The following is a 70,669-nucleotide window of genomic DNA, read 5'->3' as shown; positions in this document are numbered from 1 at the left end:
TTAAGTATTGGTCTTTCTAATGGGTGGAACAAGGACTGAGGGAGTTGGAACCTTGGGGGTTTTTTTCCTTTTAATTTGTATGTAAATAATATACTGTCTTGGTTTATTGTACCCTCCCTGGCCAAATCAGCCTGGCTTTATTCTTGCCTTGCTTTTCATGGGTGTGTCTGACTGCCATCCACATTACTCTGTCTTCAGTTTCTGGTTCCTACCATGTTGCCTTTGTCCATTTGTACTGCTATAATGAACTATCATAAACTTGGTAGCTTAAAAGTAACAGAACCCCATTTCTATCAGTCTAGAAGCTGTGAAGTCCAAGATCAAGACAAAAGAGCTAGTTCTCTACTCTTTCTCTCTTTATCTCTCTCTTTCTCCCTCCCCCCCCTACTATGTAGCCCAGGTTACCCGTGAACTTATGATCCTTATGCCTCAGCCTCCCAAGTGCTGAGATTACAGATATGCCCTATCATGCCCACCCTAGAATCTCTGTTATAAAGGTACTAATGCCAGTCACAAAGCTTGTTGCCTCAACCCTAATCACCACTCCAAGGCCCCGCCTCCAAACACCATCACCCTGATCATTTCAACACAGGATATAGATCTTTCTTTCTTCCTGAAGGTCCTTTCCATCACTTGCTCCTCCTTATATTAATCCTCTTTTACTTTTCCTTGCTTCTTCTATCCTCAAATAATAGCCAAGGAAAGAGGAATTGCATTAACCCCAAACTGAAATTAATAAGAAACTTAATTCACAACAGCATAAAATATGTAATAATAGGTGTAGTTAAAAAATCAAGACCTGGGGGCTTCGAAGGTGGCTCAGTGGTAGAGCATTTGCCTTGCATGCCTGAGGCCCTGGGTTCGATTCCTCTGCGCCACATAAGCAAAAAGAAAAAAAGCCGGAAGTGGCGCTGTGGCTAGCCTTGAGCTGAAGAGCTGAGGGACAGCACCCAGGCCCAGAGTTCAGGCACCACGACCAGACCCCCTCCCCAAAAAAAATCAAGACCTGTGAGGTGTTTAATCTGAGGTGTCAAATTGACAGCTGTTTAGACATTATTCAGGAAGATCACAAGTTAAAGGGCACATGACAAGATCTTGTTCTCAAAACATTTAAATAATTTTTCAAAAATCAACAAAGATGTTAAGACACATCACCAAAGAAGATTTACAAATGATTAAGCTCATGAAAAGGTATTATTTTGGATATTGAAAATATGCCAATTCTGGAAGTAGCACTGTGGCTCAAGCAGTAGAGTGCTAGCCTTCAGCTGGAAAACGCAAGACAGCTACCAGGCTGAGTTCAAGCCCTATGACTGACCAAAATAAAATAAAATAAATAAGAAAATATGCCAATTCAACACAATGCTCCACATTCCTCCAGAGTGGCTATAATGAAAACACCTGATGGTAGAAGAGACTGACAAGAATGTAGAGTGCTCAGACAAGCATTGGCAAGGATTTGTCAAAATTGGTTTAAAAAAAATTAGAGAACAATTTAGTAGGATTTCTTTAAAGGTTCAGATTTACTGCTGAGAGCCTGTGGCTCAAGCCTGCAATCCTAGCTACACAGGAGGCTGAGAGGTGAGGCTTAAACCAAGCCCTAGCAGCAAAGTACGTGAGATTCTTATCTCCATTTCTACAAGTAACCAGGAAAAAAGCCAGAAGTGGAACTGTGACTCAATAGTAGACACAAGCCTTGAGTAAAAAAAGCTAAGAAACAGCATCCAGGGTCTTAGTACAAAGCCTAAATCCCAACATAGGCACATATGCACACACACACACACACACACACACACATAGGGAGGAGCATATTTTAAAACCACTGATAACATACCTATAAACAGATGCATGTTATTATTCAAACAACAAAATAATCCTCTGAGATTAAAAAAGGACTGTGCCATTGCTACACAAAACAACACAGATTAATCTCAAAAATGTACATAGCAGGGCTGGGAAGGTGGCTCAGTGGTAGAGTGCTTGCTTTGCATGCATGAGGCCCTGGGTTCAATTCCTCAGCACCACACAAGCAGAAAAAGCTGGAAGTGAGGACGAAGCTCAAGTGGTAGAGTGCTAGTCTATAGCTGAAGAGCTGAGGGACAGCGCCCAGGCCCAAAGTTCAGGCCCCATGACCGACCAAAAAAAAAAAAAAAAAATGTTGGGCTGGGAAGGTGGCTCAGTGGCAGAGCGCTTGCCTTGCATGCATGAGGCCCTGGGTTCGATTCCTCAGCACCACATAAGCAAAAAGAGAAAAAGCCAGAAGTGGCGCTGTGGCTCAAGTGGTAGAGCACTAGCCTTGAGCTGAAGCTGAGAGACAGCGCCCAGGCCCAGAGTTCAGGCTCCATGACCAGACCAAAAAAAAAAAAAAAAAAAATGTACATAGCATAGGAAATCAAAATAGGAGTATTTGTGTACTGAAGCAATCATTATGTAGTTTTAGAACCATGAAACAACCTAAAATGATAGAAATCAAATCAGCATCTCCATAGAACACAGATAGAATTATCAATTGCCATGGAGAACTTTCTGGAAAAATGGAAATGCTATAGGTCTTCACTAGACTGGTAAGGGCCTCACTATACACATTTGTCAATTTTGAATAAATTGTATATGAAAACGTGTATTCATTATGCTAATGACACCTCTGTCATTTCCCCCTATAAGAGGGGAAAGTAGGACGTGGCCCTGTGGCTCAAGTGGCTCACCTTGAGCTGAAGAGCTCAGAGACAGCGCCCCGACTCAGAGTTCAAGCCCCATGACCGACAAAAAAAGGGGGGAAAGTAAAGGATGATAGAATAAGCATTTAGAGGCTTAGGAGGAAATAACTGCTGAGAAGGTGGGACTCTGGGGGGAGGGGATGAGGAGACAAAAGCAACCTTGTATTCCCCAAGGTCACAGAGCAGCACAGGGTGACCTTTGTCTTTACCTCCAAGAGCAACCTGCAGACAAATCCCCGTCCCTTCTTCACCACCCTTAGAGGCAGCACTAATTGTCTGTGAGCTGTGGCTCCTAATCCTGACAAAAATGATGAGCTGTTTCTCCCCATAGAATGGGCATCCTGGGATTCCTTCCTCCATCATTTCATCCTGTCTCCATCTCTACCCTCAGAGCCACTAAACAATAAGTTAATTAACTGGAGCGAAGGCAAGATCTGGATGGTGCAGCGCTGCCTCTGGTCAGAGTGATGGGAAGTGATTGGTGCATGGCTTCTTCATCAGCCCAGCTGGATTCACATCCCTGCCTTGCTGCTCACTGACTCCATTTCCAGAACAAGCTATCTCTCATCTGTGTGCTTTCATTTTTTTCTGAATTGCTATGGATGATAATAATACCCAGCTCTTCAAGTTGTGATAAGAAGCAGCACACATAAGGTGTCCAAGGAAATAAACTCTGGCAAGCATTGCTCTCATCAATTGCAAGTGAAGGAAAAAATGTAGGTGGACATAATGCCTACAGCAAGAGTGACATATTCTTAATCATTTGGCTTGGGTTCCCATTGTGAGAATCAGGCGGAAACTCAGCCAGTGCAGAAGCTCCTGGTCATGGGGAAGCACTAGCAACAAGGTGATGAGGGGATTCTGACATTATTCCAAGTAAGTTCCAAGTTTACTCTTCTACTGCCACATGTCCTCAGTAGTGCTCATAATCAACCAGTTGCTGGTGGCTCTCAGCTGTAATCCTGTTTAGGAAGCTGAGATCTGAGGGTTGTAATGTAAAGCCAGCCCAGGCAGGAAAGTTGATGAGACTAGCCACCAAAAAGCTAGAAGAGCTGTGGCTTAAGTGATAGAGCGTCAGCCTCCAGTGAAAAAGATAAGAGACAGTGCCCAGGCCCTCAGTTCAAGTCTAAAGAATTCTTGTATCCCTCTCACTTATATTAACAAATTATTGATATTTGCCACTTCTTTCATTACATAGTTTCTTTGTATATGAAATTATGTTTATTCTCAGCTCTTGGAGAGTGGACAGCATATGCTATCACTTCACATTTCAATGGAAATTCCTTTATACAAAAGGAAAATCCAACTCATGTGTTACATTATGCTGTTTGCGCGCACACTCGCACACATGCGTGCACATACACTATTACTAGGGCTTGAATAAAGGCCTAGGTGCTATCTTTGAGGGGTTTTGGTCAAAGATAACATTCTACCACTTGAGCCACAGCCCCACTTCCATCTCTTTTTGGGGGGAGGGTGATTAATTGCTAAGAAGAGTCACACACATTTGCCTGAACTGGCTGTGAACTGTGATTCCTACATCTCAGCCTCCTGAGTAACTAGGATTACAGGTGTGAGCCACAGGTGCCAGCATTAAATAGTTAACTTTTAAAGAAAAAAAAAATCATGTCCTCTGTGGGAGAAGTAGTAATGATGTAAGGAAAATAGAAGAAGACAAAAAAGAGAGTCTGGACAAACAGGAAGATGGCTATCCACCCAACCTTACCTTGGAGCTCACTGTGTCTCAGCACTGTCTTACACAGCAGTCACTCCTGTGGTTTCTCAACTTACCCACTCACCCACCCAGATTCCTCCTTAACTGCACTCCTCATCCAGAGATCCTCTATAGCTCATTTGTTTCAGTTCTGGGAGTCTCCACCATGTTCATGATTCCCCATATCTGCTGAGTACACAAGGCCACATTCCCATAGCCCCTCACCTTCTCCTTCTGGGGCCAGAACCCCTCCCTGAGCTTGTACTCGAAGGCCGGTTGTTTTGGGGACTGAGGGAAAGCGACTAGAGAGGCCACAGACCTTCCTGGGATGGACTGCATCATCCATGGGGAAACTTTCAATAAAGTAACAATAATATTCAAATCAATGTTGCAGTTTCCTTTTGTATAGAGGAGTTTCCATAGAAATGTAAAGTGATAAAAAGGAATTACATGTGCCATCTACTCTCCGGGAGCTTAGAATAGTCCTAATTTCATATACAAAGAACAGATGAAACCAAAAATGGGGCAAATGTTAATAATGTATTAATATAATGTAATAATAATGTATTAATATAAGTAATAATAAGTAATAATAATTAATATAAGTAATAATAATGTATTAATATAAGTAATAAGAATTCTTTTGACTAATCTTGGAAAACTGATGTTTTCAGTTTTCACATTAAAAATATAAATACAATGAATAAATACAATGAAAGAAATCTTAAAGAAATACTCATTTCTCCTTCAACATTTCAATTCTAAGTCAGTGATTGTAACTATGGGTGGAATCTTACCACAAAGAGAAATTAATTAATTTTTTATTGCTTTATCATCTCCGCGCTCTTTGCCCTCGAGCAGGAAGGCAGAGGCATCATGGGAGACTTCATCATGCCCCACATCCCTGCTGTTCCTTGCTGTTCTACACAGTCTTGAGCAGGAAAGGCAGTGCCTAACAGAGCAGGGGCAGGGAAGAAACGTCCACTTGCCTTCACATGACAGTCCACCAGGGTGAACTTTTATACACTGCATCAAATCATAGTCCAGCTAGACAGCAACTGGCCATGGCCAACCAAAGCTCTCCAGTGGGCTTCCTCCTTCTGGGCTTCTCAGAACACCCACGCCTAGAAAAGATTCTCTTCGTGGTTGTCCTGTTTTCCTACCTCCTCACTCTGACCGGCAATACACTCATCATCCTGCTGTCCTCGCTGGACCCCAGGCTCCGCTCTCCAATGTACTTCTTCCTCTCCAACCTCTCTTTCTTAGACCTCTGCTTCACCACAAGTTGTGTCCCCCAGATGTTGGCCAACCTCTGGGGTCCCCAAAAGACCATCAGCTTCCTGGGGTGCTCTGTCCAGCTCTTCATCTTCCTGTCCCTCGGGACCACTGAGTGCATCCTGCTGGCGGTGATGGCCTTTGACCGCTATGTGGCTGTGTGCCAACCCCTGCACTATGCCACCATCGTCCACCCCCGCCTGTGCTGGCAGCTGGCAGCAGTGGCCTGGGTCATTGGGCTGGTGGAGTCCATAGTCCAGACACCACCCACCCTCCGCCTGCCCTTCTGTCCCCATCATGAGGTGGATGATTTTGTCTGCGAAGTGCCAGCTCTCATTAGACTCTCCTGCGGGGACACCACCTACAATGAAATCCAGATGGCCGTGGCCAGTGTCTTCATCTTGGTTGTACCTCTCAGTCTCATCCTTGTCTCTTATGGGGCCATTGCCCGGGCAGTCCTGAGGATTAACTCTGCTATGGCATGGAAAAAAGCTTTAGGGACCTGCTCCTCCCATCTTATTGTGGTCACCCTTTTCTACAGCTCTGTCATTGCTGTCTACCTCCAGCCCAAAAATCCCTATGCCCAAGAGAGGGGCAAGTTCTTCAGTCTCTTCTATGCTGTGGGCACTCCCTGTCTCAATCCTCTCATCTACACCCTGAGGAACAAGGAGGTGAAGAGGGCATTCAAGAGGTTGCTGGGGAAAGATGGAGAATCCAGGGAGAGCCAAAGGACAGCTACTTAGTGAACTTCTAAATGAAGAAGGGTTCCATCACGATTTCTAAAAACGCTGAGCTCCCAAGACACACTGCGCTTGGTGAATTGGAGCAAGCTCTCCTAGAAGTTTCTTCTGTAAATGCAGCTTATGCATTTCCCTGTGGCCCTTCTTGATCCTGCAGCTGCAACCCAGTGTTGGCTGCCACATATGTGGCTACAGAAGCCACCTTTGGGCTCTTCAGAGATGTGAGGACAAATGACAGGTTTCTGGCTAACCAAAATGAATTTTTTGTGCCATCTGCAGCTAGTGTCAATGGGCAGCCTGTTTTTGCCAACATCACACTGCCCCTGTAGACCCTGACAGAGCCATACCTCCCAGTTGTACAAAGCCTCGTCTGCCCTGAGAACTACAGGACAGCAGACACCATTAGGTCACTCCATGAAGAGCTAGACACCTACTCCAGTGTGCAGAAAGACCTGGAGCAAAGGATCAGGAGCACTTTGCAGAACAACAGTTGGAAGGGAAACAGAAGAGTTTAATTGAAATTAGCATTCCTGTGTGTTAGCCTTTGATAGTGCTGGTGAGACCTGATCTAGTTACATCTTATAGTAGAAAAGGATGTCTCTTTTTTTTTTTTGTCTTTTTGTCAGTAGTGGGACCTGAACTCTGGGCCTGAGCTCTGTCCTTCAGCTCTTCAGCTCAAGGCAAGTGCTCTACCACTTGAGCCACAACTGGTTTTCTGGTGGTTAATTGGAGATAAGAGTCTCACGAACTTTCCTGCCAGGGCTGGCTTTAAACCACGATCCTCAGATCTCAGCCTCCTGAGTAGCTAGGATTATAGGCGTGAGCTACAGCACCAGGCTGCAAGGGGAGGCTTTGTGGGATGTCCAGCAGGTCATGTCCAGTGATGTGCCTGGAGCCAGCGCCTGTCTCCTTGAGGAGTTCATTGTTCAAGTTTCAGGAATTTTATAAACCTGTTGTTTAACATCATCATTATTTAAAAACGAAGTCATGTGAGTTCCTTGTCAAATATATATTATTAAATATATATTATATATATATTAAATATATATTATTAAAGCAAAGGGAATAAACTCATTACTTGCTAGTTATTTTACTGAATTTTACTATTATCTATGCTCTTGTGGTTATTTATATGGTATATCTGTATAACAAAATAATGTATCATGTGCATCTCTTTCTAACTCCATATTTACAGTGACACACTGACAGTTTAAAATTAGCCATGATAGGCTAGGAGCTGGTGGCTATAATTATACCTCAAATCTTGCTACCTGGGAGACTGAGAATGGGAGGCTCAAAATTCAAGGCCAGTCTTAGGCAGAAAAAAAATAAATAACAAGACCCTTTCTCAATGCATAGCCAGGCCCAGTAGCATACACCTGACATTCCAAGCAACATGGGAGGCTGAGGGTGGTGGGGATGGGGGATCATTAATGTCACCAGACCAGGCAGGACAAGTCCACTAAGAGTCCCTTCTCCACAGAATAGAAAGTAGACAGAGTGGCCTAGACCAATGACTCCAGCAACAACGGGAAGGCTGACAGCTACATCCTTTAAAGGCAGCATGAATCAATGTTTGGACTTAAATATCCCCTTTACATTGTACTATTGTTCGTGATTGCCTGGGTTTATGGGGAAGGAAGTATAGACTCAAGAGTCCTGCTTCACCTTGTCCACCACTATAAATCTTATTCCACAAATGAAACCAACAATCCGGGGATTCTGCCAACTACTGAACATGTGCATTCCATATATTCAGAGACTTGCACCTCTGAGAAACAGGGGTGCACTATGCCATGGGCCTGGGCTGGGTGACCCCCCCCCCATGAAACCTCACTGCAACTAAGGAAGCATCTTAATGATTCAGCTATATCACACAAGGGTTAACTTATATGTCCCAAGTCTTCTACCAAGCCCAGGCTATTATAATTCTGTTACTACAGCACAAGGCATCTCAGAGAAAGTGGAATGGAAAAGGAAGCAGTTGAGAACTTGTAAAATTATGGGCCTGCATGGGTGAATCAGGAAATGGAGAAGTATCTGCGTGAGACTCATTAAACATAGAAGGGAAAGAAACATCGTCTTTGTTCTTCCTACTGGCAGAGAAGCAATGGGTGACCTTTTTACCTGTCCTAGTGATGACAATCACTGGCATATTCCTTCTAGAAGGTCTCCTGCTCCACCACAATTAGTGGATAATTAATTATCCCTAAGGCCTTAGAATTAATGAGTTCTTTCTCTGGGAGAGAGAGCTCTCCCTTGCCCTCCCTTACTCCCTCCCTCCCTCCACACCACACTAGGTCAGCCTTTCTACCACCTGGGCCACTAAAATAGAGACTAGTTCCCCTCCCCACCCCAAAACCTTCGTAGCACAGAGGTATCTCTGACCTGAAGAGAGATAGTTTGTGGTGAGTGAATAGCTGATCCCATTTTACAAGTTCACAAATCAACTTTGATCTTACTCTTGCCTTCAGCATGTTATTTAAACTTTCTTTTCTTCAACTTCTTCACATTAAGAGGAAGATAATAATACACAGCATTGTCGTGGATCATCAGAGGTATGCTAATTAATGTTTGGCTAGAGGTAGGCAGTGCCCTAAGTTGTAATATTTGCCCACTTGGACTCCTATATTCCAACTACCAATAGTTTAATAGCTGGCTTACAAAATTCCGGAAATTTTAATAGCTAAGTGATAGAATGAGCTGAGTTATGTGCTCAGAAAAGTGCCTGAAGTGACCTTAACAATTCCTGCAACAACCAGAAATCTATTTGATCATTCAAAGATGAGCATTCCTCTTTAGTTTTAGTTTTCTTCTTGATGTCCAAGGAGAGTACAGAAATGAGCCAAGAGTTTTTACCACGGGTAATTGCTGGCTGAAGAGATTTTTCTTGGATTGAGGGTAAGTAAAACATATGCTCTTCCGCTATGAAATACCAGTTTCCACAAATCCTGAAGAGCAGAGCCTCAAACTTGGAATTCAGTAGGGTGAGTTTTTATCAGAAACCTTTCACCTCTCAAGCCAGACAGCCACAGGCTACCCTCAACCAAAACTCTCTTATAAGCTTCCTCTTGGATTTCTCAGAACACCTGAGGTGAAAAAGATGCTCTAGAATTTTAGTCCTGGCATGTATTGACTAGATGACTTTAGATATGTTACCTACCCTGAAACTGTTGATAAAATTGGAGTGGTAAGAACCAGATGTTCAGGATGTGATTAGGACTGTACATGGCCCATCCATAAGAAGCACTCAAGAAATCTACTAGTAGCAATGCTATCTACTATCATAGACCCCTTTAAGGAACCCCTCCCCCCCAATCCAGGCCCTGTTTCTGAGCACAATGCTAGCACCTTGTGGCTCCATAAACAAAAATAAATATGCAAGCCAATAAGTAACTGCATCAAAAAAAAAAGAAAGCAATTAGGAGAAAAAAATAAATGAATAGGATCAAAAGAGAGAAAATGGGCAGTGTTACTAAAGAAATCTAATCTAAAAGAGATCCATCAATAAGGCAGAAAAGGGAAGGGAGTAGAATGCCAAGAGAATGCCCCAGTTAGAAATGCAGGGAAATGACTACAATAATAGTGGGGGGTGAAGAAGAAGTACTTGACTGTCCTTTGAGGTTTTATACAAGTTATTGTATAGCACAAAAGAAACAAGCTGGGGGGGGGGGGTCTTCTCTTCTGTGCAATAAATATTCTGAAGGTAGATGGTATCAGCTGAAAACTGGTAAATATGCTGAAAAGCACCATAGACATTCAAAGGGTGGATTGTATGGCATGAGAAATTACATCTCAAAAATAAGAAAGAATAATAATTTAAAATTCAAAATCAAGCCCGCTGGTGGCATACACCTGTAATGCTAGGGGCTCAGGAGGGTTATATCGGAGAATCAAGGTTCATAGCAAGCTTGGGCAGGAATGTCCCTGAGACTTTTATCCCCAATTTACCAACAAAAAGCTGGAAATGGGGCTGGGAAGGTGGGTCAGTGGTAAGAGTGCTTGCCTCACATGCATGAAGCCCTGGGTTCGATTCCTCAGCACCACATAAGCAGAAAATAACTGGAAGTGGCGCCATGGCTCACGCGGTAGAGCGCTAATCTTAAGAGCTAGAGAGAGCAAAGAGATAGCGCCCAGGCCCAGAGTTCAGCCCCCCCCCCCCCGCCCACACACACACACACACACACACACACACACACACAAAGTTGGAAGTGGACATGTGGCTCAAGTGGCAGAGCACCAGCCTTAAGCTAAAAAGCCAAGCACAGGAGCATGAGGCCCTGAGTCCAAGCCCTAGTACTGGAACATACATACACCGAGAGAGAGGGGGTGGGGGGAGAATTATCATCATTCCATCTTCAAAGACAAGAAATAGAGAAGTCAGGGAAGGGTGCACAGACACGTGAAATAATTGTTTTGTTCTTTAACCCTATGTCGGTGTTGCCTTCACTATTCTTTGTACTGTGGAGATCTGCTTTCTTCACATTTTGTTTGAATATACAATATTTTAAATATTAAAGAAAAACATATTGGGGGTAGAGGAAACAGTAAGAGAAAAAGAACAAAGGAAAAGCAGAAGGTTCCGGTTGAAAGCGAGGTATGACGGACTTAGCACAGAGGAGGACCTGCTTCTCATCGTATGGCCCCCCACCTCACCTCTTCCCTCATCCCCACCCTACAGCCTGTGCTTTCCTGAGATACTTTAAGACCAGAGTACTCTGAATATGCAGTTTAACTTTCAGAATGGCTGTAGCCTCCCATCCTGTCTCTGAGCTGCCATGTGCCCAATACTTCTTCTTTATTTTGTTGTTTTTTGTTTTTTGTCAGTCATGGTACTTGAACTCAGGGCCTAGGCGCTGGCCCTGAGCTTTTTCCACTCAAGACTAGTGCTCTGCAACTTTGAGCCACAGCACCACTTCCAATTTTCTAGTGAATTGAAGATAAGAGTCTCATAGACCTTCCTGCTAAGACTGTCTTTGGACCCCAAGGCTCAGATCTTAGCCTCCTGCGTGGCTAGGATTATAGGTGTGAGCCGCCAGTTCTCGGCAGTACTTCTAACTTTTATTCAAAATTAAAAACCTACTCATTTCCCTAGAAAGTTTTCTAACATAAATTCTTCCCCAAATTTGTCCTTCACTTTATAGCCTCTTGGGCTGGCATGTGGCTCAATGGTAGAGTTGTTACCCTAGTGCCCTCGGTTTCTCCTAGAACATCAAAAGATTAAAAGATTACTGTATAAACTTTTTCCTCATGCTGGTATGGCTGGCCTCTAAATCCTTCATATTCCAGTGAACTACCGGGGATTTTAACATATGTAAGGCCATTTTTCACCCCCCACCTATAAAGTTCTGGTTCCTGGGACACCTTGTGGACCAATTTCCCTAACCAGGACAGCTGGTTGAGTGGCATACATTGCTAGGAGGAAATTACCTGAAATTATCTTCTATAGTTAGTTGTTTTGTGTTTTGGGAGGTTTTTTTTTTGGGGGGGGGGGGGGAAGAGTTTCTCTGAAATGAAAAAAAATCTCTGTAATAGATAAACATTTTATCTACGGTAAACTCTATAAATGAAGTGGTGCCAAATCAAAACACATATTGCCATTCATTCCATTTTACTCCACCAACTAATAAATAATTAAGCCTACAGGGATAATACATAATTATAAAATTCATTCAAAATGTAGTAATTTGAATTTCTTTTTCCAGTCCTAGGGATCCAACCCAGAGCATGTGCTAGTAAACATTCTACCACTGAGCCAAATCACTAGCTGCAAAATATATTATTTGGCTAATTCCTCCAATGAATAAATGAGGAATAACACAACAGAAATGTACTCTGAAGGACTGGGAATGTTTCTCAGTGGAAGGGCATTGGGTTCAGTCCCCAACATCACAAACAACAACAACAATAATAATAATACAGAATAGCATGTCCAGTAAATTTCTGCTGAATGATGAATGAGTTAATTAACCCATGTTTGACATTAGCCTCTTTTTTTCATCTCAATCAGGAAATCAGTGGCACCAGGGCCCCGCACCATCTATTGTCTGCCATATTCCTGATTTCCTCACTCTTACTGACCTCAAACCAAGAGGAGCAGGGGAAGAGAAGGGGCTTCTGGTAATGTGCCTGGGAAAGAGTCTGGGAGAACAGGTAAAGGACGAACATTCCTGGCATCACCTGACAAGTATGAACTTTCTATAAGACATACTGAGCTGGGCACCTGTGGCTCATGCCTGCAATCCCAGCTTCTCAGGAGACTGAGATCTAAAGATTTCAGCCTTGAGGTTTAAAAAGAAAAGCTAAGGGATAGAGCCCAGGCCAAGAGTTTAAGCCCCAGCACCAACACACACACATGTGCATGCATACGCGCACGCACGCACGCACTCACACACACACACACACATATATTGAATTATGGTAGTCTGATAGCCTCATCTTCCAGCAACTGGCCATGGCCAACCAAAGCTCTCCAGTGGGCTTCCTCCTTCTGGGCTTCTCAGAACACCCACGCCTAGAAAAGATTCTCTTCGTGGTTGTCCTGTTTTCCTACCTCCTCACTCTGACGGGCAATACACTCATCATCCTGCTGTCCTCGCTGGACCCCAGGCTCCGCTCTCCAATGTACTTCTTCCTCTCCAACCTCTCTTTCTTAGACCTCTGCTTCACCACAAGTTGTGTCCCCCAGATGTTGGTCAACCTCTGGGGTCCCCAAAAGACCATCAGCTTCCTGGGGTGCTCTGTCCAGCTCTTCATCTTCCTGTCCCTCGGGACCTCTGAGTGCATCCTGCTGGCGGTGATGGCCTTTGACCGCTATGTGGCTGTGTGCCAACCCCTGCACTATGCCACCATCGTCCACCCCCGCCTGTGCCGGCAGCTGGCAGCAGTGGCCTGGGTCATTGGGCTGGTGGAGTCCATGGTCCAGATACCACCCACCCTCCGCCTGCCCTTCTGTCCCCATCATGAGGTAGATGATTTTGTCTGCGAGGTGCCAGCTCTCATTAGACTCTCCTGCGGGGACACCACCTACAATGAAATCCAGATGGCCGTGGCCAGTGTCCTCCTCTTGGTTGTACCTCTCAGTCTCATCCTTGTCTCTTATGGGGCCATTGCCCGGGCCGTCCTGAGAATTAACTCTGCAGAAGGGCGGAGGAAAGCCTTTGGGACCTGCACTTCCCATCTTCTTGTGGTCACCCTCTTCTACAGCTCAGCCATTGCTGGCTACCTGCAGCCCAAAAATCCCTATGCCCAAGAGAGAGGCAAGTTCTTTGGTCTCTTCTATGCTGTGGGCACTCCCTGTCTTAATCCTCTCATCTACACGCTGAGGAACAATGAGGTGAAGAGGGCGTTCTGGAGATTGCTAGGGAAGGAAGTGGAGCCCAGATAGAACTGACAGCCACTTAGTTGGCTTATAATTTAGGTATATTCTGCATGCCTTTTCAGGAAGTCTGAGATCTGGACCTCTCTGGCTTCTTCACATCTGTCATGCTACAGCAACAGATGACAAGGTTGTGTGTGTGTGTGTGTGTGTGTGTGAGAGAGAGAGAGAGAGAGAGAGAGAGAGAGAGAGAGATGGAGAATGGAAATGTAAGAGGGACATCAGTATTGTATGTGAAACATCACCGCCAGAATCAAATGTAATATTCTCTTTTCTCTATTTTATCAATTCACCTCCATAATCATCTTCCTAATGTAATCATTTCCATTTCTAATTCTTTGTCATGTTGTATTGTCTTCAATTCCAATTTTAATTCCTCCTCTATTTTGAGTTTCTTCCCATGTACATGTATGGTTTGCATTCTCATTCTATTTTATCCCCCCAAATGTCAATGAAAAAGGAGGAAAAACTGAAGCCTAATAAATTTAGAACCAGCATTGTGTGCCTAAATCTATGTCCCATGAATTCTATGTCAAACAACTCCCAAACATACTGTGTTACTTTCATACCATAATCAAATATCTAGGAATCCTTCAGCTTGAAGCTAGAGCCTTGAAGATAAACCTTAACTTCAGTCTTTGTATTGTTTCTCTTTAAAATGCCTATCAGCAGCTCAGAAAGGAAACCTTTTGCGTATTTATAACGGATGTGCTATCGAGGCAGGCTTTTGTGCCATCTACTGGCCAAATGAGGAATTGCACTCTCATGCCATGCTCTTGATGGCTCAGGGAGGTATTATTACTGCTATTATAAAGTCTCTATACAGTGATTATGATATTCTAGGTACCATTCAAAGCAACGTAGGCCAGGTACTGGTAGATCACATCTGTAATCCTAACTACTCAGAAGGCTGAGATCTGAGAATTGCAGTTTGAAGCCAGCCTGGGCAGAAAAGTCCTGGAGACTCTGATCTAGAACCTCTAAAAGGAGGAAGTGGAGCTGTGGCTCAAGTGGTAATGCTAGCAAAAAAAAAAAAAAAAAAAAAAATCCAGGCCCTGAGTTCAAGCCCCAGGACTGGAACCAAAAAAGGAATAATAACAATGTAAAATAATAAATAATTGAACCCGGAACTATGGCTCACACCTGTAATCCTAGCTAGTCAGGAGGATGAGATCTGAGAATTATGGCTCAAAGCCAGCCTAGGCAGGAAAGTCTATGAAATTCTTATTCCCCAATTAACCACCAGAAACCCAGAAGTGGAGCTATGACTCAACGTGGTAGGGCGCTAACCTTGAGCAAAAGAGCTCAGGAACAGCACTCTGACTCAAAGTTCAAGCCCCACAACTGACCAAAAAGGAAAAGTCTGGTTTTCTTGCCAACATAAAACGGCTCTGATTCAACATTTATCCTCTATCAGCTAAGAGCAATCCTCATCTTAATCTTCATGAGAGCCATTTATATGCTCTTCTTATTATCTTGTCTGCCTTGTTCTTAGATTGTATCCTTTTTTTTGGGGGGGGGGGTCCAGTCATGGGGCCTGAACTCTGGGCCTGGCCGCTGTCCCTCAGCTCTTCAGCTCAAGGCTAGCGCTCTACCACTTGAGCCACAGCGCCACTTCTGGCTTTTTCCTTTTTGCTTATGTGGTGCTGAGGAATCGAACCCAGGGCCTCATGCATGCAAGGCAAGAGCTCTACCACTGAGCCACCTTCCCAGCCCCATGTATCCTAATCTTAATGTACTCACTCAATAATCCTAATCTCAGACCTGCAGGTAAAGCTAATCTTAATGCTACTTTTTAAACCTCTTATATAATACGGTTTTTCTCATGATCACCTCTATTCTTCCTCTTTCCAGGATCTGGGAACCCTATCTATGATTATTCTATCAGTAGAAGCCCTAATGTTTGGAAACAGTAAAATTGTTTCTAAATGGATTCTAAGGGAAATAGAACTAACAAATAAGGGAAGCCATTTGAAGGAATATTTCCCAATGAAATCTGCTTTGTCCAATACATGTTTTGACATAGGCTTTAGGACTAGTGCTGTTTTATTCCAAAACTATTCAGTCTCCATCTAGACAGTTATCTACTGAATACACAAATATCTACTGGATTGTGGAAGAAAAGTCAACATAACAGTCAGGGGTTGTCAAAGACATATTTCTAGTCTACATGGAAGTTTGATCAGAGTTGGATGCCAATAAGGGATCAAAGGCTGGAGGAGAGTGACGGGATTTTTTTCCTAGAGATTTTAACCATTGCACAGAGTACATAATTAGTTTGAAATATTTGCTGATTTGCCGTGGGGAACAGACTAAAGGCAGGACTGTGCATGGTTACATTAAAATAGAGAAATATGAAGGAAGGCGTTACACCAAGGAGTATACATTTTATACACACACACACACACACACACACACACATATACATATACAAGGGCTTGGAATATGGCTTAGTGGAAGAGTGCTTGCCTAGCATGCATGAAGCCCTGGGTTCGATTCCTCAGTACTACATAAACAGAAAAGGCTGAAAATGGCACTGTGGCTCAAGTGGTTAAGTGTTAGCATTGAGCAAAAACCTCAGGGTCAGTGCCCAGGCCCTGAGTACAAGCCCCAGGACTGGTAAATATATATGCTACAAAACTGGATACAATGGGAAAAGTACAGGGCCGCTCTTACAGATGTTTCAAGTTTGCAAGCTTCAGGTCTTGTGAGAGCAGACACTCAGCTATGTACCTAATATAACACTTGAGTCAAAGGGACTTTATTCAAGAAGCTGAGGGACTTAGTTGTCCATCCAATTCCAGTCACTAGTTCTGTTGTTTTGGTTTGGCTTTTGGGGGGGGGGGGGTGTGCACGCGCACATACCTGTACTAGGGCTTAAGCTTTTATACTCAAAGCTTGTGCTCTATCACTTGAGCCACAGCTTCACTTGCAGCTTTTTGATGGCTAATTGGAGATAAATGTCTCACAGACTTTCCTGCCTGGACTAGCTTTGAACCACAATTCTCAGATCTCAGCCTTCCCAGTAGTTAGGATTATAGGGGTGAGCCTATTAGTCTATTTCTTCTATTAGTCTGTTTCTTAGGACTTACTGAATCAGTAATACAGACTGAAGCACAGAGCCTAGCTCCCTAGCCCCCTACAAAGCCAGGCTTCCAGGCTTCCCAAATGTACCCTGTGCAGAATTAGTCTCTCCCTCTTAAAGAGGGCCAGAATTGCTAGCTCAAAATATGCCTCTTTAACATAAGGATTATTTTGAGCTGAATGTCACTGGCAACCAACACACCTGGGAGAAGGCTCTCAACACAGGGAACAAGTTTTCCTTTAGTAAAAGAAATTTACATTTGCAAAGGTGTAATTTTTTACCAATGAAGAAGGCACCAATTTATGTTCAAATAACAAATGTTACAGATTATTCACCACTCTTTTCCTGTTTACCTTCCCATAATCTCTCCTCCCATCATCCACCCAGAAATATAAAACCCTTCTCCTTTGTGTAGCCCAAGGTGTTTTTGGTGGTGGTGGTGGTGGTGGTGGTTTTGTTTGAATGTTTGTGTGCCAGTACTGGGATTTGAACCCAGGGTCTGGGTGCTCTCCCTTAGCTTTCTCCCTCAAGGCTATGCTCTCCCACTTGAAACACACTGCCAATTCTGGTGTTTTTTTTTTTATCATTCACTAGAGATAAGAGTCTCATGGACTGTCTGGGCTAGCTTCAAACCCAGATCCTCAGATCTCAGCCTGCTCAGTAGCTAGGATTACAGGCGTGAGCCACTGGTGCCCAGCCCAAGATGGTATAATCTATCCTAACCCCCCCTTTGGGCATTCATCACTAGTCCAGTGTACACATTAATAAACATGCTTCTATTTATGTTTCTCATTGGACTGATATCTACGTGTATAAATTTACAGGACTTCTCATCTAGAGGAAAAGGTGTTTCCCCTCTTCTGCACATGTATGGTACATGGGTATTGCTCCCACATCTCTCTGGCTTTGCTGAACCAAGATGCCTGCCAATGTCTGGCAGGCCCCCACCTGCGTCCCAGCACAGCTGCGCTGTGTAGAGCTCCCATCCCATGGGGCACTAGCATGTCCTTGGTCCAGAGGGTCCCGTAATAGTAGACGCCATGTTGGTATCTGATGATGGGTGGCTGCACATGTCACAATGCCCAATGTGTGATTGCCCTTGGATTAAGAAACCATAAAGGAAAAAAAAAAACTACATAAAGGACCAAGTAAAGAATTCCCTGGGTTACTTTGGAAAGCAGTATGGAGGTTCCTCAAAAGACTCCACATAGAGCTCCCCAATGACCCAGCAATCCCACTTTTGGGCATTTACCCAAATGATCACAAACAAGGCCACACTAAAGCTACCAGCACAACTATGTTTATTGCAGCATTATTTACCATAGCTAAGACATGGAACCAACCCAGATGCCCCTCAGTAGATGAATGGATCAAGAAGATGTGGTATATATACACAATGGAATTCTATGCCTCCATCAGAAAGAATGACATTTCCCCATTTGTTAGGAAATGGAAAGGCTTGGAAAAAATTATATTAAGTGAAGTAAGCCAGGCCCAAAGAAACATAGGTCCCATGGTTTCCCTTATTTGCAATATCTAGTATAGGTATGAGTCAAGCGGAAAAAGTCAGATAATGTGATGTTAGGAAAACGAAACCTCAAATATGTATTTTAATGTTTTTGTTTCTTTCATGCATGTGTTTCTAACGCATTTATAATATTATCTCTTTGTTGCTTTGTATGTCCCTCCCCCACAGTGTAACCCCCGCTTTCACTATATTTGATGTCAGTATAACATGTGGAGGAGATGGGGACAAACAAGTCGTTTAAGGATTCAGGTGGACCTGTTGCAACAATGAGAAGTACAAAATGTCATGTCAAAACCAGCTTTACAATGTCGGGGGGGGGCAGGGGGGGTATGATTGGGTGGGAGGGAGGGGGGAGGCTGGGAAGGGAGGTGAAGGGTAAACAAAGGAGGAGGCTGCAATGCTTGGTAAGAAATGTATGCATTATCCTGCCCATGTAATTGTAACCCCTCTGTACAGTATGTTCTCAAATAAAATAAAATTAAATTTAAAAAAAAAAAAAAAAAAAAAAAAAAAAAAAAAAAAAAAAAAAAAAAAGAATTCCCTGGGTTGGGAACGTGGCTCAGTGGTAGAGTGCTTGCCTTGTATGCATAAGGCCCTGGGTTCAATACCTCAGCACCACATAAGCAGAAAAAGCTGGAAGTGGCACTGTGGCTCAAGTGGTAGAGCACTGAGGGACAGCACCCAGGCCCAGAGGTCAGGCCCCACAACCAACAAAAAAAAAGAAAAAAAAAGAATTCCCTGTTCCTACCAGGTACAGTAGCTCAAGCCTGTAATCTTAGCCATTGAGGAGGTGAAGAGAGAAGATGACAGTTTAAGGCCAGCCCTGCCCCCCAAAAAAATTCACAAAAATCCCCATCTAAAATTAAAAGCCAGGTGCAATGGTTCATACCTATCATGCCAAATACATGGGAAGCATAAATACTATTGTGGTCCAGTCCTGCTAGGCAAAAGGCAAGATCCTCTTTAAAAAGTAATGCAAGCAAGCCTAGCATCAATAGCTCACACCTGTAATCCTAGCTACTCAGGAGGCTGAGATCTGAGGATTGTGGTTCAAAGCCAGCCAGGGCAGGAAAGTCTGTGAGACTCTTATCTCCAATAAAACACCAGAAAACTGGAAGTGGTGCTGTGGCTCAAGTGGTAGAGCGCTAGCCTTGAGCTGAAGAAGAGCTGAGGGACAGCGCCCAGGCCCAGAGATCAAGCCCCACAGCCAAAAAAAAATAACACAAGCAAAAGGGCTACAGACCTAGCTCAAGTAGACTGCCTGCCTAGCAAGTACAAAGCCTTAAGCTCAAACCTTAATTTAAACTGCCAATTTAAAAAAAAATTAAGAATTCAAAAAGAATTCCCTGCTCCAAAAGCTTGAGTGAATAAGCAAAACGCTGTGCTGGGTGGCCTAAAATTACCAATGATTATAAGAGGAGCCACAATTAGCCGAGCTATCTGCAACACTGCAGGCAGAAAGGACCAGGTGTGGGATGACACGGACAGCTCAGACACTTCCCCCAAGAAAAGCCCTGGTAAGAGGCTGGATGCCAGCAAACTGAGATGATGCTATGTCGAAAAACGAACTTTACAATTTAGGTGGGGGGGCGGGGGGGGGGGAGTTGAGGAGGCGGAACGGGATGGTAGGGGAAAAACAAAGGAGGAGGCAACAATGCTGGATAAGAAATGTACTCAATACCTTGTTCATGTAACTGTAACCCTTCTGTACAGTATTTTCACAATAAAAAAACCTATTTTTTTTTTAAACTGAGATGACTGACGTGGGAGAGGGACAAGGAGGTGAGGTAGAATGGACAGTGGGCGGCCAGCCTTTTGGGATCCTTTTTCCAAATAAGGCTGCAGCAATGTAGCCATCCTTTTCCAATGTATTTGCTACAGTATGGCAGGCTCTTTTCTACTTGTATCTGGCACAGGGGAATATAGCAGAACAATGCTATGTGACTTCCAAGATTTTGTCTGGAAAATTAAAAAAAAGAAACCATACCTAGCTGGCCTTCTCCTGGACTTTGCTCAGGCCAGTCACCTTTGGAATCAGATGAACAATCTCAGGCCACATGGAAAGCCCAGTGAAGTTCCAGCCCACATCCCAGCTGGTGTCAGCCAGGCCCACTCCCACCTTTAGTCACTGAATAAAGGAGTCTTCTTATGACTCCAGCCCCAGTCTTCAAAGTTGGGGCTTTCCAACTGCTGTGGAATAGGGGTAAACTCCTACACTGTAGCCTCTCTGAAATCCTGACACACAAGCTGGGTGCAGGTAGCTCAGGCCTGTCATCCTACCTACTCAGGAGACTGAGATCTGAGGATCATGGTTCAAAGCCAATCTGCAAAGAAAAGTCCCCCATGAGGCTCTTAGTCCATTAACCACTCAAAAACTGGAAGTGATGCTGTGGCTTAAGTGGTAGAGTACTAGCCTTGAACACAAAGAGTGCCCAGGGCCTGAGATCAAGCCCCACAACTGACCAAAAAAAAAGTCCTGACACATAGAAATAGAAAGACAGAGACAGACAGACAGACAGACAGACAGAGACAGACAGACAGATAGATAGATAGATAGATAGATAGATAGATAGATAGATAGATAGATAGATAGATAGATAGATAGATATAGATTTTTTTGCTAGTTCCTAGAATTTGAACTCAGGGCCTTAAGTTCTTGACTTTCTCACTCATGGTTAGTGCTCTACCACTTGAACCATGCATCAACTTCTGGCTTTTTGCTGGTTAATCGGAGATAAGTCTCTTGATGTGTCCACCCTGGCTGGCTCCAAATCTCAACTCTCAGATCTCAGCCTCCTGTGAGCCACAATGCCCAGCAAAAAATTATTCTTGTTTAACCTCTTCTAGGGCAGCAGGCTGCACAGTAGTCAATAATAATGCACAGGATTTGAATGCAGGCTCTAGTTGCTAACACTGGACAGATTCTTCCTCTCCTGGCCAAACAATGATCCTACAACCCCCATTCTGCCAGGTGGTGTCCTCATTACCACATATCTCCTTTGTTTGGTGGTACTGAGACTAGAACTCGGGGCCTTAAACTTGCTAGGCCAGTACTCTGCCACTTGAGCCACACCACCAACCCATAAAATTCATTATTCATCAGGTAGCTGTTCATTGAGAATACGTATCCCCTACAAGCCATCTTACTCTCTGCTCTGTCCCCAGCGCCTAGAAGTGTACCTGCCTTGCTGATTTTCCCAATCAACACTGAAAGATGGAGTTGGGAATGGCAGTGTATCCCTATAACTCCACAATTCAGGAGGAGGCTGAGCAGGGGGATCTCAAATTCAAGACCCTGCCTCAAAAACAAAAGGATAAAAATAATATTCCGCTGGTCCACAGAGATAAGGAGTCACATAGCAACAAAGTGCTCACGAGAAGTTCATTCCAAGAGACAGGAGGAGGGTAGGGAAGCAAGAGATTAAGGCAGGGCGAGGGAGAGCAGGGGGACCAATGTCAGCAGGCAGTCTGGACTCCGGAACATTCCCAAGTCAGAAAGAGACCTGAAGTCCAAGGGGGAGTCGCGCCGACTAAAGCAAAGCCACTCCACTGGTGGAGAACACCCCTGCTTGGACTGCTGGTGGCAATTTATCTTCTTCACTAGTGTCTCGCCAGTCCATTTGGCCCCATTCTTACCCTCCTGCTAGAAAACGGTCTTCTCTCCCTTGGCCAGCACAGAACTCCTGACCTTTTATTTATAATCTATACTCCAGTTAGTGCAAGGCAAGTCTAAGGTAGTAATTTGGGTCTTTTAGGTTCCACAGGCCTGGTATATAACTCCTGCTACTCTTGCTGAAGCCAACTGATCATTTTCCACACCGCAGGCTGCTCTACTCCATAGGCTTCTTCCCCTTTCCTCAAGAATATTCCGCTGTGGGAAGACAGGAAACCCAAATTAAGCCCAATTGATCCAAGGTAGATAATCACAGTGGAATGTTTTTCAAGTACTGCCCTAAGATTTCTCCTACCTATGAACAGGACAATGAAAAGACAAGGTTTATCCAGCCCTTGTAGTTATGTGCAAAAAAGTAATGATCACTTTTTTTAACAAAAATCAGTGCTACATGTGTGTTTTCTCTCATATGTGACGCTAGATCTAAAATACAAATGGACTTATACAGAACTCTAAGCATCCACACACAGTGAGATTAAAGGAGGCTACTCCTAGGGGAGGAACCTAAAGGCAAACCTCCTCCAAACATTTAAAATACCATTTATCCAAATGAATTCCAGGAAATGGAAACATGGATTTTTTGTGTGTGTGGTGGTGGTGGTGATGTTTTTGCTTTGGGGTTTGTTTTGGGTTTTTTTTTTGCATTTTTAAGGGGATAAGGGGGTGAAGAAGGGAGGAAGGATGAACAAATTCAGTGATGGTATTCAGTATAAACTATGTGGAAAATAAACTATGCAACTTGTAGGCAGGCACAGGTGGGGAAAAACAAAGAAAAGGGTAACATTGTCCAAAAAGGAAACATACTCATTCCCTGACTTATGAAATGGTAACCCCTTCTGTACAATACCTAAATATTAATGAAATTATATTTTTAAAACCCAGTGCCAAAGTGAAGAGCCGAGCTTCAAAAAAGCACATTTCCAAAAGCACACACAAAAATAGTAAAAATCCCAGGCAGTTGAGTTTTGTTGTTGTTCATATCCCTTGACCATTCAAAACTGTTTCCCCTCTTGGAAGTACTAGGGTTTGAACTAAGGACCTTGGACTTACTAGGCAGGTGCTCTACTACTTGATCCATTCCAGCCTGTTTCTGCATTGGTTCAAGGGCTTAGGCTCAGGCCAGCCTGGATTGTAATCCTCCTAGTTGTCAATGACAGGTGCTTATACTACTGTGTCTAGCCATTGGATGAGATGGAGTCTTGTGAGCTTCTTCATAAAGAAACCTGTTTTGGCCCAGACTAGTTTCAAACCAAGATTCCCAATCCCCGCTTTCTAAGGAGCTAGGGTTACAGCTTGAAACTCCAAGCCCAGCTGCTTTCTTTTGTTTTGGCCAAAAGTTCTGCCCCAAATGTTCAAGGTTCCTTAGACGAAGATTTCTAAGGTAGGGAGACTCAGTGGGCTTTTTTTTTTTGGGGGGGGGGGCCTGGGCGCTGTCCCTAAGCTCTTAAGCTCAAGGCTAGCGCTCTACCTCTTGAGCCACAGCTCCACTTCCGGCTTTTTTCTTTTTGCTTATGTGGTGCTGAGGAATCGAACCCAGGGCCTCGAGCATGCAAGGCAAGCGCCACCTTCCCAGCCCACTCAGTGGGCTTTTATTCAACACCTTCCATCGGTCATCATTCTTTTATTGTTCTGATTTCCTGGAACCTGTGTCCTGGCATCTGTTCAGCCGCTCGCTCCAGGCTCCCAACACATGATGCTCACTGTGGTCAGGTAACCTGCTTGGTCTGTACCAAGCTTAACCTAATTACCTGAATGTGTAATTAATCTAGTCCTCTCAATCACCTTGTGGGTAATGTTACTGTTCATATTCTCATCTTCACACAGAAGGAAATGGAGACTAGAGATTAGCGAACTTTTCTGCATTTACTAGAACCTGATGTCCCAGCAGTCTGCCTTCAGAGCCCATACTTTTACCCACCAACGGCATCACTTACTAATCTCAGCCTTAATCATGTCCTACTTTGCCCTGCTAAGTCCTTAACAGATCGATAAAACACCTCTTTCTACACTTCAGTTTCAAAGCCTTTTCATTAACTTGGAGCCCGCGGAGACTCCTTCCTTGGCCTGGAGCCCACTCTGTTCACAGAGTGAAGGGTGAGATGCTGAGTCACACTGTTCACTGGTTTATTGAGAGTTGGGAGCAGAGTCTTCTCCAAGAGACAGCACAGTGTGAAAGGGACGACACCTCCCGCCCCATCGGTCCATCTGTCCATCCCAGCAGTCAGAGACGCCTTCCTTTGGTAGGATTCTCACCCACTATCCACTAGAAGCAGCTCCCCAAGTCTGCCCCCTAGTTCTTTACCCTTAGTTCAAGAAAGAGAGAAGAGAGAGAAAGGAAGAGAGGAGGAGGTGAAGGAAGGAAGGTAGGAAGGGATGAAGGAGCAAAGGAACAAAAGGAGGAATGGATTACAAAGAAAAGGAAAGAGCACTGGTGTTGAGTGAGGGTAATCGTGAGAATAGACAGAGGGTAGAACGTGAGCACAGAAGAGGGAGAGGGGAAGTTTGATCAGAACCTGCCCATGATGAAGGAAAGTGGATGAGGATAAGGAGGGTGAATGGATGATAAGGAGAGGGAATGAAAACAGAAGAGTGGATGGACAGGCCCAGCAAACATGGCTTGGGAGAAAGTGCCTAATAATGTGCAAGTAGGGTGCATATGGCTCTGTTGGAAAATACAATAACCTTAAGGTACAAAGGGATAAAGAGGGCACTGAGGACACATGGGGAACGTATGCAGAGACACATGAATGTGTGCAAGTAGGGAAGATACAGCTCAACACACACTTACCCAAATCACACACACTTACCCAAACACACAGGGACACCTGACCACGAGAGATGTGTGCTCTGGTGCACACAGGGAGCACACTGGAACAGCACGGGGTGCAAGAACACAGCAGCCATGAGCAAGAGAGGAGAGGAGGGGTGTGTGCTGGAAAGTTCTGGGTGTGAGTACACACAGAGCAGAGACAAGGAGCGGGCGAGCCTTGGTGAGAAGGCTGGGCCTTCAGAAGCAGCAAAACTGAAGAGGAGGAAAACATGGGGGTGTGTGGAAGGGCAAGCAGGACGGAAGATTAGGACCATGATGGCGAGAGACATGGAGAGGCCCCTGCTGGGGTGGAAAGAGCACTTGTGGGGAGACCCCTGCTGACAGGAGCCCAGCACAAAGGCAGTGGGGAGCTTAGGGGTTGCCCTGGTAACGAGACAGAGGTGTATTGTGGGAGAGGAAGATGCAGTCAGGCTGCTGAGGAGTTATGAGTAGCTTCCAGCAAGGTACAAACTAAATGAGGAAGTAGTGACAGAGTTGTACGAATGAATGAGAAAAGAGGGTCAGTTTCCTGGAGTATTGGAGAACCAAATAACCCCAAGACTCACAGAGAGACGAGTATTTACAAGAGATGGGATTGGACAGTGCAGTGCTTCCCAGCTGGGGATGGGGGTCCCCTGCCTCCTTCTAGCTCCCCACCCTCTCTCCACTCCCTTTCCCTCCCCTACTGGCCTGACACCCCCTCACTTGTAAAGCAAGTGGACTCGACTCCCATCACAGCTAAGACGGTCAGGGGGTTCCGAGGGGCCCCTGGGTAGGCCCCCAGAAGGATCTGGGGGAGTCTGGGGGTGGCGCCTGGAGCGGAGCTGCTGCCGAGACTGGAGCTGATGGCGCAGTTCAGAAACACGCTCCTCTTTCTGCAGAGAGAAACACAATTGGGAGGGCAGGAGACAGGGAGGAGGGGATGGGAAGACATGGCACAGAAACAGGGAGTAGAAGGTAAACAGAAGAGAAGAAATAAAACAGAGAATTGGGCAAAGAACAAGGAAAGGAAAATCCCAGAACATAACAGGGTACCAACAGAAGAAAAGATCGGGGCAATAAAAGAGAATTTTAAAACAAAAGGAGAAAATGGAGAAGGGAAGGAGAGTCAGTACACCCAGTTCCAATAAATCACACAGAGATTTATGTCAACCTAGTTTAAACATCTCCCTCTCTGGCATTGTACTGACCCCTAACAACAGCCTGGGGTATAGTGAACACGGCAGACATCTTCCCAGACACCTTTAGCTTGTGGGCACACTCAACCTCCAGCTGCTTGAGTGTGGATAGCTAATGGCTCACAGTTGCCTCCCCCAAGTAGCCACCCTCTGGCCTCAGCAGGGTGGAATCAATAGCCTCCTCCACCTCAGCCTGCCAACACTCAATTTTAGCTGAGCCAGTCTCTTGCTCAACATTTTCCCCCTTTTCCTATTCTCCACTCACTCCCTTGAAGGTTTTATAAGACCTTTCATAAATCATGAACACCGAAACTTGTATCTGAAGCACAACCCGCCCAAAGACAGGTAGGTACCTCCTAGAACCCCCATCATTACCCACAACTTGTCATCACCCACACACCTCGGCAATGATCTTTTCCAGTTCACGATTCTCCTTCTCCAACAGCCTCGACTTCTCTTCCTCATTGTTATTAGTGGATGAGCCTGTTTTCATGGTGTCCTGAGCTTCCGACTGCCATTCTCCTCGGGTGATCAGCCTGCGCATCTGGGGGCAAATATTTGGGCAAAGGATGGCAGATCAGGGTTGTGTCAGTGATCAGCTGATGGAAGACTAGAGTAGGAAGGAATGGGAAAAAAAAGGACAAACAGACAAAACAAGAGGAAAAAGTGGAAGTACGTATAGATGGGCAAGGAACAGAGTCCATGGAAGAAGAGAGGGAGAAGAACCAGAACCTCACCTTGGGCACAAAGAGCACGACCAGAGTAATATAGGAGGAGAATACAATGGCAAGGGAGGCGAAGGCAAAGGCTGCATCCTGCTGGCTAGACAGAATCATGGTGACAGGGGCAGTGATGAGGCACAGGACCTAGAGAGAAGGAAGATATTGGGAGAGACTTGGATCTTCAGGCTCAAACAGAATATGGGGTTTTATTTGTCTAGGTAAAAACCTCTTAGGACAGGGTCCTGGTGGTGAACTTTTCACAGAAATTCAGGAATGTCCTCAACTCTACAGGTTCCAGCTCTAGGTCAACCCTCCTCTCAAGGCAGGAAGTCCTAGAAGCTCTCTGCACACATTGAAGTCAGTCCTTGGGGATGCATGGCAGAAAATCTGCATCCAGATCCTATTCCATGAACCACTCACAAGCAATGTAAAACTTTCTGGATTTATTCCTTTCACCTGTAAGTGCAGATGCTAATCTACACTGAGTCTATGGAGGGGCAGGCGGGGAATGACTGATACAATGCAGTACACTTTGTAAACTATGAAGTGTTTTAGAAGTAGATATTCACTTTTTATAACATCCACCCAAACGGATCCCAGATCCTAATGCTTCGTTCTTCCTAATCTACTCTCTCTAGACAACCTATTAGGTTAACGCCATGTGTCCAGGGATCTTACCGCCACATTGTAGATGGCCATGCCCACAGCCCTGTGGTCATTGATCTTCTCAGTGGACACACTCTTGGTCTCATAAGCAAGAAAGATTCCCAACAGTAGCAGCAGCCCCTTGTAACCATAGAAAATGCCTAGGATGGCAGGAAAGGGTCACCTGGGGACGACAAAGCTTTCCACACTCCCTTCTCAGCCTTCCCCCTTCACTCATGTCTTTCACTCACTGCTGCTTCTTGTAGCTTCACTGTGGAAAGAGAGCTCTCCATCTCCACTCCAAGCAGCCCTTCAGACCTAGCACACCCTCCCCTGGGACCTCATGTACCTAGCTGGCCCAGAAGAAAAGCCAAAGTTCACAGTGGAGGATGGTAGTCATCTGAAGCTGTCCATTAGGCAAGAGCCTGTTGAGCAGCTGAAACTGGTCCCGTTTAGGCTACGGACAACGTCTCATCCCTTCCTCTCAAACCGAGGAGCAGTCATCATTTGTGATTATAGGTAAATGTGAACAAGGCTAAACAGACTCTAAACTCATGACCTCACAATCCCAATCTTTCTCTAGTTCTCTGGGAGTTGCCAAACAAGCCAGATCACTCATATGGATCCGAGAGCTGTACTTTGGATCCTAAACACTTCACAGTAAAAATAAAAAAAAACTTTCTCAGAGATGATTATTAGTACAATGACACAGAAGGGGACATTGAAATGGCGAGACAAACTCTTTTGCCTCCTCTCTTGAAAAATCTTTTTTCCCTCTAAACCTACTGTCCTAAACAATCCCCCCTACCTTGTTTCTTCCTCTCCCACACACACCCCACGCACCAAGCCATGTATTCATCTTCCTGGAGCTACAGTGCTCCAGCTGCGGCAGGATAGAGACATCAATGTCTTCCTTTGGTTCCTCCTTGGCAAAAGTCTAAGGCAGAAAAAGGATCACAGGAAAGATACTTGTCCTCCCCTTCCAACCCTCCCAACTTTTCCCAGCTTCTGATCCTCCACCCTGCTGCCTCTCTCCTATGAGACTCTCAATATCAATGCCAAATCCCATCCTGGGCCTGGCAACATTTTCCCACTTTCCCTGATGCCTGGAAATTCTATACATCCTTCCAAAAGTCCCACCAGATGAATTTGACGGATCTCTTGACATAAGGGCAAAGAGGAGCCACTGACAGGTAGAAATCACTTTTTCCTCCAAAATCACACATAGCCCCAGGTATCCTGACAGCCAGTGAGCTCTGCTCTGCTTCCTGGTCCCCAGTATCTCAAGTAATACCTCAATGGTCCGGTGCAAGGGGTCCACAATTTGCCAGATGGCAAGAGTAAGGAGGTCCATGCCCACCAGCAGGCCCACTGTGGCATATAGCTTCCAGGGCTCTAAGGTCTGAGTAAATGTTCAGAACAGGCAGGTCAGGGGAAAGTCCTGGAAGCCCCAGGGGTCCGGGAACAAGGGCTGGATTCAAAAGCAGCAGCTCACCTTCCTCCATTCCTTCTTTTCTTCCTTCTTGGTGAAGACTGTGTGGACCCACCAGATCTTGGTAAACATGGAGCCATAGCCCAGACTGAAGCCCAAACCTAGGAGCCAGAGGCGGGCCTGCAAGGGGAGAAAGAACATGGGTAGAACAGGTGGGAGGGGCTTGCAGCCAGGATGGGCAGGCCCGTAGGAGGGAGTGTGGGTGGAGAACAGATGACAGAGCAGGCAGCACACAGCTAGCAGGGGATAAGGTATATAGCAAGGACAGGGCAGGGCTGGGGACAGACTCTCTGCCTTCAGTAAGTCCTCTCATTCTTCATCAAGGTGATCTAGCTAATCCTCCAGTGAGGTTAGAGCCTGAACTCCTTCAGGTATGACAGACCTTGTACAACATGATTCTACCTATCTGTCCACACTCACCTCCCAGGCCCTCACCTACCCCAGGCTCCAGTTATACTCAACTACTCACTTTCCCATCTGTGTCTCTCTAGCCTCAGGGTGTGCCCTCTGACCCTGGAGTAACCTTCCTCTATTTTCCCAGCTGAAAAAAATCTCACATATCCTTCAGTATGCAAACACCACCTCCTTCCTAAGGGCCACCCAAACACTCAGACTGCCAGCTGTTTCCCTTCCTTGCTCTCCTAGTACTTCGTACAGATCCCTACTCCTGTGCCTCTCCTACAGCACTGTAGTCACTCATCTGCCTCTTCTACTCCATTGTGATTCCATTGGGAAGAGATAATTCCTCATGAATCATGTGTGTGTGCATATATGCATGTGTGTGCTTGCGTGCATGAATGTATACTACTGTATGCATGATGCATGATAAGGACAGGAATTGGACAGAAGAAAGTGTATAAATGGACAGAACAGTGTCTCCTATACATAACAGAGAACCACTCAAATAGCACTGTTAAACCAGACTTTGCCCACAGCCCTGGAATCTTCCAGCATCTAGTCACAAAAGGTCCTCATCTCTGTGGGATAGTGGCCCGTCCTCCCAACTCTCTCTGCTGTTGGCTTGATTCTTCCTTCCTTCTTCCAATCCCCAACAAAAACTCCCACGGGAAGCCCACAGCTCTGCTTCTCAAGCCCTATACCACAGACAAGCCACTACTGTTCAGGAGTTCTTTGTGCAGACCCCCTTCCTTCAGCTTCTCTTTCTTTTCAAGGCATGCCATGGCAACCTTAGAAATGGCAAGTGAGCTGCAAAATGAAAAAGTTCTGGAGGCCAAGAAAAGAGGGACAGAGACACGGAGAGACCAGAGTGTGATGCAGGAAGGAAGGAATCAGGACACCATTCAGAGGAAGATGGGAAGGAAAGGCAGGAAAAACACAAATCACCCTGAGAAGGGTGGGAGAGCCATATCCTACAAGGTATGTATGTGCAGGCAATCTCCTCACCTGGCAGACGAAAGGGAACTGGTTTTCCCCGATGTGGTAACCATCCAGACCCAGGGGGAAGACAGCCGCTAATGCCAGTGAGCAGCCTACAGCAGTCAGGTTGTTCAGGTTGGGCTGGGAATTCTGGATATAACTAGGGCAGAGGCGAAGAAGGTGGGTGAGGGAGACAGAGAATTACCCTTCTTCTCCAGGGAGGCTCAGCTCTCCACATGCCATACAACAGCAGGACCCCCCAACTCCGGGGCCACAGGACTTAAAGGAAGACAGGCTTGGAGCAGGCAGTACAGCCGTGAAAAACAGTCAGCTCAGGCATAGAGCTGGTAATGGAGCAGAGAGGGCTTCCCCCAGCACAGGACCCCGCTGGAACATACGCTATTTTAGAGCCCAAGACGTACTGCTGTGCTTTTTCCAAACAAATTGGTTTTGGAGAAAGGGTAAGAGATATGCCTAATTTTGCTCTTGTGTTCTCAGTAAGTCAGAATGGAACCCTCTAGGAGACATGGCAGTTTTTATTCTCAAGTCCCTCCAGGAAACTTGATCAATACACCTCAAGAGAGGCAGACAGCGCAGGGATCCATCATGTCAGAAGAGAAACTTACCGGACATGGGAGTTGTAGATGTTAAAGGACAGACAGACAACAGCAAGGACAATGCCCAGGCTGGAGAGAACTGAGACGGAGATAAAGAGTTTCTGTGACAGGAAGCGGAATGTCTTGATGACCAGTGTCTGGTCAGCTGGGGGAGCCCCTCCTGCATGGCACAGGGGAGGAAGAGGAAAAAAGAGAAAGGCCAGAGGACAGGAGGATGACGATGGGATAGGTCACAGGGAGGAAAGGGGTGAGGGACAAGGTTCCGAATGGACATTCAGTGCCTGGCTGAGGATATGTGACCCTCACTGCGCTGGGTGGGGTTGTGGGAAAGCTCGCCAGCCTGGGGCCCTTGCAAAGCAACCAGAAATGAGATGAGCAGACGGTGGGCGTGCTAAGGATTTCACCTAGCTTGTAGTCTGGTTTTGTGACTGTTCGTTCTTTGTGTTTTGCTGTCATTCTTGCAGCAAAGGAAAATGGGAGAGGAAAGAAAGGGATAGCTGAGAAATAAACCTTCTGAGGTCTCCCATCACCAGACCAAAAGCTGTAAAAAAAAGACACTTGTAGAACCAGGAAGCTAAAGGAGCCTCTAATCATTGCTTGTGGTCTTCTTACCTTAAGGAAAACAAACTGACAAATAAAACTAACCTGAACCTTTTCATCTTGGCAGTGTGCTAATTGGCAAGTGGGTTTTACAGAGATTATTAAGGGGAAATTCAAATTTGTCGCAGTTCACCCAAAAAAAAAATCAATTTGCTAGTTTTAAGAAAAAAAAAACTAATTTAGGCCACAGCATTTATAGCAGCCCAGAATACTGCCCTAAATTCAAATTATAAAAAATAAAAATTAGGTGGATCATACCTGTAATCCTAGCTGCTCAGGAGATCTGAGGATGGCAGTTAGAAGCCAATCCAGGCAGAAAAGACTCTCTTACTTCCAATAAACCAACCGGAAAAAAAAAAGTTGGAAGTTCTAGCAAGTGCCAGCCTTGAGTGAAAAAAGCCAAGCAACGATGCAAGGCCCTGAGTTCAAGCCTCAATACAGGCATAATTTTTGTTTAATTTAGATTAAAAACAAAAACACCTCTAGCCAGGGGGAGTGACTGGGTTTTGTTGCGCAGGGCAGATGGCAGCTCCAATGGTTATCCCACCCATCATCCTCCAGGTACTGAGCTTTTCTTTTTCTATAGACCCTTCCTTTTGCCCACCTTCAATACTTTTCCCATCACACATCCCTCTAAGTACACACCAAGAAAAATTACTTGCTTTCCCTCTTTAAAAAGCACATAGTGGTAGCAGATGACAATGATAGGAGGTTTTGCACTCTCTCCTATAGTCAGGCAACTGTTTTTTCTGTCAGAGGCAGGCAACTCGAGGCTTGAAGTAGCTGGTTCAGATATATCAAGGCACCAGGACATCTGGAAACCCAAATGGAGCTTCCATTTCCCGCCCCCCTGCCCACCCCCTGACTTTAATCCCCAGTTGCCCCAGCAGTGTACTATTAAAAATAGTACGGCCCACTGCCTAGTCCCTCTCCAAATGCACAGTTCTCCTCTCCCCTCTTGGAGGATGTATTTGCTCTTTCTTAACCTCTGTTCCTGCCCATCTCCCTGTCAGATTTCAACCTAATGTCACTCACTACCTCACCCTCATTCAAGTGTGTGCCCATTTTCCTTCATTATTCAACAAGGATTGAAGGAAAACACAAAAGGAAGCACTTACCAATCCACTTGTCTGTTTTGGACCAGGAAAGATCATCCTTGGTGCTGTCATAGTAGCCAATCTTCTTGTAGCTGCCACCTAAGCAGATGACAACAGGAGCGGCCAAGTATCAGTAAAAACCCATTCTAAGGAAGCATTTTCATCAACTCTCCGTTTCCCTGAAAGTGCTTTCCATGATTGCATTTGCCATTAGCTTCATTTGAGCAACTCAAAGACACTTGGAAGGACCTACAGGTCGCTGGGATCCACAGCTTGACTTAAAAGCAATATAAGGTGGTTCCCAAGGCAACTTGAATAAATAAGCATAGCTAATGTGTTTAAAGCTCTTCATTGAGGAAGGCGCCACAGTATGTCTGCCACCTATTCCACCGCCTCACACCTCTCCCAGCCAGGCTCCCAATTTAGGATTCTGGTTTCAAAAGCTTTATACATATTTTTCTCTCTCTTACTCATGATGGACAGACTCACAGGATCTATTTTCCAGTGGCTTTTAATTTTTAGAAATTTCTCTCCCATGGGCTCAGGTTCTAATTCCTCCGATAAGTGATACCTGCCTTTTAAAGAGCCACTAAGTAAAATTCAAGTCACTCCAAAGAGTGAGTTAACTTCTTCCAAATGCCAACTCACATCCTTCTCACCATAACTGAAATCCCTTCTCACTTGTCTTGTATACAAAGAAGAGTTGAGAGGATGTGGGAAGTGGGGAGATGGGAAAAAAGAAACTTTTCACAGGAAGCCAAGAAATGAGTCTCTTGACCAAGCCAAGAGCATTGAGCATAGGATGGATCTGCAACATTAACTCACAGGAGTTGTACAAACACCTAATTGTGCAAAACTGTAAGAAAAATACAACCTAGAAAAGCCAAACTACACATACTACGGATAAATTAGGAACGTTAGTTTACATAATAAGATAATTTGATGGATATCCTTTAAAAAAAAAAAAAACAGTAGGTTTCCAGTCAACTGCAGGTGATACATGCCTGTAATCCTAGCTACTCAGGAGGCTGAGATTTGAGGATCACTGTTCAAAGCCACACCAAGCACGAAAAATCCAAGAGACTCTTATCTCCAATTAACCACCAAACGCCGAAAATGAATCTGTGGCTCAAGTAATAGAACACTAGTTTGAGCCCAAAAGCTCAGGAACAGCACCCAAGCCCTGAGTACAAGCCCAGGATCAGCACCAAAAAGAAAAAAAAAATTAAGTTTCCAGCTGGGCACCAATAATCCTACAATCCTAGCTAATCAGGAGGCTGAGATTTAAGGATCAAAGCTGGAAGCCAGGGACTGGGAAGGTGGCTCAGTGGTAGAGTGCTTGCCGCATGCATGAGGCCCTGGGTTCGATTCCTTAGCACCACATAAGAAAAAGAAAAAAGCCGGAAGTGGCACTGTGGCTCAGGTGGTAGAGCACTAGCCTTGAGCTGAAGAGCTGAGGGACAGTGCCCAGGCCCAGAGTTCAGGCCTCATGACCGGACCCAAAAAAAAAAAAAAAAAAAAACCCAAAGCTGGAAGCCAGCTTGGGCAGGAAAAGTCATGAGAGATTCTTCTCTCCAATTAACCACCAAAAAAAAGCCAATATGGCTCAAATGGTACAGTGCCAGCTTTGAGTGAAAAAGCTAAGGGAACAACATCCAAGCCTTGAGTTTAAACCCCAGTACCAACACACACCAATAGAAAAACCAAAAACGTTTCCTAGGTATAGCTTTCCTTGCATTTTTGAGGATGCACTAGCAGCACTGAACCCTTTCACTCAGCTCCAGGAGAGGAATTTCCTAAACAAAAATGGAAACCACAGATGTTTTTAACGTGCATGTTCTTTTTAAAGGAAGCAACCACTACAACCGATCCCTGGAACCAAGCTTTTTGTTAAACTTATTAAAAAGCTTAATGAATACAATTAAAAGGGCAGGAAGGGGAGGCACTAGGTACTTCTGGCTATGTCTAGATGTTCTCCTCCCAAGCCAGGACCTAGTACAGCTCCAGCTAGCACACACCACCCCCTCTCCCTGCCCTGCACTCACCCTGGAGCTGCTCAATCAGCGTCCAAGCCATCCGAGAGCCGCTGGCATCAAACACCACATGGCCCTGAGGGGGAGGAACATGTGGAGGAAGGCAGGGGGATAAAAGCAGGAATGAAAGAGAACATCAGGGACTCTGAATCCTTCTCTTTTTGATGTAATTGAGCTTCTGAATGAATGCTATTTATGGCATTTGCCTGCATATAGGACATACCCCAGATGCCCATACCCTAGATTCTAGAAACATTATTTGAGAAGCAGCTTCACCCTTGAGATTTCAATTGGAAAAAAAAAAAAAAATCCCCAGAGCACTAGGAGATGGACCTTCCAGCTGTATGGCCTAAGCAAAGTGATCAACACCCACTGGGCACTAATTTTCTTGCTTTAAAAGGTTGTTTCCTCTCTTAAAATCCTACAGTTCTCATATGACCTATAAGCACTTGGACTAGTTTGAAAAAAATGAGGGGAAATGTTGAAAGAAATAAATACATCTATTTTGTTTTATTGTATTTTTTTGTCCATAGTCTTTTGTGGAATTGTCTGGTTTGGAGATCCCTATTCGCCTGATCTGAGACTGACTTGCAGAGAATGAATTGCAGAGGGGGAAAAAAAAAGTCTCCAAGGCTGATTCTGTGGGTGGAAGACAGGGAAGTGTGAAGAGAGTTGCTGTAACTCACAGAAACACCTTCGAAGGATGAGGAGTTCATTGCCCGGTAGATTTGGTCAGTAATGGTCTGGTTGTTGTAATTGAAGTCTTCCAGACGCACACCGGAACGGCCCCCTCCACCAGAGGTCTTGTTCAGGGCCAGTGCCAAGGCCCAGATGGCATCATAGGCCAGGGGCGCCTCCTGAAAGCCTCCCGTTTCCTCAGGGTGTCTTTTGAGTCGTTTGGTTAGTTTCTCCACAAACTCCTGCGATGTCTGAGGAGAGAAGAACAAGAAGCAAGCTTTGGAATGTGTGTGGGTGCAGGGGGAGAGGGGCCCTCCAATTCTGGCTCAGAATGCTTCAATTCCAACCCATGGTTTGTGTTCTGTTGTCAGATGGAACATATGTACATTCAAAATCTTTTAACTACACGCATGTGTCTGTCTTAGCTTGGAAGCTACTAGAGTACAGCAGGGATTAGCTGGGTCCAATGGTCTTAGTGTGTACAGCTGCTAGCTCAGAGCTACAAATAGAGAAGTCTGATGAATAAACATTCTCCATAATGAATGGCAAAGGAGAGATAGTAAAGACAGCGCAAAGGAAAAGTCACAGATAATGCACCAAAGAGTTGTAATGTTGATGTTCTCCTAACCTTCAGACTTTCTCAGTAGTGTTGACCCAGGATCTAACAGCTACTCCAAATCTGAAAGATCCTAGAAAAGGTGACACCACAGCCTTTCTCACTCTCTAGGCCTGTCAACCAGGAAGACCTTTCTTGAGGCTAACTTCTTACAATCATAGTGTGAGTGACTTCAGTTCTCTGCCTTTCAGGGAATTTTCAGAAGACTGGAAACTACAGAAATATCCATCACACTTTAGAAGTTCATTCATTATTCAATCCTACCCACACCCCCCTCAACACTTAAACCTTTTTTTCTAGGAAAGCTAAGAAGGATGATAGTTCTTTTAACTCAGGAGATGGGTCAAGTGACTTGACTCTGTATACTGAACAATAACAAATTGATAACCATGAGTAAATTACCTAACCTCCTGAACTGCCTTTCATTCAATGGACAAAAACATCTTTCCTTCTTTACCTCCCAGAAACCATACATGGAAATGCTCAACAACCATTTCTTAGCAAGGTGCAAGAACTACACAGGGACACTATAACCAGTAACTGTTTGAATTTAGGATAAACTAACACATACTCTAAAGAATGAATAAATACAGAGTATTACATGAATAAATCTTTGTTCCTCATGCTCTGACCACATTTTTTTCCTATATAACTTTCTGGAAACACTCAGGTAGAATAGAAATAGCCTGGACCAGCCAGATGCCAGTGGCTCACACCTATAATCCTGACTACTCAGTAGGCTGAGATCTGAGGATGGAGGTTCAAAGCCAGCCAGTACTGGAAAGTCTGTGAGACTCTTATCTACAAGTAACCAGAAGTAGCTCTGTGGCTCAAAGCAGTAGAGCACTAGCTTTGAGCCAAAAAGCTCAGGACAGTACACAGGCCCTAAGTTCAAGTCCCACAACTGACAAAAGGAAAAATAAATAACCTGGACCTTAAAGGCATATGGGCCTAGGCTCAACTATCCCTAGACAGAACCAAATTCCAATCTTCTTTTAGCACCTAGTACTATACAAACCCATAATGGAAATACAATTAAATATCTATTGGATTAGGATGGAGAATACCGTATAAAGGTAGATCAATGTCATTATACATATGTCCAAACTCAAAGCATGCACAATACTAAGAGTAGACGCTAAGGTTTGCTCACCCTAGTCCAATAATGAACCTTGGGTGAGTACAATGTGTCAAGGCAAGTTCATCAATTGTACTGAATGTACCAGTCTCACATTAATAATGGAAGAAGTTACTAGGGAAGGCAAGAGCTCTCTGTACTTTCCTCTCAATCTTGCTGTGAATCTAAAATCATTCTTTAAAACAAACTTAAACCAAAAAAAAGTCCATTGGATGGGTAAGTAGATGAATGGATTCTAACTTTAATTAATCCATTTACCTACTCTGAAATCTCAAACAAGTTATTACATCTCACTAATTGGCTATTCAGTTTTAAAATGGGAATAATACTGCCTTAAAGAGCTCATATAAAGATAAATTAAGAATGCAAAATGCTGGGTATGAAGCAAATTACATATTCTCTTTGTGAATTTCTCTGTGTCACACTCGTATCTTTTTGTGCTAGTACTAGGGCTTGAACTCAGGATCTCACACTCTTGCTTGGCTTTTTTGCTCAAGGCTGGCACTCTATACCACCTGAGCCACAGTACCACTTCCAGGTTTTTGCTGGTTAACTGGAGATAAAGAGTCTCACAGATTTGTGCAGGCTAGCTTTGAATTGTGATTTTCAGACCTCAGACTTCAGCTAGGATTATGGGCATGAGCCACCACACCTGCAACACTTTCATCTTTTATGCTGATACTCAAATCTGTAACTCCAACCCAGTATCTTAAGTCCTAGTGACTCTAATGCATGTGTAACTGTATGATGGATCACAAATTTATACTGGGTGGTAGCACCTATAGTTCAAGACACTTGAAAGGCAAAGGGGGGAGGGGCAAGGGTGTCAAAAAGGGTGTCAAGACCAACCTGGATAACATAGTTAAGACCTCTGTTTCAAAAACAAAATCTCAAACTCAAAATATCCAAGACTAATCTCAATTATTCCTCACACTCCCATCCTGCCCAGAATCTGAGACTGAAACCTTGGAATCACATTAGACTTTTTCATGTCACCAAATCCTCTTAACAATTTGTTGAGCTGTCTCATTAATATCATCCCTTCCTTACAGGATGAGGCTACGATGATGATGCGTAACATTTATGCTGTCCTTACTATGTACCAGGCACTTTTTTTATGTGTGCCAGTCCTGGGGCTTGAACTTAGGGCACTGTCCCTGAGCTGTTTTTTTGCTCAAGTCTAGCACCCTACCACTAGAGCCACAGCTCCACTTCCAGTGTTGGGTTTTTTTTGGAGGTTTTTTTGTTTGGCTGGGGGCGGGGGTTGGTAGTTAATTGGAGATAATAATCTTACAGGCTTTCTTGCTCAGGCTGACTTCAAACTACAATCCTTAAATTTCAGCCTTCTGAGTAGCTAGGAGTGCAGGCATGAGCTACCAGCGCCCAGCACTAGGCACTTTTATCAGGCACATAGAGCAGTATTTAATTGTCAGAAATCCATGTACTATCATTACCTCTATTTAGAGTTAAGAAAACTAAGGCACGGAAGTAATACAACTTTCCTAAAGTTCTACTGCTAAAGAATGTCAGGGCTGGGATTCAAATCCAGAGAGTCTGGAATCTAAATCCATACTCTTACTGATTAACCTATAGTGCTTCTATTCTGAAATGCCTCTCTTCAAAAGCACCTGCTCACAGACAGCAGCTAAGCTGAGCCTTCTGAGTAGTCCTTCAGCTTCTAGGTCTATCCAATCCTCAGTTCAAAGTGAAGAGATTACATCAGAAAATCACCCAGATGGGAAAGGATTAATCCACTCAGCATGATGTTATCCTCTGCTGGTATTCTCACTCTCTAGCTCACTCCAGGTCACTACCTCTAACACGCCTGGAGTATCACTGAGCCCTATTGTCCCATGGCTAAATTTATGAAAAAAACAATCCTTCCCCTGGAATCAATAAAGATAATTGATGCATTCTCTTTTCTTCCTTTTTTCCTGATTGTGGGGTTTGAACTCCAGGCTTAGGCACTGTCCCTGAGCTCTTCCACTCAAGGCTAGTGCTCTACCACTTTGAGCCACAGTTCCACTTCCAATTTTCTGGTGGTTAACTGGAGATAAGAGTCTCAGACTTTCCTGCTCAGGATGGGTTTGAACCACGATTCTCCTAAGCAGCTAGGATTACAGGAATGAGCCACCAGCACCAGGCTTAATTGATACATTTTCAAAGAGAAATTTTACTGTGCTGTTAAGGAACATTGAGCAACAAAGATTCCACAATCCATAGAAATTAGTGGATTAACCAACTGTAAAATTATGGTCCTCATTTTTTTTCCAGTAGCTAGTCTGGCTTGCCACCATATGTGAGAATAGATACTGTACAGCAATGTAATAAGTATCCTGAGACAAGCTTTCTAGTTTGTTCCAGACTCAAGTCTGGTAGAATCTCCACCCCAGTCAAGATGTACTTAACAATCTTATCCCAGGTATACTACCTCCCACTGTAAACCATGGCTGTATTTCTCCAAATCCATTCTAATCCACTCTCCATTTCCATATATGGTTCCTACAGTTCCCTAAACCAAGTTTTCTCAATTTCTGTACTCTTTTGACATTTTAGGTAGGATAGCTTCATCTTCAGGGGCTGAACTGTACATTGTAGAATATTTAGAACCAACCTCAGCTTCTCCACACTAGACAATAAAACTCAACCCTAGTTAAGTCCATCAGAATCACACACTGGTAGCTCATGCTTGAATCCTAGCTACTTGAGAGATGAAGAATCGGAGGATATTGATTTGAAGCCAGCCCAGGCAGAAAAGCTTTTGAGAATCCTTCTCAACCTGGGCACAGTGGCACATGCCTATCATCCAGACAACATGGGAGGCTGAGATCAGAGAACTGGGGTACCAGGCCAACCTGGCCAGAAAAAAAATCTACCAGACTCTGTCTCCAAGGAGGAAAGTTGAATGCAACAGCACGTCTGTGAACCCAACAATGAGGAGAAGCCTGAAAGCAGGCAATCAAGTCTCAGGTATATACCTAGTTAGAAAGCAAGACCTCATCCTAAACATAACCAATGAATATCAGAGAGTTGGAGGCATGGCTCAGCAGTATACCATCCCAGAAAGCACCAAACCTTCAGTTTAAATCCCAATGCCACTAAAAATAAAAAATAAAAAGCACAGTATCACCAGATACGGCAACCTCCGGCTGAAAACCATTAACCTAATAGTTTTCATAGCATAATCCTTCTACTTGTAGCATCAGAATCCAAAGGGACTTTCTGTTCTCAAGTCCTACCCTCGACTGTACTGAATCAGAACTTCAAAGGAAAGGACTCAAGTAATACCTATATTAACTACCTTCCCAAGTTATACCATCCCAAGGAACTAAAGTTTGAGAACTGGTGATGCAAACACACCTGAAGCCATCCTGAAAGCAACTCTGCTTCTTTTCTAAGTCACCCCCTTAGGTCCTACCCTTGCTTCTGATCTACTTCTCCTAGTGCTAATTCACTTATACTCCTCCTTAGTCATTTGTTAAAGACTTCTCGCATCTATTTTTAAAAAATCTTGAAGCCGGGCGCTGGTGGCTCACGCCTGTAATCCTAGCGACTCAGGAGCTGAGATCTGAAGATCGCAGTTCAAAGTCAGCCCAGGCAGGAAAGTCCAGGATACTCTTACCTCCAATAAACCACTCAGAAAACTGGAAGTGGCGCTGTGGCTCAAGTGGTAGAGCACTAGCCTTGAGCTGAAAAACTGAGGGACAGTGCCCAGGCCCAGAGTTCAGGCCCCATGACCAACCAAAAAAAAAAAAATCTTGGCTTCTACCAGTAGAGAATGAGAGAAGGGATGACACTTTCCAAAAAAGAAATCTACTCCTTTTTAGGAGAGGAACAAAGATGTAATGCCTATGAGTTATCTGATCATATAAAATAATATTTATCAGCCAAGTACCAGTGGCTTACGCCTATAATCCTAACTACTCAGGAGGCTAAGCTCTGAAGATTGCAGTTCAAAGCCAGCCCAGGCATGAAAGTCTATGAGACTCTTATCTCCAATTAACCACCAGAAAACTAGAAGTGGCACTGTGACTCAAAGTACTAGCTTTGAGCAGGAAGAGCAGGGACAATGCCTAGATCCTGTGTTTAAGCCCTACAACAACAACAAAATCGAAATTTTAAAAATGTACCCTTTACCTGACTTATGTAACTGTAACTCTTCTCTATATCACCTTTATAACAACAAGAAATTTTTTAAAAGATCTTGGCTTCTCCATCTGGCGTTTTAGGCTAGTGCCACTAGAAGCCCTATGGCCTGAAGACTGGCATTATCTTTGTGTAGGGACTTAATGCCAGTAAAAGACCTCCTGACATCCTGCTCCAAAGCCCAAGTGTCCCTCCATATTCTCAACCAATTTTGGTTTTCTGTTAGGCTTCTCTGTTTCCCTGCTATGGGGCAGAGGACACATTGGCAGGTCCTGTGTTTAGGGCACTAGTACATCTTTCTGATATCAGTAACATGTTCCACTATTTTTCCAGGTTCTAGAAAGTAACTCATCTGTCATGTAACCTACAGAGAAATAACTATCCAGAAATGTTTCAGTATATATATGTATGCATGTGTATATATATATGCATGCATGCATACACACACATACACACACACACACACACACACACACACACACACGCACACGCACACATGCACATGCACACTGAGTATAAAGCTTGACCTCAGGGCCTGGGCACTGTTCCTGAGCCTCTTTGTACTCAAGGGCTAATGCTTTAGCACTTGAGTCACAGCACCACTTCTGTCTTTTTTTGAGTAGTTTATTGGAGACAAGAGTCTCATGGACTTTCCTGCCCGGGCTGGCTTCAAACTACTATCTTCAGATCTCAGCTTCCTGAGTAGCTAGAATTACAGGCATGAACGGCACCTGGCTTCAGTGTATTTTCAACATATATTACACATAGAGTTCCCAAAACAGAATTTATGAACAGAATCCATATGGCAGCTGACCCTTCATTACTATCCACTACCAGAACCTATTTTCTGATTCTTATTTCTCCTTTGCTCAAAGACTGCTATCATAGAAACAATATTTATTTGCATATGAAAATACACACTTTTTGTGTGTATGTGCCAGCCCTGGAGCTTGAACTCTGGGCCTGAACGCTGTCCCTGAACTTCTTTTTCTCAAGGCTAGTACTCTACCACTTGAACCACAGTTCTACTTCCAGCTTTTTGGGTGGTTAATTGGAGATAAAAGTCTCACAGCCTTTCCTTCATAGGCTGGCTTCAAACTGCAATCCTCAGATTTCTGCCTTCTAAGCAGCTAGGATTACAGATGTGAGCCACTTGACAAAGTACACACTTTTTAATCAGGCTTCACACTGATTGGTGGAAGCAGAGCATCTTGGAATTCAATTCAAGTAGGATTCTGTTCTAGTAAGACCATTCAGACAGGTCACTAAACAATTATAAGTCCCAATTTTCTGATCTGTAAGATATAAATGATACCAGGTACTGATGGCTTATGCCTACTCAGGATGTAGATTTCAAAATCATGATTGGAAGCTAGCCCCAGCAGACAAATTCATGAGTCTCTTATATCCAATTAACCAGCAAGAAGCCAGAAGTAGAAGCATGGTTTAAGAATGCCGGTGTAAGTGAAAAAGCTGGGCAAGAACATAAGGCTTGGAGTTCAAGCCCCCAGTCCAAAAAAAAAAAAAAATCAGGCACAAAAACAAAGATGTAAATGATAAACCTATATCAGAATCTTACTGGCAGGATCACTGAATCAGGTTTCTAGAGTCCTGATTCACTACACAAAATAAATTGTCATTAGAATTTCTTTTTTTTTATTGTGAAAATACTGTACAGAGGGGTTACAATTACATGAGTAAGGTAATGAGTACATTTCTTATCAAGCATTGTTGCCTCCTCCTTTGTTTCCCCTTGCCATCCCTTGAATTTCTTTTTTTGTTGTTTTGTTTTTTGTTTTGTCAGTCGTGGGGCTTGGACTCTGGGCTTGGGCACTGTCCCTGTGCTCTTCAGCTCAAGGCGAACGTTCTAGCGCTTGAGCCACAGTGCCACTTCTGATTTTCTAGTGGTTTATTGGAAATAAGAGTCTCATGGACTTTCCTGCCTGGGCTGGCTTTGAACAGCGATCCTCAGATCTCAGCCTCCTGAGTAGCTAGGATGACAGGTGTGAGCCACCGGCGCCCGGCTAGAATTTCTTAAAGTAAGTTATTTGGGGGCTTTAACCTCATTAGTTCACACCTAGCATCCTCTCCAAAGCAGGCATTTTCATATCTTGGGCTCCATAATATATAGTAAGCAGACAAACAGATTGTCCTCTCAAGCTCGCTGCGATTCCTGCAACCTCAGAGGTAGTGCTGATGAGCAATGATGTCTCTTCCCCTGCACCCACTCCCACACTCATTCTCCTCAACATGCAAGGCTGCCCCAGTCCTCCCAAATCTACCTCCCAGTCTGTCACTAGCCAGCTAATGGGGTTAAATAATTTCAAAAGTCTCTTTTACATCTAAAATTCTAAAAGAAGAATCAGTAAAAAAAAAAAAAAAGGAGCAAGATCCCAGCTAATTTTGTATCAGTCATCAATGAAGATTAAGCAATTCTGAGGTACTCACGTAAGTCACCAAGAAAAAAAAAATGTATTTCTTCCCAGAAGCGGCTCTCCAGTAAAGGTGTGCTTGCGTATACAAGCGTCTATATTATCATTAACGCCTCTTCCTCATTTGACTTCTCAACAACTGCTCCTTGTTTCCATGGTAACAGCCCTTCCACTCATCAGGAGCCTAACTGAACATACCATCCTATCCTTTCCCTCTCTCCTGCCCAAGGAAGTCGCAGCAGAACTAGAATCCACAGGAGACATGACGCAAACTAACACAGAATGAGCATAGACCCCTTCCCCTTCTAGACATCCAAGCTGCACACCCTCTTTCTGCCCTTTTCCTAAGAGATTCCCTCTGTCCCTGCCACTCTCACCCCAGGTGCCATCTTCCAAAAACCCACATTCTCACCATGTTAGAAATGCTTCTGGTGTTAGCAGGGTTCAGCATGACGATCTCAGTGGTGATGTGGCCCTCTACTGCCTCGGTCATCTCATCCACAGTACAGTTGATGGACGGGTCATAAATCTTGAACCAATTGTCAGCATACCACCCTATGAGGAACCAGACATACTTCTTCCCAAAGAGACGCTCCTTGTACACCTGCATTCAGAGGAGGAGGGCTAGGATGCAGTTTGGGGGTTTTATGGTGCTCCCTCACTGGATACTATTTAGCCTCTTAGGTATGAAAGAATAGTAGTATTTTTCTTTAATCTACAGGTCTTAGGGTGGTAAGAAAAGCTCAACAACCCTCCTCCAGAGCCTCAGTGGTTCTGAATGGCCTTTTCAGCCAGTCAGGAAAGAAGGGGACTCAGAAAAAAATGAAAGAAAATGAGAAAGGGGTGTGTGTGTGTGTGTGTGTGTGTGTGTGTGTGTGTGTGTGTGTGTGTGTGTGTGTGTGTGTGTGTGTGTGTGTGTGTGTGTGTGTGTGTGTGTGTGTGTGTGTGTGTGTGTGTGTGTGTGTGTGTGTGTAGACAAGGGACAGAGGCAGAGCCAACAGAGACATCATATTAATCATCAGCTCAAATCATTCACTATCAATTTGAAGGAAGAGACAGTGAGTAGACCCCAGGAGGAAAAACATACACGAAGAGCCCACCCGGTCTCCCTCCCTCTTCAGATTCCAACTCCACCTCACAAAAAACTTTCCGGGCTTCTGTTTCATAGAAAAGTCCCACGATGATTCGAGCATCCTGGCGCTACAGAATGGAGACAAAAACAGAGGTCCTGAGGGATGCCTGGGAGAGTCTGAGGGGCTCTTGCAGCTTTTGCTTTTGCAGCTTTGATTTCCCATCCCAAAGTGCTTACTGCAGAGTAAGGGTCAATAGGCAGTGGATAAATGTCAGCTTCCCCCAAGAGAGGCCATTACCTCACATAACAGGAGTCTGTCTGCACCTGACTCTCCTTGTCCAGCCCACCACAGTCCCCCCTTCCCAGCTAACCCCACTCTAGCAGGCTATGCCCACCATTCAGGACCATCCCACCTTCAGGTTTTTGACAGGCACAGCTGGATCTGAGAAGAAACTCTGGCGGAAAGTTATTTCAATTCCAGCCTCCTTCACTCGTTCCTCTAGATCATCCAGAGTCTTGAGTAGAAATGTAAGAAAAACATAGGGGGTGTGCAATGAAGTATAGCCGAGATGTTAACTAATGGTTGATTACACACTCTGAACAAAGGAACAGCATTCTGGGTGTTGCCTCAACAGCTTCTGTCGCCCAGGTGAGGAAATGTCAAAGAAAAGCTCCTATAGCCTTAAGAGGTGGCTTCCAAGCAAGAAAATGCAATGGTGAAGCCATACAACTCGCAGCTCTATGCCTGGGGAAGCCATCCCACCCTCCCCACTCCAACAACTAGGAGAAAACATAGAGGGACCAGAAAAAGACCGGGCAGGGGCTGGGATAGAGAGGATGATGGCAACCTGAAGAGACAAGTGGGCAGACAACAAAATGATTAGAGCAGACTGAGTCACTGAAAAAAGTAGGGAGGGAGAATTAAAGGGCCACTGAACACAGGAGTGGGTGGAGGACCCAAAGAATAGAATAAAAGGGAGGGAACAGGCTGTTTTCTTCCAATGTATGCCATGAAATTCCTCTTTTCGTCCACAAACCTTGCTGGCCCCCTTTACCCTCTTTCTCCACTGGTATCCCCCACAAACACTATGCACTTCTTGCCCTTTCTGTCTCTGCCTCTGCCTCTGTCTCTGTCTCTATCTGTCTCTCTCTGTCTTTGTCCTCTACTCATCCACTCCACCCCACATTCCCATTCACACCCACTCTCCAGCCTCCTTAATGTCTGTGAAATCCACCTCTTTCCTCAGATCCTATTTTGCATTCCCTTTCTCCTTTTGACTCAACTTCAAATTGAACCTACTTTTCTGAGTCATTTTGGGTCTGTCTGTCTGGGGAACAGCACATCAAAAGGGGGGAGAAAGAGATTATAAAATAAAAAAAGATAGAGAGGATCCCAAAGCTTCAATGCACCCATTCCCCTGGCTATCGAAAGAACATGGGCTTAAAGCCATTTGAAATGTGTTCTCTTTGCATAAAGAATTAAGCCCTTTCCTCCAAGATGAATTCTATGACTCCATCGCTGTCCACAGACAAGACTCTTGGGTGGCTGCTCCTTGTCCCTCCCCCCAGTCCCTCCTCACCGAAGTGAAGACCTCTGTGGTCTGCTGGATGGTGGCGATCTTCTTCCAACCCCACTTTTCAAAGAGTTTCACTCGGGTAGGGTTGTGGAGCGTGGCAGATGGATGTGTTCGGAAGAATGTGGGGAAGCGCTGCCGGTTTGACAGGGCTGGTGAGCTGGAGCCATAGGAAAGCTGAGGGGCAACAGGGTATGTCCACAGGGGAATCCACTCAGGGGAGATCAGAGTGCCTGTAGCCCTTTCCTTGGGTCTGAGGTAAAGGGACTCTCAAAGGCCCCCATGCCCCTCACAATCGGAATCTGTCTCCAGTTCCTTCTCAAGAAGAAACAGGTCAGTGGCAGCACAGCCAGGCCACGGTTGCTAGGAGGCCAACCAGCACTGCTCTGCAGCAGGCTCTGAATCCTAGAAGTGGATCCCTCCTCCCCCACCCCCAACTAGTCCTCCTAAATACAAAGCGGCAAATCCCTCTACTTAGTCCAGCCCGAAAGGAAATGACCCCATCTTCTGACACCCCCCACTACCAGCCCTGCTTACCACAATGAGGTTCCACATCCTGGCAGCCTCAGCCACAAGTGTGGACACAGAGCTGCAGCCCGGCATGAGAATGATCTTGATGGGGTCATTGTAGAGCAGCTCGTACAAGTACTTGGTGGCTTGGCCTGGATCACACTGAGTAAAGAGGGAGGGGATGAGGGCAGGCTCCCCTAGCCATTCTCCCCTTCTCCCCCCTCCCCAGCCCCACAGCCACAACTCCTACGGTCTCATCTTGCTTAGACAACATGGTTTCTTTCCCCTTTATTCACTTTTATCATGACTACTGTATTTTTCTCCTGCCTAACATCCCTTCCTGTTAAATTTCTTCTTTCACTTCTTTCATTAACTCCCTTCTCAGTCTTCCATCTCTATGGGATGCTGCAAATTCATCCTTTGGTATTAGTGCATAGATTTCCTTCCCTTCTTTCATCTCACCCTCAGACATCTCCAAGCCCTTTCCCCTCGGCCATCCTTACTCCTTGATCCATTTTGTGTGTGTGTGTGTGTGTGTGTGTGTGTGTGTGTGTGTGTGTGTGCTCTAAATATCTGTAGAAAGACCGTCTGCAAGAACATGAATAACCTCTCCCATAATGTAAGCTTTTTCAAAACCTAATTATGAAATTCGCTCATTCACCTCTGCAAACGCCCTCTCCCCTACCTTCCTTCTTCGGGGCTAATGGTAAGTAAACAAGACAGTACAGGAACAAGATCAGTAGAAGGTTTACTCAGTACCCCATTCCCTCCTGCTGGGTTCTGACATTTGACAGGTCCATTATTCAAAAAAAAAAAAAAAAAGACTCAAGGATAGAAGAATCTAATACATGGAAAGAATGGGAGAATAAATAGAATGGAACTCTCCAGAAACCAGATGATTTTAGGGGTGCCTGAAAGAGAGGTACAGAGCTGGGAAAACTGAAAGCTAAAGAAAAAAGAAATGTGGGGAGGAGAAGTAGGGGGAGGAAGAGCCAGCCCTGGGTCTCCCACTGCCTGTTCCCCTCCTGCTGAAATATGACATTTCAGAAGCTGCTGGAGCCCCAAAGGAAGTGGAAGAGAAATGGCAGCCAGTGGGGAGCCAGGGCAAAGGGGTCACAGACAAGAGGCCTGGGGAGCTAGGGAGGGTACATTGGAGGGAGGGAGAAATGGAAAGAAAATAAAGAAGGCCCCCTAGAGCCTGCTCATTCCCTGCTGAGACCTGACATTTGGGACGCTGTGGGAAGTTGGGACAGGGGAAGCTGGGAGTCTAAAGAACCTACACTCTCCCTGAACTCTGCCACACACCCCACCCTCACCCCTGGCCAAGGACAGGGCTCAACCACATTCTGAAGATTTCCTCCTCCTGCCTCCCACTTGAGCATCTTTATGCATCTTTGTCATTCTGGGGTCTCATCCTCTTACACTTTTCCAGGATCTATTCCTCCAGATTCTGCCCTCAGTTTCTCCCAAAGCTTACCACACACACACACTTATCCCCTCACACACTTGTTTGAGAAAATGGTTAACAAGGAGGACATACAAAAATCTACAGACACTTAATGGCTCACACCTATAACCAAGGTAGTCAGGAGGCTGAGATCTGAGAATTGTGATTCCAAGCCAACCCTGATCGCCAATCAATCACCAAAGACCAGAAAAGGAGGTGTGGCTCAAGTGGTATAATGCTAGCCTTGATGAGGAAAAGCTAAGGCCCCGGATTCAAGCCCCAAAACTGGCATCAAAAAGAGAAGCTATAGTTCTGTATAAACAAGCACTGGGCCCAAGGTATGCAGTCTGGTTGTTTCCTCATTTCTTCTCTAACTTGAACACCCTTTCCACACCCTGTTCACCACTGTAGATCCTCTCCTCCAGAGTTCAACCCCTCCCCAGTAGGCTTCCTCATCTTCCCTTCTCCTTTTCGGGTGCTAGGATCTGGGTTTTCAGGCAGGAAAAGGGCACATTCCAGTTCCTCTGCCTTACTCCCGCCCCTTTTGCTATCCCTCCGACCTTCTCTTTGGCCCTCCATCTGCTCCCCAGCACCTCTGGGGAATCTCCTGTCATGGTAGATGAGCCTGAGCTCACAGCAAGGTTTCCTCTATTTCCCTGTGATGCCCCATTATAAAGCCTGGCAATCCGCATTCTTTCCCTACCTTCCCAGCCATACAACTTATCTCTCTTGCTCTCCCAAGGCTGGCTGCTCCAACAGATCTGACTGACCTTCTATTTCCCTTCCTGCCTATCCTAATACCTAATTTCTTTTTTTTTCTATACCCTGATTCTCTTCCTAGGGTTAGCTACAGCTCAAGTATTTACTTGGCAGGATTTCTGTTGGTAAAAATGCAGATACTACTTGAAATTCCTTCCTGACTGCGTTTGAATCTGTATCTTTAACAAACTCCTCGGGTGATTCTTATGTACACTGACATTTGAGAACCACAGAGAAAGTAATCATCCAAGAAGATTTGAAGTTCTGTCTCTAAGCTCCCACAGTCCTCCTGTTCTCCCTTCCCCAAGCACCCTACCTGTAACCTCACTATTTCTCCCTAGCACATACCGACATCTATTGATATTCTAAAGAAGAAGTACAAATCATGGGCACAAGTGTGAAATGGGCAAATCCCCTTTTATTCTCTACCACCCAAACCCTCACATTTCTAACTAAGGCTACAAAAGCTGAGAAGATAAAATCAAGACGGTCTCTAAACCTCCTTCCCTGTGAAATATCCTTTCCACTCTCTTAATTATTTCTCTTTCTCCAGGGACAGGGGTGGGGGGAAAAAAATCTTATTATAGACTATCCCCTAATACCCTGAGACCATTTTTTTCTCACCATCCCCCCTCTTTCCCCTCCTCTCTCTATCCCTACACTCCGTCCTCTTCCTAGAGGCCACAAGGTAAAAGATAAAACCCAGAGCCCAAGTCCCAAAAGATGTCCCCCAGTACCCCCCCATCCCTATTTCTCTTCCCTGCATCCTCCTCCTCTCCATTATTATTTATTCTTTCTTCTCCCTGTATTCTGACTCCTCTCCACCCCCAACCCATTGTGGGGCTCCTGGCGTAGAACCCTAATCTAACGCATTCGCCCAGTGCGTCTGCCCACCTCTTGACCATTATTAGTCTTTTTCTATGCCAGACACTCTCCCAGCCCAGGAATCCTCTACAGGGTTGAGGGTGGAGGGGTGAGGAGTCAGGTAGGGCTCACAGCTGACATGCTGTTTGTTTGGGTAAATAAACTAGATCTCTCAAGTCTCTCTAAATTCCCCCTCGTTTTCTCCTATTCCTTCCAGCTCCAACCTACGCCCAGATTTACCTTGTTACCATGGTAAATGTAAACCCCCCTGATCCAGCTCCCCACCTCTGACATTCTCGCCAGCCCCCAATCCAGTCCAGGGTTAGTTTGCTCCCCCATCGGCGAGGACCCCCTCCCCCTCAATCCATCATCACTTTCCTCAAGCCGGGGCACTTGCATGACTCTTTGGTTGCTGAGTAAAAGGGTCCGCCTTGCAGCGTGACTAACCATCTTCTACCCCTAAGACCCTCCGCCCCTGTGATTCTCCCCCAAACTCCGGCACCCCCATCCCATCTCCCGCTAGCCACGCAAGGGAGGGGGCTGCCTCCACACCCCAGAGGACTGGGCGTGAGGCTCGCGCACCCGGCCCCCTGCCCTCTAAGCCCCCCCCTCACTTTCCACCCACTCCCACGTCCGGGGCTACCTTGCTGTCGTGGTGGATGAGCTTGAGCTCATAGTCCGGCAGGATGTCCCTGCGGCTATTCACGTCCTCCAGCGCCATCTCCACCGCGGGCTGGCAGGCCTGGCCCCCCGGCCAGCCCCCGCTCATGGGAAACAGCGCCCCGATGTACACTGCGCGCCGTTCTGAGGAGGGGTGCGGGGGGACCCTCGGGTGAGGCCGCGGGAGATGGGGCGAGTGGGAGGCCCACACCGGAGCCACCCCAGCCGCCATCACCACCAGGAGCGGCAGCGGCCACCCCACCGGGGGAGAGAGGGCCCCGGGACCCATGGCGGGGAGGGGGCGGGGGTAGCGGCTTGGGGAGGGGGAGGAGCTCAGGGGGGACACTTTTCCGGGCGAGGGCTGCTGAGGGGAGGTCGGGGAGGCGCCTCCATCCCCGCTGCCGTGGGGAGGAGGGGGCTAGGGCCCCGGGGAAGCAGGGAAGGTTGGCTTCCTTCGGGCCCCGGGAGGCTCCGGCTCCCGCCAGCCAGCGCCACCTCCACCGCGGACTCTCCTCGCGGACTGACTGACCGACGGAGGGGAGGAGGAGGAGGAGGAGGAGGAGGGAGGGAGGGAGGGAGGGAGGGGAGGGAGCAGTGGGGCTGGGAGGGGGCTCTGACGTCACGGGCGGCGAGGCGGGGGGCGGGGAGGGGAGGGAGCAGGGGGCGGGGAGGGGAGCGCGCCGCGAGCCGGGCACCTCCGGGTGGGAAGGGGAGAGGGGCGCAGCCCGGCGGGGCGAGGGGCGTGGGAAGGGACGCGCAAGGGAGCCCCCCCCACACACACACCTAAGGGCACCAGAGGGGAGGAGCAAAGGGGATGGGGCGTGCCGGGAGGGCGGGAGAGCGGGCGCGGGGAGCGGAGGAGCTGGGGATGGGGAAGGAGAGCGCGACGCGCGCGGAGAGGGGCTGGAAGGAGGGCGTGACGAGACGGGGTGACGACGGAGGGTGGGGTGGGAACGGCTTTTGAGGAGAATGGAGGGTTGGTGGGGATTGAGGGAAGGGAACGTGGGGCTGGGCAGGCAGAAGGCGTGATGGGAGAAAAGAAGGGGTGTCGAGGAGGAACAATCGGGAGCCGAGCACAAAGTGAGCGGCGAGGCCCAGGGTGGGATGGGTGGGGCGGGCTGCTGGAGCCCAGCGGGCGAAATCTGAAAGGGGGACCGGCAGGAAAAAGGCTCCTGGGAGGATGGGAAGGAACCCCACCGGAGTGGGCTAAGGTGGAAGCTCAGCACCCCCCCGCCCCCCACACACACCCCTCCAGCACGCTGCCGCCCCCTGCTGGGGCTTTGCCAGTAAGCAGCAAAGCTGAGCCTGGGAGGAGGTGGAGCCCGAGGAAAGAGAAGCCAAGCGGGGAGGTGGGAGGGACCGCAGCCCGGAGGGAAAACCGTGCAGGAGGAAAAAAGTTGGGGGAGAGAAGGGGACCCTAGCAAACTGGGGTGGGGGGGGGAGGTAGGGGAGGCCCCGACCCATAGCCTAGAGCTAGAAGTCCTGTGGGTGTGGAGGGTGGAGAGTGGCAGGTAAGGGGATCGCAGGTGCAACGCGCGACGGGGTTTCTGATCTCACCTGAGTGTGGCGTTCGATTCACTGGCAGCAGGAAAGACGGGGATCAGAGAATTACCACTGGCGCCCAGCTTCCCAGGCCTGAGCCCCAGCCCCCTCCCACACACCTGTCCATGCCGAAGACTGGGTAGAGCAGAAGCCTGCGTTTCTGAGGGGAAGGTGCCTGGGGATAAGAGCAAGGTGGGGCTAGGGGTCAGGATTTGTCTTGCTTTTTTTTCCCCCATAGAATTTGAGCCAGGAGTGCCAACAGCTGAGGCAAAGGCAGACCCTGGTTTGTGTAAAGCCTGAATATTATTTTTTAATTAAAGCACAACTGAGTTTTGAATAATTGTAGTTATGTTATCTTATGTTTGCAATGTTTACAAAAGATGATTCCCACGTGAACACCGCTTAGAGCTCTCTACCTCTACCTTACAGCTCTCCATAGAAGCACAGGGAGAGGGCTCTGTATTTGAGAAACCCTGAAGCTTAAGTTTGGCATCGCCTTACGGTAAATACACCCAATGTCCAGATTGGAATGGTGAATTCCAAGCTGAATAACTGACGCTCACTGAAAAAATGCCAGGACCAAGAATCTCAAAGGGTCTTCAAGGATAGAGGAAACAAGCATGAGGCCTAAAGGGATGCCTGCAATCTAGGAGAGAAGACTACAGAGGAAAAATGTGGGTATCCAGAAAAAGGAAAGGTTTGCAGGACTAAATGGCAAAAAAAAAAAAAAACCGTTAGACACAAACAGAATGATAGAGGTGGGTTGTCAAGAAGGTATAGAAAAGGAACATGGTCTTCCCATCCACTCCTGAGTTCCCCTACATGTCCTGTTCATTCTGCCCAAAAATTTTAAGTCTTTTTGCTCTGATGTTTCCACTCCCAGATCTCCTCTTATCTATTTTTCTAAGTCTGATAATTATTTAAATTCTAAATATTTACAATATTTCTAGTACGGAGTAAATGATGAGGGATCAATTCTAGAAGCAAGTGTGAGGTACAGAAAAATCCTGTTTAGAGAGCGAGGATGAGTCTAGAAAAAAAATGAAATATTTAAACCTTAAGAAGGAGAAAGAAGGTAAGATTCAGAAAGAAAAATATAAAACATAAGGTCCAAGAATTGGGAGCTGGGGAGAAGATAGAAAAAGAGAGGAAGGGAGTGTTGCTGAGTGCTGGTGGCTCAAACCTTTAACCCTATCTACTTAGAAGGCTGAAAATTGAGAACTGCAGTTCAAAGCCAGCCTGGGTAGGAAAGTCTATGAGACTCTTATGTCTAGGTAACCATCAAAAAACCCGAAGTTGAGCTGTGGCTCAAGTGGTAGAGCACCATCCTTATTGAAAAATCTAAGGGACCATGCCCAGGTTCTGAGTTAAAGCCCCAGCACTGGGGAAGAGGGAGAGGGAGAGGAAGAGAGAGAGAGAGAGAGAGCAGAAGAGAGCCCCAGTGAGAGAGAGGGAGAAATGGAGAGGGAGAGAAAGAAAAGGGGGGAAAGGTAAAGTGGATAAGGAAATTTGGGGAGGAAGTCTGAGACAGGTAGATAAGAGGAAAGATCTGGGCTTGGTTGCATCTTTGCTTTCCTAGGCCCTCCCCCACATTCTTCATAGCACTCAACCTTTCCCAGTCCCCATCCCCCACAGTCCCATCCTCATACAAGCGTCCTCATCAGCTGCATGCAGGCAACTATTCCCCTCACCCTGGCAGTGGGGCTTGGGGGTGCTCCACTGGCCCTGACTACAGATGCTCCGGGAGCTGCCCACCAGATGGAAGTCGGGGTCACACCGGAAATCCACCCGGGCTCCGTCCAGAGCTGGGAGGTCCCCACCCGTCAGGAAAACTTTCCCATTTTCCAGGGTCAAATAAGACTTGGAGCAGATTCGGACTGTGGAAACAGGAAAATAAGAAGAGAGGCGAGTTGGAGAAGGCTCTTACCCCTTGGAGAGCAGGGGGAGAAGGGTCGGGTTTAGGTTTGAGTCTACAAGCATCCTACCCTACAGACAATCAGGTGTTTAAAAAAAAAAAAAAAAGGATGTTCCTATGTACCTTCTACTCCTCCCTTAACCCCTAGCAGCCACACATTCCCAAATGGGAGAGGGGAAAAAAAGCAGCACTTCCATTGTAGGAACCCAAGATGGAGCTATAAGCACACAAAATGGGATCTCTTCCCAGTCCACTACAGTGGGCGGTTCTCTGCCTTTGAAATGTGTAGATGTATATAACTTTGGATGCACAATCAAATTCGCTTTTCTTATCATGGTTGGTTTATATTCATATTAAACTGGCTTTCTGTTTCCTGGGTCTATACGGTGATTGAGTTGGAGACAGAAGTGCTGGAAGAATTGTCTGCCATAAGCTGCCACTCATGATCCTCAAAGAGAAGAATTCCTAAGATGAACAATCAAAGTTACTCCATGCCATGATGAGTGCCCTATGATGGGGGCCTGAGGATGAAGTGAGATGTACAGACCGCTAGCTTTGCTGCCTCCCACCGCACGCTGCAATGTCTGTCTTACTACACGGAGTCGTTCATCAGATGTATTTGTGAATGCAGTTACACTGATTTAAAAGTGCTGACTTAGAAGCTTGTAAAACGCTAAGTTCGATGGAGATTGGGGGGGGAAAAAAAAAGGAATGGTCCTGAAGAGGGGAGGGGCTTTGCGAAGCTACTCACCACAGCGGCTGGGTGTGTCCATGTCTGTCCAGGAACCGTTGGCCAGGCACTTGCGCACCTTGGGCCCCACCACCTCGCGCTCCCCCCGGCACACATACTCAATCTCATAGTCCACGGGCAGGAAGTTGATAGCCTTCACTTGGTCCCGAGTCAGGCCCCGGTACCTGATGCCCCCTTCCCAGGGCGGGTGTATGATCTGGCAACCTGAAGGGTGAGTGGGGGAGGCACACAGAGAGGCATGGTGGGAAACGGGAAAGGGCCCGCAGCCGGAGGCAGGGGACGTGAGCAGGGCGTGGTCAGTGCTCAGGCTGGGAGGGGGGGTGGAATGAGGTGGGAGGGCGGAGGATTTAAAGGATGCGAGTCCTTTAACCCGGGGCCAAAGGACTGAGAGCCAAAGGCTGGGGTTAAAGCGGATGCCAGAGTCCACTCGTAAGGAGGGAAGGGAGCTACGGAGGTAATGCAGAAAAGTAATTGAGAAATCGTGGAAGGTGTAATGTGTGGATGGAGCATGGTTCAAAAGGGGAAAGGAAAGGGTTAAGCGAGGATGTTTAAGGTGAATTAGGAGAAGGGGGGGGGGGGGGGAGAACCTTACAAGACCATCCGAGCATCTAAGTGGGAATCAAAGGAAAGAACTGTAGTAATGTGAGGCTGGGAGAGGGAAGCGGAGCTGACGGAATCATTCGGGGTCACAGAATGGTGGGGTGGTGGAGTAATGTGGGGCGGGGAAAAGGGGGTGCTGGAGAGTAATGTAGGGTGACAGAAAGGAGGTCAGGAGTAGTAAAGTGGCATGGACCAGGAGGGCTGCAGTGTAGGGCTGACCCGAGAGTGAGGCCGACCGGAAAGGAGGAGGTGCAGGGAAAGGGCGAGTGGGGTGGGAGAGAGCCCGAGTCGCCGGAGAAGGGGGCACCTTCGGAGGTGGCGTTGGGGGTCTGCGCCCCGCCCGCGCCCAGGGGGCGGAGGAAGACAGGCGCCAGCAGCAGCAAAAGCAGCATCTGAGCGAGAGAGAGATGGCCGTGAGCACCGGCGCCAGCCGGCCGGCCACACCCGACCCGGACCCCCTCGGTCTGCCCGGCCGGCTCCCACCCGGCTCGGCTGGAGCAGGCGGGGGGCGGGGGGGGGGACCGGAGCGCAGCGCCCCGCGGAGGAGGCGGGGGCGGAGCCCCGCGCGGGGTGGGGGGGAGAGGAGGAGAGAACGCCGGTCCCCACCCTCCTCCTGCCTCCCTCGGCCCCCCACCCTCCCGGGACTCCACCTCTCACCGCCTCCTCTCCCCCGGCCCCCGCGGATCGCGGGAGCCCGGCTTACCCACGCTCCGGGGTTCGGCCGCCTCAGCGCTCCCCGCTTCCATCCCCGCGGTCTCTCCTCTCCCCCAGTCCCCACCCCCCATCCCCGGCCTGGCCCGGCGCCCGCAGCGCCCCCCTCCCCTCCCCGCGACCCCGTGCGCCCCTGTCCGCGCCCGGCTCCCCCGGGGCCCTGGCTCTTACCTCGGCGCGCCGGCCCCGGCTGCCCGGCTCTCCCCGGGCCTCAAGGCCCCAGGCCCGGCCGCTCCTCCCCGCTCCCCCCGCCTTTCTCCGCCACCTTCCCCCTCCTCCCCTCGAGTCCAAGCTCCAGCCCGGCCCGGGTCTCTCCCCCTCCTCTCTCGCTTCCCCCAAACCCCACCCCCGTCTCTCCTTCCCCGGGGCGGCGGCGGCCACGGGAGCGCGGAGCCGGGAGGGAAGGAGGCGGCGCCGGGGACCGGGGAAAGCTCACGGGCGGAGGGAAGGAGGATGCAGGGGAAGACAGGGCGGGGGAGCGGGAGGGGGGGGAGACCGGGGAGAGGGCGCCTCCCACAACCCGAGCCCCGGGAGCCGCCCCGGATCCCGGCCCCGCCCTGGACCGCCCACAGCGCCAGGGGTGGGGGGTGGGGGGCCGCGGGGAGGCGCGGGGCTGCGAGGTGGAAGAGACGGGGACCCTGGCGCGCACACGCGCGCGCGCGCGCTGGGACCGAGCATCTGGGAGGCACCTGCGGGAGAGACCACCGCACACGGGGAGGGGTGGGGCGAGGAGACCCAAGCCAAAGGCAGGGGAGCTAGAGCTGGGCTGAAGATGGAGAAGGACAGGGACACCGAGAAAGCAGCCTGGATCCTGGAGGGAAGGGAAGAGGCAGAGGCTCGGGGCCAGGAGACGGTGGGAGAGAACAGAGAATGGTCAGAATGGTCAGAATGGGGGGCGGGGGCGGCTGTGGGTGGAGGGGTCACCCTGAGTTATCTAAGCACGGGAAGAGCGGGCTGGACAAGGCAGACCTGGGAAACCACAGCTGCTTCTTGGTCCAGCAGCTTGGCTTCTTGCCTACTCGGTGAAGGGGGGGGGGGGGAGGGAGTCATCAAGGAGCAAAACTGGGGTCCATGGAGGTGGATGAAGTGGGGGCTGGAGAAAACGAAGAGCCCAGAGGGCTGGAACCAGTATCATCTTCTCTGTTCCCGGTGAGGCCTAGCCTGCTGAAGGGCAGGCCTTTGGACAGCCCCAGCAGCTCCCGTCTATTTTCTGACAGCAGAGACGCCTGGGTTGTAGTAGCCTTTGTTTTTGTTTTTGAGGTTGATATCAGGGCCTGAGTTTGAACGAGAAGGGAGGAGGAGAATGGGCATGGGGGGGGGAGGGGGGTAGAGGCACTCTCCTTTCTGGCTGCCCCTCCCCCTCAAAAAGGTGAGAAGAAGCCAACTGTGATCCACTTTCAACCTTTGTTTATGATGTCCTGTAATGACCCCTTCACTAACTATCCTGAATTCAAATCCATAGATAATATCACCTCCCTACACACCTAACTTTAAAAAAAAAAATCCAAAAGAGAACCCATCTGTAGTACTCAGGGAACACGCAAGAACCGTAACTTGTAATAAAATAACATAAACACTATGTAAATGTGTGAGTGCCAGGGCCCAGCTTTTCTGGAAGCAGGCAGATGCTCGCTCGCACCTATCCATAGTATCACAGAGATGGAAATGCTTCCGGCATAAGCTGATACAGGTGCAAGAGCTGGTGACTCAACTACCTCCAGCGTGTTACCACCAGTGCTGCGACTTAATGAAATGTTGAACCATTCTTGGTAGCAAAGTCAATCTTCTCTAAACTTACACAGAATGATAATTGCATTCCTAGAAAGTTCATTGTATATTTAGACCATTTTATAAAAAAAAAAAAAACCATTAAGTTCTAGGCTCAGATAATTAAACATAAGTATTCACCTACATGAGTATCCTAGGGGATTTTTGAGAATCTAAATGAGAGGCAAGTCGTCATCATGTGATCCAAACATTGAAGAATAGCTTATACCCCTTCCGTGCCCATAAATGCCAATGGTGCCCCTGGTTCAGCACTGTAATTACAAAAAGAAAACCCACAAGTTCTCCAATGTTCCCTAGAGAGAGGTTGAGAACCACTGAGCTAGAAAATGAGCAGAAGAAGTGGGAAGAAAATTGTAACCACTAGAAATGGTAGTCACCCTCCTCTCACTGGCCTGTCCCCTCCACAAGCAGAACCAAAGAATTATGTGTGTCAACAATAATCAAGTTATTGGCACCAAAGTTATGGAGACATTTCCAGGACTGAACACTCTTCTCTTGGTGTCCCTGTGTGGTCCTAGCAAGATTGTGCTCAGAGGACCCCTTCTCAGCAGTGATAAACCAACTCTCAAAATCCTTGTCTAAGGTCTGGGGTGGGGTCCAGTGGTGGTATTTGGATAGCATGAGTGAGGCCCTGAAAGTATTCTCCAACACCACCATCATCTCTCTCTCTCTCTCTCTCTCTCTCTCTCTCTCTCTCTCACACACACACACACACACACACTCTTCATCTAATTATTTTTGGTTTTCTGGCTTTCCTGAAGTCCTGCCTGGAACTAGAGGCAAGAAAAGAATTTTCCTGAAAGAGAAAGAGAGGAGCCTATGGAATGGAGAATTAGAGCTCTGTGATAGTCATTAAAACACTACTAGTGTTGAATTAGTGTTGAATTAGGAAATAATCTTAAAGTTCAAATCACAAAGTGTTGGCTATAAAACAGAATGCATCTATTCAAATTAGTAGTTATGGAACTATATTTAAGAGAAATTCTAGCTGAGAGCTGGTGACTCATGTCTGTAATCCTAGCTATTCAGAAGACTGAGGTTTAGAGGTCAAGGTTCAAAGCCTGCCCAAGCAGAAAAGTCCATGACACTCCTATCTCCAATAAACCACCCAAAAAAATCCAGAAGTAGAGCTGTGGCTCAAGTGGTAAAGCGCTACCTTCAGTACAAAAGCTCAGGGATAGGGTCCAGTCCCTGAGTGCAAGCCCCACAACCAACAAAAAGAAAAAGAAACTGATGAGGATAGCATGGGGAAATACCCTAATTTGAGGGAGAATCAAAGCCAAGATAGGAACTATGTGTAATGAAGCACACCTGTACTCCCAGCACTTGAAAAAAGGCAAGAACTTGCTGGCGGCTAATGCCTGTAATCCTAGTTATTCAGGAGGCTGAGATCTGAAGGTCATGGTTCAAAGCCAGCCTAGACAGGGTCCTTGAGACCCATATCTCCAATTAACCATCAGAAACCAGAAGTGGAGCTGTTGTTTAAAGTGGTAGAGCACTAACCTTGAACAAAAAGAGCTTAAGGACAGCAGCTAGGCCCTGAATTCAAGCCCCACAACCCACACACACACACACAAAAAAATAGATTGAGGTCAGCCTGAACTATACTCTAAATTCTAGGTTAATCTCTAAAATGTTCCTGGTTTGATCTTTTGCCTCGTTTTTTCATGTGTGTGTTCTCTTCTTCTCTGCCTAGGAGTAGGTGCTCTGAATCATTGGGCAAGAAGAGGGTAAAAGGATGAGGAAAATCTTCCTTCAACAAAGCTATTCAGTTGTTTCCCATATACAATTCTAGTTTAGTGGTTCACTTAGTCTGCTTAGTCTGCTAGAACAAAATACCCAAGACTGGGTGCCTTGTAAATAATAGAAAGTTACTGCTGACATTTCCGGAATGTAGAAGTCTCAGATCAAGGCACCAGCTGATTCTGTGCCTGGTGAGGGGCCCACTTCCACATAAACCATGCCTTCTGGCAGAGGTAGAAGGGTCAAACAAGTCCCCAGTGCTCCACTTCTTAATCCTTTCACTTTGGGAATCAGGTTTCAGCATATGAATTTGGGAAGACACATTCAGACTATAGCAAGTGCACATTCTTGACACTTTTATCCTTTGTTCTTTGTGCCAGTATAGAGGACAGGATGATTACCAAATTATTTCTATTGTGTCTTTAGAGCCATATACAGATGAACCTATTCTGGAACTCACAAAACCTCTATGAAATAAGAAAGCCTCATTGTGAATAGCTGCTCTACAGCTGACCTCCCTCATCCACAAGATGCCCTGAGGTGATGGGGAATCTACCACTGTCTCTGAGTGCTCACAGCAGTGTGAATTACCTCTATAAATAATTTCTCCATAAGTAAGCCCTTAAATAACAAGTAGATATGTGCCATGTAATTAATGCTAAGAGTAATCTAAACAATAAAAAGGAAAATAGTAATCTTGTTTGTCTCTTTCTCTGCAGTGTGGATGAGGTCAAGTTAACTGACTTAGAAAAGGTTCAATTTGCCTGGCACTGGTTGCACATGCCTATAATCCTAGCTACTCAGAAGGCTGAGATCTGAGGATGGCAGTTCAAAACTAGTAGGGCAGGAAAGATGGAGATTCTTATCTCCAACTAACCATCAAAAAGCCAGAAGTGGAGCTGTAGCTCAGGTAGTAGAGCTCAGCCTTGAAGGGAAAAAGCCAAGTGAGAGCCTGAGGTGGGGACCCAGTTCAAAGCTCTAGTACCAGTACACACACGCAAATATATTCATGGAGACTGTAAAACTACCAGCCAGAATCCCACGCAGGCCCTTCACTAGCTCCATACCTATTAACCTTTTACAGAGGGAAATGGGTTGTGCCTGGTCCCAGAAAACCACCTCAATGATTTGGATCCTAGCAGAGGAGAAAGGCAGTGCAAAAAAGCTCTGTTTAGCAATTGAGAGTAAACAAACACCTGCTGGGTTTACTCCCCTTTCCTTATCTTCACAGGCTTTCACTCTGAAGATCTAAAGAGCCAACATGACTCATGCACACCTTCAGATGCTTTCAGTATTTGTTACACTTAGATCTGTGTGGAAACAATACCTTCATGGTGCATAATTTACAAAAGAACTCTCAGAGGCTCTCTCCTAATTTTTTTTTAAAAAACTATGTTTAGTAATAGCTCCACTTGTCAGATAAGAAGGCTGAAGCTCCAAAAGTTTTAATGACGTCTCTCAGGTCACATAGCTAATAAATTGCAGAGCTGGGTGGGTTTCAAAGGCAGGATCTCCCTCATTTACAATATTCCAGCTGTGCTAGCCTGACTGCAGTCCTTGAAACTTGCTTAAACACTTTCAACGCTGGAACTGAACACCCTCGGTCTGTTGGAATATCCCTTCTCAGCCTCCCCATCCAATACCATCATCACATCTGTAACAGCTTACATGTCACCTCATCTGGGAAGCCAGCCATCTCTGAATTCTCCAAGAAATTAGGTCCCCTGCTCCCTCATTCTCATAGTACATTATAGTGATCAATTAAACGATGTAGCTCAGGGCTGGGCGCAAATGACTCGTGCCTTTAATCTTAGGTACTCAGGAGTCTGAGATACAAGAATCATGGATTGAAGCCAGCCTGGGCAGGAAAGTCTGTGAGACTCTTATCTCCAAATAACTAGCCAAAAAAACACAGAAGTGGAGCTTGGTTCAAATAGTAAAGCACCAGCTTTGATTGAAAATTCTAAGAGACAACATTTAGGCCTTTAGTTCAAGCCCCAATATTGGTACACACAAAAATTATATATACCTCAAAGTTGAGCACTAGTGATTTGCCTGTAATCCTAGCTACTTGGGAGTGAGATCTGAGGATTAGGGTTCAAAACCAGTAGGGACAGAAAAGTCTATAAGCCTCCTATTTCCAAATGAACCAGCAAAAGGCTGGGCTGGAGACATAGCATATGTGGTAGAGTGTCTGTTGAGCAAGCACACAGAGTAATCCCATGGCCTGAATTCAAATCTCAGTAACAGCAACAAATTAAAATGTTGCCAGATGTACTTGCTACAGTTGCAAGCTATAGGCTCTGTGTGTTGGTTCCATTTAAAGTTTATGTTTAGTTTTCTTAAATCTCTTCCAAGAAGCTCAGTTTTACAGTTTTGGTTTCAGGTTGCAAATACTTAAATTCTGCACTTCAGTGAGTTCTCAATTCTGCCAATTCTTTTACTATTGTGTAATCAGCTAACTTTGTGTATGGATTGATATCAAGTGTGAATGTAAGCTTTATGTAGATAAATCGTGTACAATTACTTGTACTGTTTCTTGTAAATAAAAGTGATTAATTTTGTTAATTTTTTTAAAAAAGTGAGCCAGTCAGGGAAAAGAATTGAAAAGTCTCAAGCAGAGTACGTGAAATCATTCCTCTTGATTTTAACTTTTAACCAACAGATCACAGTATCTCCATATTGTAACCTAAAGTTCTATTAGCCTTAGAAAATAAAAAGCCTTGATGGAGGTGTCCTTAATTTTTTTGCCTTTTGGCTTCAAACTGAGATCTTCCTCATCTCTGCCTCCTATTATATCTTGAAATGTAAGACCTCATCACAATCTCCACCAGTTTTAGATTGCATAAATTAAAATTATGCAAAAGGTGGAAATTACTCCTTTGTTTGCTTTTAATTAGGACACTTTAAATTACTAGTAACAGGGGAAAAAAAAGTACCTATTTGACTGGAATAAAAACATCTGAGGGGCTGGGAATGTGGCTTAGTGGTAGAGTGCTTGACTAGCATGAATGAAGCCCTGGGTTCGATTCTAGTACCATATAAACAGAAAAAGTCAGAAATGGCACTGTGGCACTGTGGTTCATGTGGTAGAGCTTGAGGAAAAAAGAAGGAGGAGGAGGAGAAGCAGGAGAAGGAGGAGGAGGAGAAGGAAGGGAAGGAGGAGGAGGAGGAAGAGGAGGAGGAGGAAGGGAAGGAAGAGGAGGAGGAAGAGAAGGAGAAGGAGAAGAAGAGGAGGAGGAGGAGGAGGAGGAAGAGAAGAAGAAGGAGAAGAAGAAGAGGAGGAGGAGGAGGAGGAGAAAGAGGAGGAAGAAGATTGTTACCTCTTGTCTTCTTCCTGAGCTTCTCAAGGCTAGCACTCTAGCACTTGAGCCACAACTCTACTTCTAGCTCTTTGGAGGGTAAGAGACTCATGGACTTTCATGCCTGGGCTGGCTTCAAATAATGATCTAGCCTCCTGAGTAGCTAGGATTACAGGCTTGAGCCACTAGTGCCCAGCCGGAATATATATTAGAAAAACCATTTAAGAAAAATATTTACACTATATAGTAGAGTTTATGATGCAGAAAAACAATAGTCCTTTTTATCCTTTTAAGATCCTTTGCCTTAGGCTGGGAAGGTGGCTTAGTGGGTAGAGTGCTTGCCTGGCATGCATGAAGCCCTGGGTTTGATTCCTCAGTACCACATAAACAGAAAAAGCTGGAAGTGGTGCTGTGGCTTAAGTGGTAGAGCTCTAGCCTTGCGCAAAAGAAGCTCAAGGACAGTGCCCAGGCCCTGAGTTCAAGCCCCTGTACTGGAAAAAAAAAAAAGTCCTTTGGCTGAGCCTTAGCCCAGGCAACCACACTGGATATAAGAGGGATGTCCTACCACAGAAAAAGATCTTGAAAAGAATGCCAGCCTCTTAACTGAGGGTTGCCAGGGTACTAGGACCCTAGATCATGCCAGGACAATAATCACCGGGCTGAACATGGGCCTGTGACAATCCTCGCGGGGCCTGAACTCTGGGCCTGGACACTGTCCCTCAGCTCTTCAGCTCAAGGCTAGCGCTCTACCACTTGAGCCACAGCGCCACTTCTGGCTTTTTTCTTTTTGCTTATGTGGTGCTGAAGAATCGAACCCAGGGCCTCATGCCTGCAAGGCAAGCGCTCTACCACTGAGCCACTTCCCAGCCCTGTGACAATCCTTTTGCCCTCTATTTCTGCATCTGTCCATCATAAGAAACAAATAGAAAAGTAGAAAAATGCTCTAAGGAAGTTAAAAATCCATCTGAGTACAAATTAGCAATTGCTGTGTTCTCCATGGGCTCACATTCAAATGTTGGGATGTTGGACCCTCAAATCCTTAGATACACGTTAATTGGTGGACTACTCTTTCATAAAGTAGAAACTACAATTATCGCCACCAGCCTGAGAGCGAGAACTTAGTTTGACCATTAGATGTCACTAGCTACAAGGCTACAAGGCCGAAATTGAGCAGTTCTAAGGAGCAAATGCCGTCTCAGGTTTGTTTGTTTTGTAACTTAAAAAAAAAAAACATTATTATAAAACCCATATGCTCACTGTGAAAATATATCAGTGAATGAAATAAAAAAATCAACCCTCTGCTTCTGGCGAGCCTCTGACAGTTTCTTGGCCCTCGTTTAAATACAGTTCAGCATTGCCCCATTTAGGCAGAAAGCTGTAGAGGGCTACTTGAAATGCCTGTATGTCTCAAGGTCAGTACAGAAAGAGAACCATAATGAACTCAAAAGATCACTCTGTCCACCTTTATCCCATTTCACCCCTAGACAAATCCACATTAAGTTCCACTCACAAGTTCCCCCCCCACACACACACATTACTTTTTTGTGTTCTTTTGGGGTTGGTTTTTTTTGTTATTGTTGTTTGATTTTTTGTTTTTGTTTTTGTTTTGTGTGCTGGTCCTGGGGCTTGAACTCAAGGCCTAAGGGCTGTCTGTGAGCAAAGCTGTTTTCTCACAAGTCAACCTGCTGCTCAGAGACCAAAGGTGGAGTTCAGGGATAATTACCAGGTTGCTGTGCTTTAAATCAAGTAAAAGTGTAAATATTGACCTAGGGGTATTACAATGAAAGTAGATACCTGAGGGCAAATCCATAGGCTGAAAGAGAATAAAATGCAAAGGCTGGAGATGTGAAGAGGTGGAAGCTAATTTGCCATTCATTCTTACAACAAATGTATTCTATTACATATCTTCCCTAGTCTATGCCTGAGGGGGTTCAGAGAAAACCAAACAAAGTTCTACCCTCCTAGGCTAGCATTGTATGCACAGGTTCTGGATAATAGGTGGTATTTTTCTTAAAGCCTCAGGAGGGGAGAAGCAGTATTCCCATCTTACAGACAAAAGAAATGAAGTGTCTTTAACCTAAGTCCCCAGGGTCATAGCTGTTCCTACTAGGACACTTAAATCTATGTTGCTCTTCAGTCTGCTGGGCAGGGATAGGCCTGGACTTTGCATCTAGGTATTTGTATAAGGAAGAGCTTAAAGACTGCTCCTGTAATCATTCCATGAATCAAGCCAGAAAAAAAGGGATCATATTGAATCCTTAACTTCCAAGCCCAAATACCCACTATGTTGCCAGCAAGTTTAGGACAGCTATACAACCTCAGTCTTTGTATCTGGAAATATAACAATTCAAGCAAAACACAGATATATGATTGAAAAGTTTATTAAAAGAGAAACAATAGGCATCAATGGCCCACGCCTGAAATCCTAGCTACTGAAGCAGCTGAGTTGTGAGGTTCCAGGTTCAAAGCCAGCCCAGGCAGGAAAGTCTGTGAGACTCTTATCTCCAATTAACCACCAAAATAGCTAGAAGGCCAGGTGTGGCTCAAGTGGTAGTATTAGCCTTGAGTGAAAAAAAGCTCAGGGACAGTGCGCAGGCCCTGAGCTTAAGCCCCACAACTGGCCCCCCTCCCCAAAAGAGTAGATTTACCCAGACTTGTCCAGACTTGACCACCAAGATGTAATGCTTAATGCCTTCCCACTGCATGTATCAAATTTTAGCCAATCATGAGCAGACCATGAACCTGAGCTAGACCAATCTGAGTGGACAGGTGGGGCCCAATTCCTTAGGAATAAAATCTGGACTTGCTTTCCAGATTTCAGCTGGTTGAATAACCTGCAGAAATACATTTTGCCTGGCCACCAATTCTTTGTTTCTGTCTTCAGGTTGTAGCTCTGGTGATTCATGGAGATCATACTTCTGACACCCCATACCCACATTTCATTGGCAGGAAGGTTTTGATTTATCAGTTAAGCATGCCATCTACAAGCTGTATTAAGCCTCACTTCTCTGCTGGCTTTTCCACTAACCCCATATCACTTCTGCTGAGAAACTGTAGCTCCTTACTTGACCCTACCAATTAAGAGAGCAGGATTAAAAACTAGACTTTGTGTCTAGGTCCTTTGATCTGAACCTTTCCCTCCACAGTCTCTTTATAATCTCCTTGAGCTCCAGAAAGGACAGGATCTTGTGCCAAAATGCAAACTTCCTCAGATCGGCAATGACTTCTTATGACAAAATGTAAAACTGCCCTAAAGAAAGAGAACAACTGAAAGTTCAGGATAAACTTGCTGCCAAGCCTCAGTGACTTACTCCCTCCCTCAACTTCTCCAGAGCCACTTGGGAGAAGGAGACTGAGATAATAGTCTACCAAGCCACACCTGTGATGTGACTGCATAATCTTTATGCATACCTCGCTTCCTTGGCCTACATCTCATCTGTACCCTGATGATGGCTGAAGATGTACTCCAGTGCTGTCTTCCTATGGTGTGCCCTTCACCATAACTTTTTAGGTGGAACTCCTAGAGTTTGGGACTGGGGTCTAAAACTGGCTTCATTCATCCCCATTTCTAGTATATATCCTATTACAGGTGAAGCTGTTAAATGCTCCCTGTTGGAATACAAGTATTATGAACCTTGTCCAGTGGCTCGAGCTTTAATCCTAGCTACTCTGAGGATTGCAGTTCATTCAAAGCCAGGCCCACAGGAAACTAAATAACCACCAGAAAGCTAGAATTTGAGCTGGGCACCAGTGGCTCACATATGTAATCCTAGTTCCTGAGGAGGCTGAGATCTGAGAATCCAGGTTCAAAGCCTGTCCAGGAAGGAAAATTACATGAGACTTTTATGTGTAATTAACCACTAAAAAAGCCAGATATGTGGCTCAAGTTGTACAGTGCCAGTCTTAAGCAAAAAAAGTGTGGGGCACCAGTGGCTCATGCCTACTCAGGAGGTTGAGATCTAAGGATCTCAGTTTGAAGACAGCTCTGGCTAGTTCCCACAAAACTTTTCTCCAACCCACCACTGAAAAACTGGAAATGGAACTGTGGCTCAAAGTGTAGAGCATTAGCCTTGAGCAAAAGAGCTCAGGGACAGCACCCAGGCCCTGAGTTCAAGCCTCACAACTACCACCATCACCACCACCAACAAAAAAGTAAAAGGCTAAGGGGCAGCACTCAGGCCCCAAGTTCAAGCCCCAGTACCAGCACATTTTTTTTTTTTTAAGGATACTATGAGCCTTAAGTCTAGAAATTCCAGACAACATAATTATCCCTCTACGCAGTTTTTGCTGCCAAGAAAACAAATGGTCTGGAGAGCTGTAGCAAAGGTAGGGCAGGGAAGGCAGTGGGGGGGGGGGGGGGGGGTCCAAGAAATAATAATTTCCCACCTTCAAAATGGCCACCACGGCTTTTTCCTGGCGTGGGGCATCTGCATAGTGACAGAAGGGCCATCACCAGGGGTTCCCCGCCTCCCTCCACGGGCCAGGTGTCATTGGCCACCAGGGTCTGTCTTCCCATGAGCTATTGGCTAAGCAACATTACAGGATCCAGACTTCCTGGGTCAAGCTAAATTAACAATGAAGCCGACTGTGGAGGGAAAGCAGGAACCAAGAAGAGCAGGGGCCGGAAGCAGCAGCCACCGCGTGAAAAGCTTTGCCAGCAGCGTCTGGGTGTCAATGAGCCTCTTTGGCCAGTTTGTCAACGTTACCTTGTTCTCCGCTATCGCCCCACCCCTGCGGCTCCTAGGAACCAATTCTCCACGGTGAAGCTGATGACGTCATCGGTTGCCGGGCAGACTAGAAGCATGGCGGGGGGCGGGGGGAGTCTCAAGGAAATGAAGTGGGCACTCGTCCCTGGAAAGGAGGCAAGGGGTATGGGGGAAAGATGAGGAAGGGAAAGGCCATACGGTATTCTAGTCTAACTTCCCTTCTATGCTGGCATGCACCTGCTGGGATGGGAAGCTCATGCCTGCAGTCCCGCCGTGTCTGGACAGCTCTGAAGGAGGTAGTGTTCTTTGTATGGAGATGAATCCTGGCTCTGTGGTCTCACACCCACCTCTTCTTCAGGACAGCCACAGGGCAGCCACTCTCCCACAGGACAGCATGGCAGTTAGGTTAAAATCGGCACAAATCCATTCCCATTTCTGAGAGAGACGATGGAAAGCAAGCCTAAGAAATTAGTTTCAAGCCAGGCACCCGTGGCTCATGCCTGTAATCCTAGCTACATAGGAAGCTAAGACCTGAGGATCACGGTTCAAAGCCAGCTCGGGCAGGAAAGTACGTGAAACTCTTATCTCGAATAAACCACTAGAAAGCCCGAAGTGGCACTGTGGCTCAAGTGGTAGAGTGCTAACCTTGAACTGAAGAGCTCAACGACAATGCCCAGGCCCAGAGTTCAAGCCCCACGACTGACAAAAGAAAAAAAAAGAAATTAGTTTCACCTGATTCATCAGGCTGACATGTTTCTCTTTAAAAGATAAAAATTACCGGTGAATTTCAAAATAATAAGAGAAAACACAAAAAAAGGAAAATTTTAAAAATTAAGAATTAAAAAAAATAAATTTAAATCTCTGGTAGAACGCTATTTTGTTCCTGGTGCAGAAGAGTTAAAAGTTCTCTTTTAAAAAGTTCTTTCATGCAATGTCTCCTGGAGCTCCCTCTAGTGACATATTACAAGTATATGTACTATATATTCAAAGAAAAATATAGATTGACTTTGGAAGGTCGCAAGATTTTCAAGATATAGTCTTATTTTGTAAGAATCTTTTTTTTTTCTACTCAGGATGTTGAGATGTGAGGATCCTGGTTCAAAGCCAGGGCAGGAAACTCCATGACTCTCATCTCCCTTGAGCTTTTCACAGCTGGCCTGCTCAGCTGAGCAATGCCAAGCATCCTGCCACATGGAAGAAGAACACCCAAAGATAGTTTCCATTCTGGAAGGAGAGAAATGTCCACATGAGAGGAAGCCAGGATGCAGACCTTGACTTTCACCCTCACCACTCCAGAGTAGTCAAACTCTGCTTTGTACCCGAATTCCAGCTGCTTTGGAATAAGAAAGTAACTGCTAGCTAAAATCTGTCCCTCTAGCCACTTATACCTGTCTCAAACAAAAGCAGAAATGTCTGCCCCAGACACATTTCTACCTCTTATTTCCCATCATTTTTTGTGATTACAAAAATAGTCTAGATTTGTGTCCAGCATTGTAGCTGGTAGTTATAGTGCTCTGAGAATGTTGCGAAACATAATGCAATCAATGGATCAAAGCTTTGTTTTGTTTTGTTAGTCATGTGGCTTGAACTCTGAGACCTATCACTTTGAGCCACAGCATCATTTCCAGTTTTCTGGTGGTAAATTGGAGATAAGAGTTTCACAGACTTTCCTGTCTGGACTGGTTTTGAAACACCATCCTCAGATCTCAGCCTCCTGAGTAGCTAGGATTATAGGCATGAGCCACCAGCACCTGGCTGTTGAATCTTAATAATTTTTTATTAGTTTCCATGGCCACTAGTGGCTAGTGATTAACATATTGTGGACAGCTTGACTTTAAGTTGTCCTCAATGCTCTGTGTGTGTGTGTGTGTGTGTGTGTGTGTGTGTGTGTGTGTGTGTGTTCTGAGACTTGAACTCAGATCTCAAGTGCTGTGCTTGGGCTTTTTTTACTCAAAGCTAATGCTCTATCACTCCACGACTTCCATCTTTTTAGTAGTTAATTGGAGGTAAGAGTCTCACAGACTTTCTTGCCCAGGCTGGCTTCAAACTACAATCCTTAAATCTCAGCCCCCTGAGTAGCTAGGCATACATGTGTGAGCCACACTGGCACCTAGCCATAATGCTACTTTTGTCTTGTTTGGTTTGACAAAGCATCTTTGCTTTCAGATTGGAATCAAGTATAGTGGCTCATGACTGTATCCTAGTTACTTGGGAGGTTGAGATCAGGAAAATTACAATTCAAACTCAATCTAGGCAAAAAGTTCCCAAGACACAGTCTCAACCAATAACTTGGTGTGATGTAAAACAGCTAGAGGTGTGGCTCTTATGTAAAACAGCTGGAGGTATGGCCAAGGACCTGCTCAGAAGGTGAGTAGGCCTTGAATTCAAAACCTCAGCACAGGAAAACAAAATGGAAATAGGGCTAAAAATGTTGTGCTAGAGCACTTGCCAAGCATTTTAAACGTCCTAGGCTCAATCCCAAGATTGAAAGCTGGGAGGATTGGAACTCAGAACTTGGGCAGATACTGTTCTCATCTATGTAGTTTTCCACTGAGTCTAGATAAAGAAAAGGTCAAATCTTTACTTTCCTCTCACATTCCTCTATGACACCAACAAAATCAGAGAACAATGCCAAAATGTCCCGCCTGCTAGCTCTGTCCCCTAACCCTGTGATGACTGATAGCTGATTCTCGTCTTCCATTTGCCTTTCTGAGAATAGATGACCATCAACTGTGATGTCTTTCTTATGACTCTCCTAAACGCATTTTTTGGGAGGGAAGCTGACTAAGGCTAAGTGACCTGTCCCATATCTGAGCTAGGAAGTTTGGATTTACAATGGAAGAGAGGAAGTTTAACATCTAGATGAAAGCCTGACAATGACAGTTAAGACAAGAAATACAAAGCCAAGGCTAAAATAATCTCTCAGCTAACAATAATTGCTCTTCTTGGCTAGTTCCTGAAGGTGAGAAGGAACTTTATACAAACATTGGCCTTTTCTGAGGTCCAGTAGCTGATGGATCCCCACTGGTCAGCCC

At 46.1% G+C, this 70,669-nt stretch overlaps 3 protein-coding genes across 3 annotated transcripts; 2 read left to right on the top strand and 1 right to left on the bottom strand.

The window, feature by feature from the left end:
* The first annotated feature begins 5,495 nt into the window (after window positions 1-5,495).
* On the top strand, window positions 5,496-6,775 carry LOC122111174 (olfactory receptor 2H1-like). Its single transcript, XM_042683906.1, has 2 exons — window positions 5,496-6,448; window positions 6,604-6,775. The coding sequence occupies exons 1-2, from the start codon at window positions 5,496-5,498 to the stop codon at window positions 6,773-6,775; spliced, it is 1,125 nt and encodes a 374-aa protein (XP_042539840.1).
* A 6,125-nt stretch (window positions 6,776-12,900) lies between these two features.
* On the top strand, window positions 12,901-13,833 carry LOC122111405 (olfactory receptor 2H2). Its single transcript, XM_042684227.1, has one exon. It carries the CDS (start codon window positions 12,901-12,903, stop codon window positions 13,831-13,833), a length of 933 nt encoding a protein of 310 aa, XP_042540161.1.
* Window positions 13,834-24,217: 10,384 nt separating this feature from the next.
* On the bottom strand, window positions 24,218-55,776 carry Gabbr1 (gamma-aminobutyric acid type B receptor subunit 1). Its single transcript, XM_042684010.1, has 22 exons — window positions 55,692-55,776; window positions 54,785-54,988; window positions 53,810-53,995; window positions 52,134-52,154; window positions 50,560-50,720; window positions 46,874-47,008; window positions 46,343-46,513; window positions 45,176-45,277; window positions 44,825-44,890; window positions 44,103-44,294; window positions 35,367-35,609; window positions 34,693-34,756; window positions 32,669-32,746; window positions 30,960-31,110; window positions 30,361-30,493; window positions 28,960-29,076; window positions 28,759-28,866; window positions 28,308-28,401; window positions 27,498-27,625; window positions 26,835-26,963; window positions 26,498-26,641; window positions 24,218-25,794 (listed from the first exon to the last, which is right to left on the bottom strand). The coding sequence occupies exons 1-22, from the start codon at window positions 55,774-55,776 to the stop codon at window positions 25,621-25,623; spliced, it is 2,886 nt and encodes a 961-aa protein (XP_042539944.1). The 3' UTR covers window positions 24,218-25,620.
* Between the last annotated feature and the right edge of the window lie 14,893 nt (window positions 55,777-70,669).

This window comes from Dipodomys spectabilis, unplaced genomic scaffold, assembly GCF_019054845.1.
Source record: "Dipodomys spectabilis isolate Male_0828 unplaced genomic scaffold, ASM1905484v1 ptg000085l, whole genome shotgun sequence".
Classification (NCBI taxonomy): domain Eukaryota; kingdom Metazoa; phylum Chordata; class Mammalia; order Rodentia; family Heteromyidae; genus Dipodomys; species Dipodomys spectabilis.
Note: the sequence above shows the minus strand (reverse complement) of the source record. Positions and strands in the feature narration are given on the sequence as shown.

Excerpts from the sequence above, each read along its gene's own strand:
- LOC122111174 (XM_042683906.1), top strand. The coding sequence starts at position 5,496 with ATGGCCAACCAAAGCTCTCCAGTGGGCTTCCTCCTTCTGGGCTTCTCA. Across the intron at positions 6,449-6,603 it reads AGCCAAAGGACAGCTACTTA|CTGCAACCCAGTGTTGGCTG; the intron begins GTGAACTTCTAA and ends TTGATCCTGCAG.
- LOC122111405 (XM_042684227.1), top strand. The coding sequence starts at position 12,901 with ATGGCCAACCAAAGCTCTCCAGTGGGCTTCCTCCTTCTGGGCTTCTCA.
- Gabbr1 (XM_042684010.1), bottom strand. The coding sequence starts at position 55,776 with ATGCTGCTTTTGCTGCTGCTGGCGCCTGTCTTCCTCCGCCCCCTGGGC. Across the intron at positions 46,514-46,873 it reads GGATGTGGAACCTCATTGTG|CTTTCCTATGGCTCCAGCTC; the intron begins GTAAGCAGGGCT and ends GTTGCCCCTCAG. Across the intron at positions 34,757-35,366 it reads CATCCTTCGAAGGTGTTTCT|GGCCATGTGGTGTTTGATGC; the intron begins GTGAGTTACAGC and ends CCTCCCCCTCAG.